General features: G+C 36.2%; 4 protein-coding genes across 9 annotated transcripts in view; 3 read left to right on the top strand and 1 right to left on the bottom strand.

Annotated features, from left to right (window-relative positions):
* Positions 1-12718: 12718 nt before the first annotated feature.
* On the top strand, positions 12719-26448 carry LOC118738265 (sialin). The gene is made up of 7 exons (XM_036469191.1): positions 12719-12991; positions 19278-19511; positions 22219-22515; positions 22577-22726; positions 22794-22926; positions 23068-23312; positions 26228-26448. Exons 1-7 carry the CDS (start codon positions 12719-12721, stop codon positions 26354-26356), a joined length of 1461 nt encoding a protein of 486 aa, XP_036325084.1. The 3' UTR covers positions 26357-26448.
* A 5260-nt stretch (positions 26449-31708) lies between these two features.
* Positions 31709-40987, top strand: LOC118737815 (polyadenylate-binding protein-interacting protein 2). 4 transcript variants are annotated; one of them, XM_036468589.1, is made up of 5 exons: positions 31709-31727; positions 31806-31872; positions 38296-38473; positions 39072-39172; positions 39299-40987. In XM_036468589.1, exons 3-5 carry the CDS (start codon positions 38330-38332, stop codon positions 39426-39428), a joined length of 375 nt encoding a protein of 124 aa, XP_036324482.1. In that variant the 5' UTR covers positions 31709-31727; positions 31806-31872; positions 38296-38329; the 3' UTR covers positions 39429-40987. The 4 variants fall into 4 exon arrangements, 3 of the variants coding, with proteins under 3 accessions (XP_036324482.1, XP_036324481.1, XP_036324483.1); XR_004992844.1 differs by lacking the exons at positions 31709-31727; positions 31806-31872 and adding an exon at positions 36356-36618 and having other exon boundaries at positions 39299-39538; positions 39716-40987; XM_036468588.1 differs by lacking the exons at positions 31709-31727; positions 31806-31872 and adding an exon at positions 36356-36618.
* Positions 40988-43201: 2214 nt separating this feature from the next.
* LOC118737813 (mucin-5AC) lies at positions 43202-67304 on the top strand. Of its 2 annotated transcripts, XM_036468585.1 has the most exons (10): positions 43202-43271; positions 43421-44069; positions 44267-44487; positions 44650-45344; positions 45407-45461; positions 57059-58028; positions 58110-59119; positions 59193-59334; positions 59430-59588; positions 66410-67304. In XM_036468585.1, the coding sequence occupies exons 2-10, from the start codon at positions 43854-43856 to the stop codon at positions 66623-66625; spliced, it is 3684 nt and encodes a 1227-aa protein (XP_036324478.1). In that variant the 5' UTR covers positions 43202-43271; positions 43421-43853; the 3' UTR covers positions 66626-67304. The 2 variants fall into 2 exon arrangements, with proteins under 2 accessions (XP_036324478.1, XP_036324477.1); XM_036468584.1 differs by having other exon boundaries at positions 43211-44069.
* Positions 67305-67669: 365 nt separating this feature from the next.
* The window catches only part of LOC118737814 (L-dopachrome tautomerase yellow-f2-like), a 7726-nt gene continuing 3306 nt past the window's right edge, over positions 67670-72089 (bottom strand). The window contains exons 2-7 of one of the 2 annotated variants that reach the window (XR_004992843.1): positions 69525-69856; positions 69187-69292; positions 68897-69101; positions 68375-68825; positions 68060-68300; positions 67670-67957 (exon numbers count right to left, since the gene is read on the bottom strand). Coding sequence is in view for 1 of the 2 variants with exons in the window: in XM_036468587.1 (XP_036324480.1) it covers positions 68157-68300; positions 68375-68825; positions 68897-69101; positions 69187-69292; positions 69525-69856 (1238 nt within the window). In the remaining variant the exon portion in view is untranslated. Of the gene's footprint in view, positions 68301-68374; positions 68826-68896; positions 69102-69186; positions 69293-69524; positions 69857-72089 lie in introns of both variants that reach the window. The other variant, XM_036468587.1, reaches the window with a different exon arrangement.

Here is a 72089-nt window from a genome sequence, read left to right as displayed (position 1 = left end):
AATCAGTCTGTATCTACATATTAAACCGAAATGGTTGAAACTTACGTTTAGCTAGTTCCGTTATCATTAATATTTCTAGTATTGGGAATGTAAAAACTGACTGTAGCCTCATGCTAGACCTTGAGGCCTGCTGTGTTGTTCATTTTGTACTCGTAAAAAAGTTATTGTCCCTAAACTATCCACAATGCACAAAGCTAGTTCCAACCAGTTCAATTTGCTATAGGGACACTTACACGCGTGTGTGCTATACGACGTAAAGTAAGCAACTTTAAAACGAAACCAAATACACAAAAACAGTAGATACATAAAGTCGCTGCGCCAACAAAAACAGTTGTGTGATTTTTGTAATTTTTTTTATTGCATATTTTATTAACACTATCTATTGCCCACATTACTGCATTTGCCGTTCTCTCATACATATACATATCTTTGGGTTTAGGGTGTTTTTGTTGGCGCAGCGACGATATCCAGTCGGGAAAGTAGTTATGCATTACATTTGTGATAAATAATATAATGTATTTCTTATGGGTTCTCGATTATATTCCTGCTAACTCTGTAATCAGCATTCTAATGTATTCAAAAAGTTGCAAAAATTTCGTATTAAAACACATTCATTTCTCGATACTAGGTAATGCAAAATTGAATGCCCCACTTTTGTTAGGACATCGCATTTTCGAATATGCGAAAGCGTTGTTTCACTGATTATTTTTTCGATTACTATACATTACATTTACCCACTGGGCATGAATATATGTAGCTGTGTATTTTTAAGTAATTTTGGGATTAGTCTCAATAGGGTACAATTGGCCATTAATTGGTTGCAACTAGGCCCAAAGGGGGTATTATTGTAGAGTTACCAGATAAACATTTAGCTTAGTAGGACAATTAAAGCAAAAAAGGAGGACATTTATGTCAGGTTAGATTCAAAAGAAAAAACGTTTTAAATAAAAAATATGTACATATACACTTGTGGTCAACTGATTAAGTTAAACTAGTGAACCCGCATGGCGTCAAAACGCCAAACTATTCCACAGTGATGTCGGTTTTCATTTCATAAAATTTCAAGTCTCCCTGTAACTTCAAAAAATAAAACCTGTGCACATCTATGTAGAATCTCAGTTGTTTAATTTGACTTCTCAAAAAAAATTGATGGAAACTCTAATTAAAAATACTATCAGCCTATAGTTTTCTTGAAACTCTTTCGTTTTACATTAATATTTCGATATTTCATTTACGTATCTTTCGTATAAGTAAAACAAATTCTACTTTTCAAACAGGTGGCAACCCCTTTAAAAGTATTTTCAAACTAAAATCTTTCGCCTGGCATTGTTATACATGTTTCAATTAACTGATGAATTAAGTTTAATTTATTTTTTTTAAGCACATGGCAACTCTCGTAAATACAGTTTAGAAATAAACTATTTTCAAACCCATTTCGATTGATAACCATCTCTTGACAACACATTCAACTTATTAAATAATTTGAGCTTAACTTTTTCAACAAAAAAAAAACAAATGTTAAGCTTAAAGATTTCTTAACACTCGTTTTTTTGATAACCATATTTTAATATTTCATGTAACGTATGTATAATTAAACGAAATACCACTTTCAAAACAGGCGGCAACCCTCTTAAAAATTATTTTCGAACTAAAATTTCCCTAAATGTTTTTCGTCTGACATTATTATAAATATTTCAAGTAACTGATGAATCGAGTGGAAATTCATTTTTTAAACACGTGGCAACCCTCCTAAATATAGTTCTTAAATAAAGAATTCTATATCCATTTTCATTGATTACCATAGGTTAGTAATTCATTTATCTTATTAAATAATTTTAGTTTACCCCTTTAAGCTGGGCAACCCTCAAGCACATCAAAAATGGTCTAAATTGTCAAACTAAGTGTTTTTTGAAGCTCTTTCATTTGACATCCATCGTTAATATTTCATATAACTTGGGTATAAAATAGTTCAATTAGACTTCTCAAATACATAGGTGGCAACCCTATTCAAAATATTTCCAAACTACTACCTTCTTAAACCTCTTTTGTATGACAACCATATAGCGATACCTTATTCACTTACCAAATTCCTTTAATTAAAATTTAATAACATTATTTTAAACATGTGGCAACCCTTCTATACGTAGTTAAGTTATAAATCCTTTTCAAAACCATTTCGATTGATACCCATATTTAATAATTGATTTAATTTTTTAATTAATTTGAGCTTAATTTCTTAACAGGTGGCAACTTTTTTCGAAAAAGTAAAACCTTTTTGAACATCCACACCCTAAGCCCTTTATTTTGGTACCTCACTTTTGAAAATCGAACGGACGGTGCGGATCTGAGGGCATTGATTAGTAAATAACTTGGGTTTAATTATTTAACAGGTGGCGACTCCTTTCAAAAAACTAAAACCAGTTTGCACATCTACAGGCCAAGCGCTTTAATTTGGCACCCCATTTTTGAAAATCGAGCGAACGGTGCAGATCTTTTATGCTGCACAAAAAATGCTTTCGCATATTTTATATATAGATTATATATATATGTAGATACCTATTTTAATTACCCCATTGCCTTAATTCAAATTAAATTTGATTCTTTAAACAGGTGGCAACCCTCCTACACGCAGTTAAGAAATTAAGCATTTTCAAAACTACTGCGACTGGTACCCAAATGGTAAATATTGATTTAACCATTTAAATAATTTGAATTTAATTTTTAAACAGATGGCATCCCTCTTCAAACACTTAAAAAATATTCTTAACTCTCAAACTAAGGATCTCTTAAGATTCATTCGCTCGACGTCCATACCTTTTTACTTCATATAAATTAGACTTTTCAAACAGGTGGCAACCCTCTTCAAAATGTTTACAAACTACTACATACTTAACCTTTACCGTCTGGCACAAATACATATTTCTATTACCTAATTCCCCTCATTCAAATTGAATTTGATTTTTTAACTGGTGGCAACCCTCATTAAGTTAAGTTAAGAAACACACATTTTTAAAACTATTTCCATTTATGCCCATTTTGTAATAATTGGTTTAGCTTTTAAAATAATTTGAACTAAATTTTTAAAAGGTGGCAACTCTTTTCGAAAAAGTTAAAGCTTATTGCACACCTACAGCCAGAGCCCTTTGATTTGGCACCTCAATTTTGAAAATCCAACGGACGGTGTGGACTTGGAGGCATTGATTATTAAATTATTTGAATGCAATTTTTTATCAGGTGGCAACTCCTTTCGAAAAAAATAAAACCAGTTTTCACATCTACAGGCCAAGCGCTTTAATTTGACACCCCAAGATCGCAACGAGCGGTCCAGATCTTTTATGCGTAACAAAAAATGCCTTCACGTATTATTTTGAACTTAATTTTTTAAAAGGTGGCAACTCTTGGAAAAAAGTAAACCTTATTGCACACCTAAAGTCAGAGCCATTTAATTGGACGTCTCACTTTTGGAAATCGAACAAACGGTGTGGATCTGATGGCATTGATTATTAAGTTATTTGAATGCAATTCTTCAACAGGTGGCAACTCTTTTCAAAAAGGCACATCTACAGACCAAGCGCTTTAATTTGACGCACCATTTTTAAAAATCGAACGAACGGTGCAGATCTTTTATGCTGCACAAACAATGTCTTCGCGTATTATATAGTATATAGATAATTGATATTTTAATCAGTTTTGACTATTTTTCTTTTCTTTATTTAATATCTATTATCTTTTTACAAACGCCTAAGACATTATATAACAAGCACCATATAAATCCACATTTCAAACTTTGTACAAAGATTATAAAAATTCAACAAACTTTGACAATTACACCCAAAAATTTTAAACTTTTTAGCATCGTACAGTTTCATAAATAAAGTAACTCTTCTTCTTACGGTTTTTTTTTTTGGCAGGCTGTAGGTATATTTTTGGTTAGTGTATTGGTGTTTTTGATTCAATGCGTTAGTGTATTTTGAACAAATTCTAATAGAAGTGAAAGAAATTACAAAAGATAAGAGCTAATGCCAAAAAACATGTGATCTCAGCTGTGTTTTTACTTAGGAAACTGTACGATGCTTTTTAGTCCGAATTTTTAGAAAAATTTTAGGTATGCAGTTTTATAACCCATTAATTAAATCGCGTTGATTTTTAATATTTTTTTTTACTGAATATACTTTCAGCTTCGAAACGTGAGTGTGTAGGTGGTGTTCCGAACATACATATTGTGGTTGTTCACGCTTAGCTGGTTATCAGGTTATCTAGTTAAAAAGAATTTTTTTCTTGTTGTACAACAATAAAATACACTACAGAAAAATGATTTTTAACCACATAACCTGATACCCAGGCAAGCGTGAACAAGCACAATATTCAAAAAGGAAAAAAGCCTGGAACGTATGTACCCTGCAAACCATTTTTTCAGAGTATTCTCCATTGTAAGGAAATTTTAAAGAATTCGTTAAGATTTAATTCAATTTTTTTCCGAATTTTCAAAAATGAAATAAATTACGCACACTTCCATTCTTTTACGAAATTTCGGAAAAAAATCTGTGAAGCAACGAAAATAATGGTGCTATGTGAAGAATATCTTTCAGAATTTTTCCAGAATTTTCTTTATTTTTCGTACAGAAATTTCTTTACTAGTTCGTGTCAACCACTTCATATAATTTTCTTTGAAAATTCGTAAAGAAAATCGTTACAGAAATGAGATACTCCTAACGATTTCCTTAAGATTTCGGGAACTTTGGTTTGCAGGGTACATACGTAAGTGTAACATTGCCACAAATTACAAATAATAAAAATTAACTTTTTGATGTATTATGCGAATAAAAAATACAAAAAAGGAGAACATTTCAGTCAAGAAGGAGGCCATTTCGTTTTTAGGCAAAAATGAGGACATGTCCTCCTAAAGGAGGACGTCTGGTAACCCTATATTATTGGAGATCAATTAGCCAGCGACTCATCTCTAACGGGTAAATTTCCAATATAATGATATGTACGGACTTAATAAATGAAATTTCATGTGCTGCGATAGCATGTAAAGAGAGTATTCGCTTGGAAATCGTGAGGTGTTGTCAGTACCGGCGTGTTTGTTGTGATTTTGACAAGATCGGCATGCTTATTTTCAGTGCTGCCGATCTTAATTTTTATACTACTATTCGTTGGGAAATAGTATCTAAAATATTCCATTTTAGTAATTCGTTTTATCGCGATTTTTAAAGAACTTGGTGTTTTCAGAACAATATTAATTTTGAAAATTGCTAGATTTGTATAATTTTTGTCCTCAAAAAGTAGAAAAATAAAATATATCGTGGTTATCAATGGAAAAAAACGTACACAAAAATCGTATGAAAAGGCGATTTTTTATATTAAATAACTTTTGCTGCATTGTCATAATATTGAGCCAAATGAACTACTGATACACTAGAATAGAGTAGCTGTATGGTTAAATTAGGAATTCGCTTATATTATCGTTAGTATTGTGTGTTTTAATCTATTTAGAAAATCATTTACAGTCTTATAGGAAAATGCCTTATTTTACGGCTTTTACTTTTTTAAAGTTACAACATATGTCCAAGCTGTGTGGATCTGCCGATACAAACATATATTCAGGCTTATAAGCCTGTAATTATACATTTTTCTACATTTAATTTGAAATAGTATGCACCAACGGATTAACCGTAGTAAATAATTAGTACCTTTTCTGGTACTTCAAAATGCGTGACCGGAATAGACCTGCCGAAAAAGTGAGGTTAAGTTACTGACAACACATTGTTATTATTACACCATGAGATTGCCTTTGGTGTTCAGTTTGGCTTTATGTTAATGCGTTTTTTATGGCGATTCAACAGCTTAGTTGATGTGCTATAGTTACTAAATGTACTTTATGTGCATTTCAGTAGCTATCTTTAATCGTGTCGCGCTAAAAATGGAATGAAACATTTGCGCTACAGCCGACAAGCTTATGTTTTATTTAGTATACATATGTACAGATATGCCAACATATGCTTTTCAACCATAATATATGTATGTATCCCGATAAATACTCGTATTGTATCACAAACAAACTTCTCACGAAAACCATCTGCCATCTGCCATCTTAAAGCGGTATAAAACTCTAGGGCCCTTTATTTGTTTGTATGTATATGGGCTCTTCAGTTTAATTCTAAATATTATTCAAATGTCAAATATTTCATAAATACATACATACGTACATATGCGTGATATGTATTACTTTTCTTGTAACCATTTGCTCGAACGTAAACAAAAAGGGCCATTTTTGTTACCAACAAACATACATATGTATGACGCCGAATCCATCGGTCGCTTTGCCACCCTTGACCATTTTTTTTAATACTTCTACTAGTGGCGGCCGCATAGCTGAATGGTTAGATGTACACCCCACCACTACGTAGAACCCAGATCCTGGTTAAAGCTACATACAAGAATCGATGAAAAAAATAACAATGCTCGCCACTCGGCTTTTCTTTGGCCGGGAAGCTAACTGAGCGGCGACCTGTTATACAAATGGACTCGAACACTACCACCGTAAACGTAAACATTGATGCCACAAAGCAGACGAGAAAAATACCTCAAAACAAAAATACATCCAATTTTCCATTTTTTCCCACAGTCGAAAACGAAAATCCCTAATTTTTTCCACACTATAATTTATTGCATTTACACAGATATTCGTAGTATATAATAGGGTGTTTGACTTGGTCTTTCCCAACCGATTTCTACCGCTTTTTTTAGGTTTCTATAAGCGTTTTTTTGAAAACTTGATTCTTCGAATATCGAATAAAAGCTCAGTTATGCAATACTTAGACTTGACTTGACTTGAAAATTGATGTATTTAGTTACCCAAAAAACAACTTCACTTAGAAACTTGGAGAACTATAGATTTTTGAAATCAGAGTTAAATTTCTATGTGCAAAGAGAGCCGTGAGAGAATCATGCTGCCATTTAATTTTTTAATCCCTACAAATATGCCTTGAAAATATAATGTTTTTTATAAATGTAATTCATATGGCAATCGAAAAACAAACTTTCAAAAAAGACAGAAAAAATATTTAAAAAATCACAATTTCACGCTTAAATACATATATTTTAATTGTAATTTCTTATCGTTTTTCATACCAAACAAATTAAATTGCAATTACATTAATTACAATTTTACCTGCACAAACACAAGTGCGGAGAATCAAAACAATGAGGAAATGTAATAGGTGACACGCTGAGTAATCGTTTCTAAGTTTCTAGCCAAGTCAAGTCAAATCCAAGTCTTGCATAACCCAGCTTCAAACGGTATTTTTTTTTTTGTCGAGCAAACCATTTTTTTTTTTTCATACAAATCTTCACCTCCCAATAAAAGTGCTGAGTTTTTGGAAGTACCTCATTCCCAAAAATGAATGTTTAAAACACATGAAAAACCATAATTTTCCACTATATTTCAATCTCCTCTGGAGATTGTCTTAATTAAAATTTAATCAATCTCCGTTTGCTCTTAATAAAACTTTTTTTATACAACAATCCTTTTTAATGCCGGCTTGAGATCAGGGTGTTGTTTGAATTACAACACATGAAAATACATTATTTCCCAATATTGAAATATATTGGCAAATTATATTTTTTCATGTGTTGTAATTCAATCAGTTTGCCACAAAAAAAAACCAAATTCCTCAAAAACAAATGAAAAATCCTTAAAATCCGAACAAATTACCCAAAATTTTCTTAGTACAGAAAATCTGTCATCCGCCCATAGTAAAACCATGGAAACCAAAAGTGAAAAGTTAACCGGTTCGGGGAAAATGAAACCCCTGATTTTGTTCCACTTTTGATCTATCAAAAATTGTTTGCTCTTTTGTAAATAAATTCTGTGTTTACTGTTCTTACTTTTATTGTAATCCAATTTCTCTCTTGTTACCAATTTTTTTTTTTCGAAGCCATCTCGAGTGTATTTCCAATATATGTACTATGTAGGTACGTTGGGAAACTAAAGTTGATTATGAGTTTGTTCTCAGTCCGATATGCATACTGGATATCGAAGGTAATTTTCGAGCGTTCGCCAAATGTTTATAGAGAATTTTTGGTCATGACCAACATAAGCATTTTTACTGTATGAAAACTATGTAAAATAAATGCGGATTATCCCATTTTTTCTTCATTTCAAAATGAGGAACCGGTTTTCAAATTGCAATTTCTCGAAAACCAGATTTGGAAAAGAGGCGAATAATGGTACAGTATGTATATACCAGAGCTCATTGAATAAATTGAGTGTGCATTCACATTTTATTCATTTTAAAAATGTGATTGTTTGATTTTAAAAATTTAACAACCACTTTTAAGGTTGGTTATAAATTGTAAACACAAAATATCTACCCTGCAAACCAAAGTTCCCGAAATCTTAAGGAAATCGTTAGGAGTATCTCATTTCTGTAACGACTTTTTTACGAATTATTAAAGAAAATTATATGAAGTGGTTGACACGAACTCGTAAAGAAATTTCTGTACGAAAAATAAAGAAAATTCTGGAAAAATTCTAGAAGATATTCTTCACATAGCACCATTATTTTCGTTGCTTCACAGATTTTCTTCCGAAATTACGTAAAAGAAGGAAGGTGTGCGTAATTTATTTCATTTTTGAAAATTCGGCAAAAAATCGAATTAAATCTTAACGAATTCTTTAAAATTTCTTTACAATGCAGAATACTCTGCAGTGTGTTATTGAATGATTGATACCCATTCACATGCAAAAAAAAACTCAATCATGTATGATTGTACGTTTATGTGAGTGCAATCAGTATTTATCCTTCAGTACAAACCCTATTTGTTGTATCAGGGTTGAGATTTTTGTACTCAAAATGTGAAACCAGAAGATTGCCTTAAAATAATTGAACAAAGAAATATTTGGTATTTAAATATTTTTATAAGTGTTTGGCCGAGATTCTCCTCAAACTTGAGGCATAAGTTCTGTTGTTGTGACACAAATGGAGACACCTACATTTTTAAGGCTGACTCCGAACGGCAAATAGATTTATAAGAAGGGTTTTTAAGGCAGAAATAAACTCATGGCAAACCTATTGCGTGCCGAAGGACGACTGCTATTTTAGGTTATGATCTTACCAGGGATTTAACCATGGTCCTATGGAGTGGAAGTACGCACATGTATGTATACATAGGGGCGTTTTCACCATCTCTGGTTAACACTAATCTCCAGTTAAACATCTTTACCGACTTTGTCGACACAATGTTATATGCATGGAGTCAGTAACGTCGGCAACGATGTTTAACTGGGGATTGGTGTTAACCAGAGATGGTGAAAACGGCCCTTATTCCCTCATTTGTTTTCAAAATGCATGGAAACTATAGTACGCTTGCAAATAATTAATAACATTTTGTGATAAATAGTTTTACAAATGTATTAGGACTTCATATTTGTGTTTAAATAAAGTATTAATTCAATAAGTTTTTATTTTCATAAATAGATATAAAAATATCTATATTTGGCAACTCTTAGGGCCGGTTACTCAAAGTCTGGTTGAAACTAATCTCCGGTTAAACATCGTTATCGACGTTCCAGACACCGTGTTATATGGATGGAGTCGAAAACGTCGATAACGATGTTAACCGATGATTAGTGTCTACCAGGCTTTGAGCAACCGGTCCTTACACATTTCTTTATTTGTAACAAATGACAGATGTAAACAAAATAAAAAAAATTTTAATGTTACAAATTTAAAGCAAACGGGCGTTCTTTAAAAAATATATATAGTTAGAGATCGAATCGCATTTTTTTTTAAAATATCAAGTGCCCCAAGAAATGTTAAACCACTTAGGGCCATTTTCACCATCTCTGGTTAACACTAATCCCCAGTTAAACATCGGTACCGACATCACAGACTCCATGCATATAACATTGTGTTGACAACGTCGGTAATGATGTTTAACTGGAGATTAGTGTTAACCAGTGATGGTGAAAATTTTATTAACCTAAATAAAAAGTTTTGCGAAGTGGTTATCGAATTTAATGTAAAATTTAAATATTTTTAAGATAAGATATGAATTATATTTAAAAGGTAAATGTTAATTCGACTGTTTTATATATAATCCCAAATTTGTAATATAAAAACCCCCTCTATCAAAAAACTTAAATTGAGTAACGCCGCTTCCAATTTTTCACGATTGAGCAATTGTCAAAAATCTGCTTTTCAATCAAAAAGTTGTTTATTGAAACTAAAAAAAGAACGAAAAATAATTTTTGTATCATGTGTGTTTTTTCACTAACAAGGTAGGGTGTGTTTGAACTAATTCTGTGGACATTTGACTAAACAACTGAAGTCTATCTTTGACGGACAAACTAAATAGCATACATAAAGCTCTGGTTTAGTGGCCGCATGTGGTGGTAAGCAGTGCGCGCATCCACGCCGCAGGGCCTGGATTCAAGCCCTGGTCAAACCAACATCGTAAAAAAAATGTAGAAAAATTGTTTTTCTTAATAGCGGTCGCTCCTCGGCAAGCAATGGCAAACCTCCGAGTGTATTTCTGCCATGAAAAACAGCTTCCCATAAAAACACAATCGCCGTTCGGAGTCGGACGTAAAACTGTAGGTACCTTTGTTTGACAACATTAAGGCGCTCACCACAAATCGGAGTAGAAGATCGGACAAACACTTAGATATGTGTAAGCGCCAATCTATTATTATTGTTATTATTATTATGGAAGACGATGAGGTAGATCCCCCCCAGTATCTGTTCCTTGGTAGCTCCGTGTACGCAAATTTAAGGTTTGAACAACTTGAATTTACAACATAAATATTTTAATGTGGATTTTAAGGATATGCGCGGGACTAAATAATCAATCCCCAACCCGCCCATCCTGATATACAATTTTTAGTTTCGGAACCCGCCAATCCCGAAGTTTTTCAAAAGTGTACCGCAGTTAAAAAATAAAACTCAATAATAATTATTATCTTTGAGAGATAAAATAAAAATAATAAAATAATCATTATTTGTGATCGTAAAAATAAAAAGCAAGTAGTAATAATTTCCTTTGAGCGAAAGATTAAAGCTTAAATATTAATTATTATTTTTAATGTTTATTGATTAAACTCGAAAAATAAAAATCATTGTAAATTCTAGTAGGACGTACGAACACAAATACGTCATATAATCCAAATTGTTTTAAGACGATTACAACTTGTTGATTTTTTTGGTTAAAATTTAAAAAACAATGATTATTTTCCGTGCCTGGTTAAATACCCGCACTAGGGTTGTCAATATTTTCAAAGATATTTATAGTACTTTTCAAAAAAATTGGAAATAATATAGTACACTTCAAATATATATATAGTATTTTATTTAAAAGAAAAAGTAAACACAATTTTAAAATGATGGAAACATTTTTCCTGTAAATGCCGAAATTGTTGGAATAGGGAGTAGAAATGAAATAATTTTAAGAGCCGGATTCACAGTGCTTAGTTAAACGATTGTTAACTTAACCACCAACAAGAGTTTAATTTTGAATATATGTATATTCACGGTCAAATAGTCAACTATGAAAATTCATATCGCCTAAAACGAAACAAATTCTAAAAATCAATACTTTTCTATTCAAATTTGAAGCTTGTTCCAATAAAAAGAATTTAATTCCATAAGAGTTTAACTATGGGGGCATGCTGGTTTAAACTTTTGCTAATTGAGCGTTGTGAATATCAAAATCAATAGTTAAACTTTTGTCAGTGGTTAACTACGCACTGTGAATTTGGCCCTAAGTAAATTTGTTAATTCATTATTCCTTTTTTTGATTATAAACTCAGAACTACCTTTTACTTTAAGGAATATTCTATTTTATATTATATTTTTAATTGAAGAAATATACTATTTTTGCGTACTATATTTTTTTTCGCCAGTATATAGTACGCCGACCGGAAAAATTGTACGATACTATATATTATAGAACGGTTTGCAACCCTAGCCTGTACCCCCATGGGTTCGCCGGTGTAGCAATGAGCTTAGAAGCCTGCATGCCAAATATCAGCCTACTTTCCATAGTTTTATTTCTTGTTTTCAGTCAAAAAAAAAATTTGTTAGTACGTATAAATTTCCATTTTCAATGAAGTAGTTGCCCGTATTGTGATTATTTATCACAAGTTGAAAACTAATTCATTTATGATTAGCCTAATAATTTAACTTCGCAAAAAAACAATAGTAATTTCATTGCTTTTTCTCTACAATTTCTGTTTTTTATTTGCTTGTTTGGCGCGGAAAATCGTAGACTGCACAAATGAGAGGGGAAGACGCCACTGGAAATGGCGTTGGAAAGAAAAAGAGAATTCTATTTCAACATAAAATAACTTCGAAAATGTAATTGTTGTTAGATTAAACGTGGAGTGTGCTCTTTTTGCGCATTCCTCACTTAAACGTGACAATGGAACGAATTCTGTTTTAAAATTACCTAATCGTCACCGAAGTGCATATTGAACGTGTTTTACGGTTAGCCGTTTAGGTGAAACAAAATATTTACACCCATACGAAACCACTGCTGTCGATCAGCGGACAATTAGCAATTCGAAAAACTAGTGTTCTAAATATTTCGTGTGGTGTGAGTCCGTCCGCGTCTCTGTTGCGTGTAAAAAAAAAAAATTTAAATCTAACATAAAACAGCTGTTAAATCCATTTTAAGTCATATTTTTGTTTGTGTGTATTAGATATATTTGTTTGTAATGACTGAAAATACTCGTAAACAGTCAAATGAAGCTGCCGTGGAGCAAGCACAACCTAATAAACCGCCGCCCCACTATCCGCTGCTTTGCTCGGTGCGTTTAACCTATGCAATATGCGCCTTCATTGCTATGGTTATGCATTTATGCATGCGCAACACATTCGATTTTAGCGTACTGTGCATGGTTAAAAAGGATGAAGATAACTCGAATACTACACTGGAAACATTGTCACAGTTTGTTTATGCAAGAGACAGTTCGCCGTCGAATGAAAATGTAAGTAAAAATATTCCAAATGTTGGAATTCACATGTAGCGGTTTTTTCTTTGTTTAAAACACAGTGTTGCCAACTTTTGATTTTCAAAAAGCACCAAAAACTTGGAAAAAAAACACTAAAAGCACCAAATGGTTTTGAATCAATGGATGCTTTTTTCATAACAGTTTGTGTGTATTTAACAAAAACAAAAAATTAACAATATTTACAAGAATGCATACATAAATCAATAAACAAAACCGTTTTGTTCACATCGATTGTATGGCCTCTACACATGCTACACATGACTCATGCTTACGACGTAATACCGAAGTACTGCACATTAAAACTGATATATCTCAAGAAAGAAAAATCGAATCCCAACAAACGAAAATCATGCCCTAAGTAGAAATGAGCAAAACAAATTTTTGTTTTCATTATATAACCTCAAATAAATATCGCCAAAAACCGTGATTTTGGCACTTTGAGGTTGGGATATCTCAAAATACTAGTGCTAGAGCAATTGTTCGGCCAGATTTGGATTCAGCACCAAGAAACGATGTGTTTTACTCAGATGGTACAAAAATAAAAATTTTTACAAATAATTAGAAAAGAAAAAAAGAAATACTTAACTTACTCGCATATCTACTAAGTCATGGTTGTATTTAAGTGCATTTAAATTTGTAGATTTTTGTAAATTCAGTGCTGCCACAGCTTTAAATATTAAAAATTATTTCAGGTTTTAACTATATCGGAGTAATTTTAGTTCAGAAAAAAAGCACTAAAAAAGCCACTGGGCACTAAAAATTTTTTTTTGGCGTTTTAATTTTCAAAATCACTAAATCTAGTGCTTAAAGCACCAAGTTGGCAACTATGTTGAAACATATGCTACACATGTACATATGTAAGTGCATGTGCATGTGTGTATGTACATTAGGGTGGTCAATCAAAAGAACAGTCGGAATTTGTATACTCTCACCCCCTAGTATTGTTCTATACTTTCTATACCTGTTCTATCTTTTACAGGGGTGGGCAAGGCCGAGGCCGATAAAAGCCACATGTAAATTCTAATTGCTACAAAACCAGCCACAAAAACAAAAATTTTATTTTTAATTAAATTATTTTTAGAAATGAAAGCATTAATTGTATTATTATTCTAAAGTACGTAAGATAGATATTAAAGTAAATTCAAAAGATCCCTTTGGCCAAATTTTCAAAATCGCGTTTTATGTCAGTTAAAGTCGTTCGTAACAGTTCTGTTAAATGTTGGCTTGTCAATAGGTACGTTCGTTTAAATCTCCAGTAAAAGATGTCCAACGGCAAAATCCCGCCGAAATGTCATCTGTTCTCTCACAAGAGAAAAATATCCAAAATAGTACGCGAACAGAAAATTTGCAGAATCTGGCAAGTTAGACGAACCGCTGATAGAAATTTTGTTTACATTCAAAAGCACAAAATTGAAAACGTAAGAAAGCAAATCCCGAGTTTTTATCCTGACACATTTCACTGACTAAACGAACGGCACCAAAATCCTTTCCCGACACTCCCGATAAAACCGCAACCTCCGCAAATTCGGAAAATCTTCCTTAAAAACGATGTGTGAATTATGCACTTTTTTTATGTTATATTGGGACGAAAACGAACAGCAAAGCAAAACAAAATAATCGGAAGATGCCAGATCTTTCATTATTTTATTTTTTTTGTTAGTTGTTTTGATAGATTTTGGGACCCCAGGACCCGCGGTACAATTCTGAAAAAAGTCGTGATGGGCGGGATCGGGACTAAATATTTAGTGTGGATTTGTGTAAATTCCAACCACCTGCTTTTGATCAGCTGTTTTCTTGTTGGCAATTTGCAGTTGGCAAAAATTTTTCCAGCAGAAAGCTGCTAGAGCTTTCCCTCAAAATGAAATGTCATTTTGCTCTCTCAATTTCCCCTACTTTGCAAACACAAAAAGCTGATAGTTTTTATAACTTTTAATAATTATCAGGTACGCGAATGCAACTAATTGTGAACGGTATTTTAGTTTTACGAATTTCATTGTAGAGCACAGTCTCACATTTATGCGTTGTACCAAAAATTGAAAATATATAGGACGCAGCTGATATTTTAAATCTGGTACTTATTGCCGAAATTTAAGCAATAGCAAAGCGTTATGTTGCATGTCCAGGGCCTTATCTTCTTTTAATTCCAAAAACTTCAACTTTTTTTCGCTTTTCTTGAAAAGGAGTATTTCGAATACTGTAAATTCATCCACAATTAAGTTACATAAAAATGGGTTTATGAAGTATGCAAACGTACATTTAAATAATTTCAAATCGGCAAATCTTTTTTCAAAATCCGCCTTTAAATCATGTGCAATATTTGTTCTAGCCATGGAAAATGATGAAATATGCTTTTTTGGAGATCGTGAATAAAAAGACGTAGTTAGCTTCAAAACTTAAAATAATTTGCGTCAAACCAAAAACATTTTTATTCTCTACTTGTAGAGACAAATTCAAGTTTTGCAAATGTTCCATCATATCGGTAAAGAGCATTAAAAGCCTAATTACGGCAATTTAACTTAACTTAACGGAACGTAGAACTTAGAGAATCAAAATGAAACAGATTTCGACGTGGCATTATGTTACGTTAAGCTTGGGCTGTTCAATTATAAGCAACATCCATTTAACAGAATTGTTAAGAGAGAGCGCTAAGGTACGTTAAATTGCCATAATCAGTTCATAAGTCAGAAAGCCAATTTTCATTCTCCAATTGCGGGTAATATTCCGATCTCAATTTGCGTACGTGTATATAAAATGAATAAATTAAAAAAAAAAAAAACAAACAACACAATGGAAAAGAATGTCCAGCAAAGAAATATGTATTTTAAAAAGTAAAAAGAGCCAAAATGTTCTAAGCAAAGAGAAAGTAAAACAAGCCGCATTTTGCTAAGCAAAGAGCCGCGTTTGCCCACCGTTGATCTATTATTTTGAAATCAAAGAATATTTAGATGTCGCTCAAAGCGCTCAAAGTTGTTCATTTATGTTATTTATGTACTTACATAAATGGGAAAAAACAATTCTTGCAAATCTATTGGGCTGTTCAGGATCTTGTGCATATACTCTTTTATTTGCATATTCGGCGTATTTGTAAATTCACAACAATAAAATGCCATGGTAGCAAGCATAAAATTTGCAAATGCAATTCCAACTACAAATCCATTGCCATTACCACAATATCCTGAACAGCCCTAATATTTTTCGATCGAAAAATGCTGATTCTCTTCAGGAGACTTGCAATAATAATACCCAATTTCTTTACTTAACCATTTTTTTTTTAAATAATCTTACATCGTCACACTCATGCCAGAAGCATGAATGTGCAAATTTATCAGTTTTGAATTATTGGGTTGACTTGATTAACCTTTGGATGTTCTACGTTATATCAAAACTCAGAATACCAATTGCGTAAATGTAGAATTAAGTTTTGTAAAAAAAAACCTTTCAAACTTGATTTCCCAAACCTTTCATTTTTACACATTCATGTTTCCGACATACGGGCGACGATACGGCTAAACTATACTTCTAAGATATAGATAATTGCATATCATTAGCAAGGTACCTATTCTGATGCTGATGTGCAGAGAGTTACTCAAATTTCAAATGAGTTTAAAATAAAGTGAAAAAATCAATTCAAAAGTGACACCGTCTCTACCACGATTGAGAGAATACAAAGGTTGCGCCGATCTCGGACCGGTGCAACTTGTTTACATTTTCCTTGCAACATTTTTTCTTCTTCTTCCAACCCTGCTCGCGTTTTAGCATTTCTCTCTCGCAACTGGACAGGTGTGACGTCACAATAAAATTATATTCAAAAATCCTCTTTGATGAGCGCAATCTTGTATTCTATCATTCTTGACATAATGACAATGGTGGGGGTGATTATGTGGATGAAGAAAAGAATGCAGATAAAGGCAAAAGAAAATATGAAGATAAAACTGAGAGAAAAGGAGATACAACTGTGGAATGAGATATGTTATGTTATGTTATAGTATGTTATGTTATAGTATGTTATGTTATGTTATTGTATGTTGTATTGTTATGTTATGTTATGCTAAGTTTGCCATGCTATGTTATGCTATGATAAGTGCTAAGTCCAAATCCTCCCTGCTCGACTCACCCCAACTAATGTTACTTCCCTTCAGCTCACCTTATATCACCTCACCTCATCCTAACTCACCTTCACTTATCTAAACTCACTTCACTTGAATTCGCTTTATCAGAACTCAGCTCTACTCAACACAGTTCAACTCACCTTGGGGCTCACACAATAGGTTAGTGTTAGACCGAGCTTCTCCTCCGGTTTGTAGCGTGCGCCTTGATGTTGTCTCACAAGGGTTTTTCATGGCAGAATACATTAGAAAAAATGTTGGGCTTGAACCCTGGCCCTGCGAAATGGTAGCGCGCAATGCTCTCCACCACACCACAGCGGTCGCCATTTCTTAATATTAACTATATTTCATAGGTCTCCCGGAAACCCCAAAATATGCAATGGGGACCGATAAAAAAGGATTCGGTAGTAATAAAAACTGGTAAAGTAAACAATTAGATATTCTTCTTGGAAGTCTCCTGAAGAGAAACAAAGTTTTCCGATCGACAATATTGATTTCCAAGAATTCCAAACCATTTCTACAAAAAAAAATGTGTTCCCACTTAAAATACATGGAAAACTTTCAGGGCTTTGAGCGACCTCTATTTTTTGATTTCGATATACAAAAGAAGGTGTATATTTTTTAAATATGAAACAATCCTTGGGGGTGAGAGCATTAAAATTCGGACTTTACTTTTTTCACGGGCATTTTTGGACCATCCTCATGTGCACACATACATACATATGTACCTACATATTGCACACCCTCTACAAGTCCTTTGTACTCAGAAATACTAAAATGAGTATAGTTCCTGTCTTAGGAAAAGAGAGTAAATAGGGCCGGTTTTATTTATGTGAGTTTATGGCAAAGTTTTTTGTCGCCTTGGAACTGCAAATGGGAGTTATGAGAATACTTTCTTATGTAATTGCTCTTTCGCCCTGATCTTGAAACTTTCAGTAAGTCATTTAACTTTCTGATAAAAAAAATTCGGTTAACATTTAAAGCTCTTCGCACTAACGTAATTCGATATCTCTCTATTTGTTACGGAAAAACGTTTCGCTTCCCTCTTCAGCTCCATATATTGATTTCTAATCGATTTATTTTCAGCCACGTAGCTAGACGCCACTGCATTCCACCATGTTTCGACGCCGGTGAAGTCGATTAGATTCAGTCCGTTATCGGTCAATCCCAAAGATGGCTTCCTTTCCCACCCTGAATTCAGGCCACCAAGTACCATTTTTAAATTGTGGCGGGACAATCGCTCGTAACTGCGGTGCTAGCGCTCATTGAAGAGATCTTTGGTCACCTCGTCCTTCTCTCCGTGGAGGCGTGAGCGCAAATAAACAAGGCGTTGATGAATCTCGCTTTATTGCAGAATATGACGAGACGCTCGTCCACCGGACTGAGCGACAGTACTTAGTGACGAGCTCTCTCTTTAACCACAAATCCAATCTCCCCTCCCTTACATGGCAGCTGTAGTAGGCCTACATTTGTTAGTTGTCTTGCCCCGTCCATCGCATTTCTTGCGCACTACCAGAAACTGGGAAAATTTTGTTAAATGCACCTTTATGTATCCACCACTTCATGGTGAACAGAGTCTTCACATTTTTAAGGACCCTTAAACCTAGTACTTCCAAGGCTTCCCACGAGCTCGTTAACACATCTCGCACAAGGCCTACTCATGTTGCCCAGAGAGAGCGATTTCGGACGAAAGAGTAGGAACACCTTTGGAACCTTTTCACCTTTAGGTACCGATATGTATATATAACCATACTAGGGTGCTTCTTAAAATATCAACACTTTAGTTTTTTATGGGACACTTCTCTATTTTTCTTCTAAATTGTCCAAATTTTCAGGGATCGCTGCCAGGGTTTGAAAAAATTTAAATTTTTTTATTTATATCACGAAATGTTTACATGAAATCTGATAAATTTAGCATGTCATTAAAATTAATTCATATAAATTCATAAACTCGCTGAGTTAACGCTTTTAAAGTCAAGATTTTGTCGTGTTTTGCAATTTAAAAACAAAAATCATTTTTTTAAAACCCTGGTAGCGGTTTTTTTTTTAATTTGAAATTGTCGTGGATGTATTTAGTTTGTACGTAGAACAAAATAAGTCTTAACATTCGCAAAATTTGTATATAATTTTATTTCAATTTCTTTTCATCTTTCTAGCCAATCCGAGTGGCATGGACACGTAAACAGGAATTCATTATACAGTCAACATTTTACTATGGCTATGTGGTTACACTTTGCTTCGCCGGTCGATTGGCAGACAAATTTGGAGGGAAGTTCTTCTTCATCCACTCCATTATTATTCAGGCACTGATATTCATTTTGATACCATTTGTTGCACGCATCAGTTATATAGCTACGATGGTTGTGCGTCTAATGCAAGGTTTAGTGGCGGTAAGAACATAAACAAACAAGTAATTTTTTAGCAAAAAAAAAACCGACTTCAACTCCCATATAAAAAAAATATATATATACATATATATATCTCATGATCCGCTGATCGGATCTTAACCAGATTAGTATGGGACCACCTCTGAGACACTACCTTTCCGATGCAAGAATTATCGAAATCGGTTGACGTGGTCCAAAGTTATGCGGTAACATACATAAAAAAAAAAAACAAAAAAAAATAAATATTCCGACGTACTGATAACCTCCTCCTTTTTTGGAAGTCGGTTAAAAACTATTTTTAAAGTGCTTCAATACTCTATGTACATAAGAGAAATATGTATCACCATATGGGTGACACACGAAAGGTGTTTCAGAAAGTAGTAGTTTGAAAATACTTTGAAGAAGGTTGCCACCTCTTTGAAATGTCGAATTCAGTTTACACAAGTTATACGAAATATCACAATATAGATGTCAAAGGAAGGAGTCTTAAGAAATCTTAAGTTTGAACGCTAAGAATATTTTTGAGGTGTTGGAAGAGGGTTGCTACCTTCTTAAAAAGTTAAATTCGAATTATTTTATAAGCTAAATGAAGTATAAAAAAAATATGGGTATCAATCGAAGGGGGTTTGGAAAATTTCTATTCCTGAACTGCATCTAGCGGGGTTGCCACATGTTTGAAAATAAAATTCCACTTAATGCATCAGTTAATTAAAATATGTATCGCAGTGTCCGGCGAAGGAGAGTTAACAATGATTAAGCGTGAAAAGACTTTTGAAAAGGACTGCCACCTGTTTCAATTAACTAATTCAAAAATATGAAATATAAAAATATCGTAGTCAAACGAAAGAATATTGAAAAAATCTTTAGTTTGAACATTTGGAATGTTTAAAAATGTGTTTAACAAGTAACTTTTAGCAAAAAAAAAAACCGACTTCAACTCCCATATAAAAAAAAAAAATATATATATATATATCTCATGATCCACTGATCGGATCTCAACCAGATGAGTATGGGACCACCTCTGAGACACTACCTTTCCGATGCAAAAAGAATTATCGAAATTGGTTGACGTGGTCCAAAGTCATGCGGTAACATACATAAAAAAAAAAAACGAAAAAAATATTCCGACGAACTGATAACCTCCTCCTTTTTTTGGAAGTCGGTTAAAAAGTTACATTCAAATTATTTATTAAGGAGGATGAATTTCTAAAAGATGGGTCTAAATCGAAATGGATTTGAAAGGGATTTATTCGTGACCTTTATTTAGGAGGGTTGCCATTTGTTCGAACATGTGTATCACAATGTCAGATGACAGAGATTTAAGAAGATTTTGTTTTGAGAATACTTTTGAAAAGGAATTTCAAAAATGAGAGGCCTTAACCTGTAGAAGTATGATAAAGTTTTATTTTTTAACTAAGAACTTTTTTATGAATAAATAGGGTGATTTGAAATTCGATGAAAATAAAAATACGCACTATGCGAGACTGCTCTTCACTCAGGCACGGTTTTGATGAAATATGGCACTCGGATCTCCGAGTTTTTGAAATTCAATTTTCGGCATAAATATTAACGCCATGCGGGTTCACTAGTAGTAGCTAATGTCGAAAGACGGGCTTTAGTATAATGCGGCATTCGCAGCCGTTGAAGAACTTTTGGCAAATAAACGTGCAAGAAATAGTTCCGGTACTAACAAATCAATATTCGTATTAAGTCTCATCAATCGTTCATCGCTTAAGATGGAACAAATTTCATTTTGTAGATGTACATATGTAATTCATTACATCAAAATATGTTTTTCCAGCTGTAAGCGGATTATGTTCTGAGGTAGAATATAACTCCTTGATAGTGAGTAGGCGTTCATTAAGGGGAATTCAAGCTGTTCTGGATATATTCATAGCATAAAGGACTAAGTATTTGGAAAATTTTTTAGATGCATCGAAGCTCGGTGTGGAGTTCTTGCAATTTTAAATGGATTTTCTTATTAACTACTCCTGCCAAAATGCATTTGAATTGACAACTGTGACGTAGGCTACACGTAACGTGATAGTCAATTTTAGTTTCAAGATGCCATCGACAAGAGAGTAACATAAAATTTTCGCCTCGTTCCCCTATACGCATTTGTAATACCTTCACTAAAAACTTCCTGACTATTTCTGACTAAATCCCGGAGTACTAGAAACCCCGTCGACGTTAATTTACATTCCTACACTCTAAAAAATCTGCTTAAAAATGCGAATATAAATCGAGTATATTTTTGTTAATTTTTAAATTTTTTGGTAAATTTACACGATGAGTATGTATTTTTCTCGTTTACACATTTTCGTGTGTAAAAATCCTTTTTATTAGCGGCTGTACACAATTCTACGGGTGAAATCAAACGGCAGATGTGTATTTTGTAGTTTGTACATACTTTCGTAGTAAAATTACGCACACCACAGCAGCTATATTACACTCAAAAAAGTCCGAAATACCGCGGATAATAAGGTAGGAAATCAGTAACCTACCTTTTAGCTAGGAAATTAACACAATTTTTTTTAGAGTGTAGTACAAATATATTTCTAGAAAATTTTTTATGAAAAATAAACTGATCCGTATCAATATTTTGTAGCCGGACATGAGCACATATTATTATCTAAATTAAGGTAAACAAATATTTCATTACTAAAAATTTATTTATTTCTCAAAAATTCTCCCCACACATAAAACGTAGGGTTTTGGAAATCCTGCCCTATACCAACTATTCTCCACATGGGCCCATAAAAAGGAGCGTACCGCGTTATTGTCAATTGCTTATGGCGGTTACTCAATTGGTCCTCTCATCGCTTTTCCATTATCTGCATTCTTTTGCCACTACAATTGGGAATTGACGTTTTATATAGTGGGTGTCACTGCTTTGATATTTGGAATTTCGTGTCATTGGCTGGTATATAATACACTGGAAGAACATCCGAGATTATCAGCAGGAGAGCGCGATTATTTGGAATCAACAAACAATGAAAAGACGAAAGTAAGTAACCTAAAGAAAAATGTATTATTCGAAAGCATACATACATACATATCTATTTTAGTCAAAAAGCGTACCTTGGAAGAAAATTCTCTCCTCGCCACCAGTGTATGCCTTTATATTGACGCACGTTTTCCACAGCTATGGCATAATTGTGATGACAATGATGTTGCCACGATTTTTGAGAGAAGCTCTGGGTTTCTCAATACCACAAGTAAGTTTATGCGGAACTTTCACATATCCAGCTATAAAGATATAATTCATCTTTTCTACTTTGCAAGATGGGAATATTCGCAGCAACGCCCTTTTTGGGTGGTATTATTTCCAAAATCATCACTGTGCCATTATGCACATATGTTGTAAGAAAACCAAACTATAAGTCAACACTTTATGGAAAAATATTTTACGTTTTGTGTAAGTACATATATTAATAGTATAAACTGGATATTAGGGGGGTCAATTATTGGAACTGCTATGACTTTTTTTTAATATTAAGTAATTTTTTTTAATTTTCTAATTTACTAAATACATATCATTTAATTAACTAATATTTAGGTAATCTCCTAACAATCAAGTTACTTGTCATCATTGTGTTAACCAGTGAAAATCAACATATTATTATTATATTGATGATTCTGTTTGTGGGTATATTCACTGATATGGCATTTTCTGGCGGTTATTGGCCCAGTTTATTACACTTAACACCGTCATATGCGGGTTTACTTTCGGGAATTGCAAATTCTTTTTCAACATGGAATGGTTTCATTTCACCAATCATCATCTCCGCTATAGCTGTGCAGGTATGTACATATGTGTATCCATAACTGTTATTTGAGTTCTTTAAACTAAAGCCTCAACCAAACTAAAGATAGCAAACAATAGAAGCTTTTCAGGCGTTGTACCTTTCAGCACTCAGGCCATAATGTAAAACTTAAAGCTGAATAAAGTGCTGAAAGTCGGAAAAGCGGTTGGCGCCTGAAAACTCTTAGATTGGAACACCACACCAGGGTTTTCAGGTGTTGAGGGCCTTTTTAAGCTTTATTCAGAGACATGCTTGAACTGAGCGGCACGTGGAAAAAACGTTATAATAGAGACGTACTTTCCAGAGGAAGAAAAGAGAAGCGGAAGGACTCGAGTGCGAATAGCTTAAAATGCAATTGGAAATCAGGAAAACTGACTTGAGATATGCTCAACGCTTTTGAATATCGACACAGTTAGCGCATTTGATGAAGAACCCTGACCATTCAATTGGACCAAGACGATTTAAGCACAGCGGCTTAAAAAAACAAAGCCTCTGGAGCCGACGGAACACCGAGTGAGCTGTTTGAAGCCGGCGGCGATGAACACATGCCCGAAGACTGGAATCCCAGTATACTTTCGAAAAAAATGAAGATTATGCCGCTTGTAACAATTACGGCGGGTTAAGCCCTCTAACTATTGCATACAAAGACCCATCGACGATATGGTGTGAACGAGTGAAACCCTTCATGAACGAACTGATTGAACCTTATGGGTTTTACTTTAGACCTGGTATATCCACGTTTTCACAGTATGTCAAATTCTCGGAAAGACATTAATTAAACAAGTCGACACTTGTTGATAGTACGAAAAGGAGCTGCTCCTAGGAAGACATATCTAAATTTGGAATCCCTGCAAAACTAATACGGCTACGTAGAGAAACGTTGAGGTCAAATATTTCTCGGGCCGAATTGGGAGGGACCTCTTCGAGGCGTTGGAGGCGATTCACTTTCATGCGAACCCTTTAATTTGATGTTAAAAAGTGTAGTACGAGCTGCCCATCTGAACCTCATCGGAAGCATTTACATCAAAAGCACAATGATGCTGCGGATGCAGATGGCATTGACATCGTCGGTATCAAGACCAGGGCTGTAAGCATAGCATTTTCCAGCTTACATAAGACGGCAAAAGAGGTTCGTCGAGCGGTAAACGAGCACAAGACAAATCTCTTGTCAACGGCCTTCACATATTGGGATACACGTTACTACCACAAATAACGCCAGCGTGGAGATCGAGCGGAGTATAAATTTTATCAACAGGCGCTTCCTTGAGCTCGGTAGCCAATTTAAAAGCAGAGTGCTTCCTCGACAGAAAAAAATTACGCTCTACTTGCCCGAGCTTTTATAAGGCACAGAAACCTGGTTGTTGACAAACAAAGATGGGATGGATTTGGAGGCTTTCGAGATAAGAAGAGCAACAATTTGGCGAATTATTTTTGGTTTCGGGCCAAATCGTCAATCGGTTATTGGCCAAATAAAAAAAGGAGGAAATCTACTTAGGGCGTCGTGGGCGAAAATAGATTGAGGTATTTCTTTGATTTGAGCATCGATATTTTTCGATAAGCACATTACATTTTCCAAAGTATTTCAACGCATTTTCCCACCTTCTAACAACCTTCCCCCTTTGTAATGGGGCATAAACAAGGATACACATTAGGGCGGTCCAAAATAAGTAAAGTCGGAATTTTAATGCTCTCACCCCTAGGATTGTTCTATATCGAAAAAATATATAACCCTATTTTTTTATTTTGAAATCAAAAAATATTTAGACGTCGGTCAAAGCGCTCAAAGTTTTCAGTGGAAAAAAAAAACAAATTTCGTAGATGGTATAGAATTCTTCATCGGGAAACTCCGGTTCTCTTCAGGAGATTTCTAATGCCAATACCCAATTAATTATTTAAACATTTTTTAATATTAAAGATTTTTTATTTATCCTGGATCGCATTTTCTGGCATTTTCTGAGGGTTTTGGCGGACCTATAAAATATAGTTACTTTGAAAAAATTGTTAAGTAAATTATGGGTATTATTATCGGGAATCTCCTGAAGAGAAACAGAGTTTTCCGATCGGAAAATATTGATTTTCTAGAATTCTATACCATTTCTACGGAAGGTACATGGAAAACTTTGAGCGCTTCGAGCGACCTCTAAATATTTTTTGATTTTAAAATAAAAAATAGGGGTATATTTTTTTGGCATAGAACAATACTAGGGGTGACAGCAAATAGATTCTGAATTTACTTTTTCACATGCATTTTTGGGCCACCCTATTATACATATGTATATTAGCTGCAATGCAAAATATGCATAACAGAACCTTAAGGTTTTTAAGGTATTGGGAAAAGCTATTTGTGTCAGTTGGAGTACAATCTTGGAGTAGAGCTCCACACCAGGCTTTACAGGCTTTCAGCACGTTATTCAGCTTATAAAACGTATAGCTTAATAAAACTTTGAAAGCCTGAAAAAAGCGCTTACCAACTGAAAAACTTGCTGCGAAGTTCTTCTCATAAAGTTTAACGAGAATGCTAAAATTTGAATTATTTAGTTTGGTTGAGGTTTAAAAAGCCAGCAAATATTGCATTTGCATGTCCAAATAGTATATTATTAAATTATATATTATTTTTGTAATGTATACATACTACATACATATTTGACCAGGAAGGTTTAAAGGGAGCTTCGGTTCTAAGATACTGAAGTTTTCGAGAAAGGCGACTTTGAATTTGGCAAGTGAATTTTATTTTTTTGGTACGTTTTCTCAAAGTTTGAGGTGAATTTTTGAAAAAACGAATGCAGCTAGAAAGCTCCGGTTTGTTGTAAAAATCTATTTCTTCGTCACGAAGGTCCCTTTTAACTTTCTGCGACACATTTTGTACAATATCGAAATGCATATTGTGTGTATATATTATATTCTAATTTACAGGGTAACAAGACTGAATGGAATTATGTAATGGCTACGTTGGGCGTTTCCTACTTTTTAGCCGCCATTATATTTGGCTCATTTGGAAGCTTCAACTTACAAGCATGGAACAAAAATAATGAAGAAGTCTGAGATATTGATATTTTGTTGTGTTTTATTTTTGCATCTATTATATAGAATCTTGTATGTATGTACGTGTATAAATTGTTTTAATATTTTACTAATTTCCAACAAAAATTAAAAAAAAAAAATTATATGTATTATGAAAACCGCAACCTAACAGTTTGCTTTAAATATTTGTGCAATTCAAAGGGAATTTTAGAATCGCATATAACCCTTTTTATATCCGAGCGCACTTGTGCAGAAAGGTATTATAACTTTGTTCGCATAACGTTTGTTTGTAACAGCCTTGATTTTCGATATAAAATCATTGTACAATCGTCCGATTATAATGAAGGAGAACCCTAATGCGCTCTCTGCTTGCTCGTTACGACCAAAAGCAAGTGGCGAAAGAACTCCAAATTCAACCGTCTCAGCGCGTGCACACGGAGAAACGGCTACCTTCACGCCAAGGCACATCACCATATTTTACATACTATAGCTCTGATCCAATACTTTTTGTGAAAAATCCTGTAAAACTGTCAAACAGCAAAATTACTCTCTGAAGTGAGAGAAAAAAGTGAGTAACAACAAAAAGTACGGGAACAAAAAAACCATTTTTCCTGTAAAAACGTCAACCAGTGTTTGCTTGACACTTTTCATGATTTTACCAGAAGAAAAAGTTCGGGTAAAATCTTGCAACTTCATTCTCTACATAACTCTAAAAAAAGTCGCTCTCATTTACAGGATTTTGGAGAATTTTCAGTACGGGAACATTTTTCCTGCAACTTCCTGCAAGTTCGTGTAAAATCCTGTAAGTTCATGGAGTACTGGATCAGAGCTTATATTTCTTGGTATGTGTACTCAAACACAATTTTATTACGAAAAATAAACTAACTTTTGTAACGTTTTGGTAACGCGATTGGTTTTTACTTAACATCAAACGCAGTGGAAAGCCACCGCGTTGCTAATCATGGCTAAATGTTTTACCGATATTTTAAACTCATCGAAATGTTTTTAAACTAATAGAAAAGCGAATCTTCTAGAAGCATTTAATTTCTTAGAATTATATGTCCAAATACATAAAAACTATTAACTATAAGTTTTATTTCTAATAAGAAGAATTTCAATTGCTTTTAAGCATCTATCTACATTAAATAGTGATGGTCTGAATTGTCGGTACCCAATACTTAAAAAAGATTACGGTACCCAATATTTCCTTTTCGGAACCCGATACCGATTTTTTACATTTCAAGTTTGGGAAAAACTTTCATTACTAATTTATATGATATCGGCTAAAACACGTGAACTTATCGCAACAGAGAAATATTGATTTATCAGTTTTAACCTTAATCGATCCAAGGTTCAAGAAAAATGCTTAGACGGATGAAGAAGCCTTTCAGGGGGAAGATTCTGTAACCAGTTAGCGACAAGTTTCGGATCGATATCGCACTTGTTGGTATACAAATATTTCATATCATACGTCAACAAAACCGATACCGATTCGAAAGTTGTTACAGAATCTGCCCCAGGCCTACGAAAATGATATCGTCTGATTCAGCTGGAACAAAAATGATTCAAACAAGTAAGCGTTTCTCTGCATTATGGCCTCGAACAGACATATATGTATACATCTTTCCTTTGAATCAGTATTAAAAGCTCTTTTGGCTCTTACATTCGGGTTTTGATAGGCGTGTCTCCCCTGAACCGTTTTTTCCATATTTTTGGCCTGTGTGCGCTTTTATTCGAAACCTAAATGTTTCGGTACCGAGTATCGAGAGTATTGGATACTCTTTAAATCGGTACCGAATAACGATCAATACTTAAATGTATTGACTCAGCACATCACTAACATTGAAGCGTATTACGAAAAAAATTTTAGCATGTGTCAGTTTTATTTGAACACTTATGTATGTCGAGAACAAATTTTAGGTGTAAAAGTTATTTTTAGGCACCCGCTAAAACAGCTAATTCGCATTTTTTGCTATAGCTTTCTTATTAGACATCCGATTTTTTAAATCTTTATGTCACCCAAAAGGTCTCGGTCAGGATTATAATTGGTCCTCAAAAGCTTTTGGCCTTAAACCCCGTTTTGATTTACACTTTCACTAATTTTGGAAACAGCATCTCCAGTTTTTTATTTTTATGCTATAAATTTAAAGCTTTAAAAAAATTATGAGGATTTGGCCAAAAAGGTGTTAGTTTCCTTCTAGATATATAGATAGATAAATTGAAGAGGTATGCACCGTGACATAGTGAGTCTATTGTGCCCTCCGATCATCAAAACACATAGTTTTTTCTTATAGACTCCAGGAAGTCCAGAAGAGCTTTCGGAGGTAAGGAGTATATGCGCTTACTTTCTCTGGCCATTCACATTCAAGGATAAGGTGCAATGGAGCCACCTTAGTTGAAGCGTAGGAACGACTGAGATCATTAGACCAGATTTCCAGCTTATGCAGATTTCCTCTTAGTCTGCGGTGTACACTGGGATGCCTGTATTGATTCTGAATTTTTGTTTGTATCTTTTTTGATTTTACCTTCCAGTAAGCTTTTGGCTTTTTCAAGCCCTACCGTGCTATGCCAGTGTTGTTCTCTCGTAATTATTATTCATTTCCTTCTCGAGTCGGGTTTGAGTCTGTTGCAAGGAATTTCTCGGGATCTACTGGAGCTGAGACCGCCGCTATCCTTACTAAGCCGTCCTGGATTCCCTTGTGACCTGACACCCACAGTAGCTGTATGTTATTGCGCTGAGATAGGGCATTGAATTTCTCAATGATATGACCTTGAAGGCTGACAGTGCTTTACGTTTCGCCCCACTGTCGCTAAGGATTAGAATTCTGTCATTACGGTATCATCTACATACGAAAGTCAATCTCTGCACACCGATTGAAGGCGTAGACCTCCGCTTATGAAATGCTCGGGAATTTTCCTATGTGCACGATAGCCAAATCCTGGGACCATAAATGCCCGCCGAAATGCCTTCTGTTATTTTGAAAATGTCGGTGTACCACAGCATGATGCTGGCCTGTACATGTCCCTCTATAACGGTCGCCTTTCTGCAGAGCAATTTTTTGAACTGGTTTTCGAAAATAATTGACCTATTTATTTTATCTCTGGGAAAAGAGCTATCGGAAACTGGCATCCTAGCTTCCCGATATTCCTAGACGATAGAACCTTACCTCTGTCATAACCATCTCTTCCTATGTTTGTGAGAGTACGCTTGACTGTCTGTTCTATGAAGATGTGCAGTGGCTCAAATTAAAGTTGTATTCCCAACCACGCTAATATGCAACCGTTCAGCTATTTTGCGTAAGTTAGACCTCTGTTTCTCATTGGGCGTACAAATAAAAGGTACTGTTGTTTTGTATTTTTACGTTTAGGATTTCGTCCTTCGACTCCTTGCGGACATCCTTTTGTTTTTTTTGCAACTGTACCTCACTATCCCCTTTATCAGTTTCAGCAATCGTTGTTTGAAGCAGTTTGGCTATCCATGTGTGGATGGTTTGCTACACTCGTCGTTTCTTTAGTGCCCGAAAAACCCCCTCATTTGACGGATTGTCGAAGGTTTCCTCAATATCGAGGAAAGCTTTAAGCATAGTTACTCCACACTCAAGGACACCCGCTATCTGCGCAGTAAGTGCATACAAGGAAGTATCTGCTTCAAAGTGTTAGATAGTATATAATTTTGCCTATACCTTTGTCTTGCTTTTAGCAAAAAGGAAATTATACTTATGGATCTATAGGACTTTCCTAGTTAGTGGTCTTTCCTTCCGACTTTTAGAATAAAAATATCACCCGCGCCCTTCTCCTCAAACTTTCAGAATGCAAGAAAGAGACAGACGGCCTCACTTGATGCTTACAAGGTATAGAAGTAGGAGTCCCTCACCCTGCTTCAGCAGCAAGCAAAGTGGCAATCGAAACTATGTGTCAGTAGTGGGTGGTGATTGGGCTCCGATCACGGAATTCTTAGGTCGAGAGTCGTGATAGATATTGACCGACTCTCTATGAATACCGTAGATTACTTATCGGTATGGCGTCAGATCGGAAGGTTGCTAGAAGTAGGTCTGAACCAAGTTCATATATTCGAAAAGATGCCATCTGACGTGCCCGGGCGGAGCCTCTTCCTCTAGCAAGGGCCTGTTGGGGGCTCAGGTGTGTATCATCCAAACAAAAACTGCTTTCTGAGCATTTTTTGTGCTCTTTTGTGCTTGTAGGCCTAGCTATGGAGATGGTGCTCGAGCGACACCAGAAAGCATTATGTCGCAGTTCGAGATAAAAGGTTCTGACAAGTTTGCAGCTTCGTCCATTGCGTCCAACTAGTCCTCAGCGACCAAACAGGCGCAGCATTGACCGAACGAACAATTTTCTTGTACGTATCCAACAACGTTTCTTTGCCATTTCCCCAGGTGCTGTCGGCGAGCAACTTGAAGATTATGTTGCGGTTTATGTGCGCGGAGAAGGATATAAAGCTGTCAAGTTAGGCCCTAAGATTTCGGGTTGTTCACCGTCGGAATTGGTATGCCATCAAGATGAATGTCCAGTTGAAGAGTGTGAATAAACGAGAAATTTCGGAAAGGTAGCCCTTTAGTTTCGAGCAGAGGTTATCAATTCCATTCCCGGATGAACAGTCGTCTGCATCTGAGATCAGGGACACTCCATCCAGTGGATTTGGAAACTTCGACATATAGAAGTTGGTCAGTATAGAGAGAGGATAATGTCCTGTTCTTGTTATTGTAACAGCATAGAAATTCAACAAAGTGAAGTGATAGGCCTTGGTCAGATATAAATCTGGATCATTACGGTTACGTAGACCTGACTGTCGCAGATTCGACACCACCTTTTCGTAATTCTCATAGATTTTGACGTTTAAGCTCTAAAGGTTACTGACGACTGCCGATCACCGTTTAAGTCCCTGTGGTAGGGAGGAGACCTCGATTTCTTCCAGTAGCGTGGAGTGGCAGACGTTATCAAACAAGTCCAACGCTACTAGGACTGTTCTCTCACAGGGGCGGTTGCGCTTAAGGCCACTCCGAAAATAATTAGATTATCGAAAGTCCAGTAATTTAAATTATCTTTAATTTTATAATGTATTTCGAAACTTGGGAGAATGAAAAAATTTTTAATTTTCGGTTTACTTTTTTATCCGTATTGTTTTGTTGCTTATTCCGCCTAACGTGTACCTTATCTAATTCCAAAATTCTGCTATTTTTTCTGATTACAAAAAATCGCTATTCTCAAATATTCAATGAAAAAAAAAACGTTCAAAAAATACACTGGATGTCTCAAAAAAGAAACATCCCTGTTAGTTTGCCCAGCGTATTGCAACCCATTTTTATGCAGGTAAATAAATACATCACTGAGTTCTACGGAGCGACAACACTGTCGGAACGAGCTACAAGATTTTGTACGTGTGGACGTCAAATTTTTTGTGTATAATTTTTAATAAATTTGTAGTGTTAACGAATTATTGCAAAATTTTCAGTGCAACTTTTGAAGCAGCTATTCTTTGGCATTTTAGCAGATATAAGCGGATTTACAAAAGTTCTGGTGTAAGTTAAATTTCTATCGTTAGAAAAAGATTGTATTTTGCCTTTGATGGCTGCAGAAAAAATGACACAAGCATCCATGTATTGTGTACACCATCTTGTTTATATTTACATATACCCTAGGCGGTTTTTAGAATTGTAAAAATTTCCCGGACGTATTGAAGGCACCTCCTAACGGGTGTCTGACGGGAAAAGTTCAGTTGTGTGACATTCCGACTAGATCTACATATGTATGTACATAAGTATATTGTTAAGTGGGCTAATTCCAAAAATATTTATAAGGCGCGGTGCACATTACAGCGAGACGATATGAAAGCGGATACGTAGCGATAAGCAAGCGATATTAGTTGCGTTCCAGATGCTTCACGATTTGCAGGTTTTTACAGGAAGCCGTTCCAGGTGACCACCTTCCATAAGATTTATTAATGGAGAAGACAGCTGTTCCTGCAAAACGTTAGTGTGCACAGTTTTCATCGCTCCTACCAATTCCCATGTACTCAGCATGTGGATGACGCTTTTGTATCGCATCGCATACATCGTTTTATCGTGCCTAAAAGTTTTAATTTTTTTATTCTTACTCCATAAAAACAGATTTCTATATAATAAACCATTCCTGTACAAAGCACGCCGTTAAAAATTAAAAACTTAACAAAAAGGATAACGAGGTTAAATTGGGATTTAATGGTTTCTCACATCTTCAATGTTGTTAATCAATGCACGGTTGATCCTTGTCATATGTCGACCGCAGTCTAGGGCATAGAGACGCATATTTTAATCTTCTATTTGTGGCTTATCATCCCTTGATGATAACACAACAAAAATTGGATAGCCAAACACTTAAGTTACTGCTTCAGGATCGCAAGGTATGGTAACTCCCTAGCGAAATGTTCGGAATAGTATCAGCATCTCTATCCTTTCTCCTCCGACTAAAGGGGCTCCTCATGGAAGTCTCTTTTTCAAAAAGGAAAAAAAAATCTTTGATTTCACCGACAAACTGCCTTCGTCCCACGAGTACGCTCAGGATCATGACAATATCAACAGAATACTCTTCTATCTTACCGCAGTATTATGTACTGATTTTTCCTGTCGCTGTCGTCAGAAGCCCTTCGGCCCACGAACGCGCTCAGGGCAACACAACCCTTAATAGATTTCTCCTTTTTCCTATCACAGGAATCTAATAGTTTAGTCTTTGTCCCTTTAAGTTGAAAAGGATAGAGGTGCCACTCGCCTTCTTTTTTTATAGCAGCCTCAAACTAATCGGAACGTAACCTGCTCTCTACTTTATTTAATAACGGATGGTTTCAAAACTTTCACAATTTGTATGGAAGTTCTAAAGGCTCGAAAGGTGAGCTGCTCACTCGTCAAATATACAGTATTTCTCGCTTATATGCCCTTCGCTTTTTGGCGACGATTTTACCCCTTATGAGATTTCCCCATATAAAAATGGTTCGATTTTCCCGCTTATATGATTCCCCGTTTAAGGGCACCAGAATTTAGATACAAAAGAGTAATTACATAATTAAATTTCCTCGGATATAAGCGCAGGGCGAAAATTTCAAAGCACCCAACTTTTTGACGAAGAACTTTTACAAGAAATGTTACATCCGTCTTCGGATGAATCCAGAAGTAGTATCAGAAAGTTTACCAACTACAAAGGAACAACTTCATGCAATTAAAATTTTAAATAAAAGCTTTGAAACAAAAAAGAACTTGATGCTATGAAATTGCTAATTTATAAAGAAAAAAATTCAGTCAAAATTAACGGATTTCTTTAGGATAGGTATTTAACAATGACATTTAATGTAGTGCTTTGTTTTGCGATTTGGCTGGGATAGCTATTTTTTATTATTAATTCTAAGACTTTTTTGTTTCATAACAGCCGAATGAATTTAATTTTTGTTTTAAGTATACATGAATGTACTTTATCACCAAAATAACTATACATAATTATATCGTTACCTTAATATAGAAAGGCCCTATCTCACGTAGCCGCTGAAATACAAAGGCCGTTACTACAACCTCACATACGCGGTTTTGGGTTTTATTGATACGCGTTTTTGTACTTTGAACGATGATATGCATTAAAAAAAAATCTGTTTTAATAATGTATAAAATGTATATCACTGTCGGCCGCTGTGGTGTAGTGGTAAGCAGTGCGCGCTTCCACTCTGCTGCGCATGGGTTCAAGCCCTGGTAAAAGCAACATCGAAAAAAAAAATAGAAAAAGGTTTTCTTAACAGCGGTCGTCCCTCGGCAGGCAATGGCAAACCTCCTAATTAGTTGTTAGTTTTTAATAAAGAACTATGAATATCAACATACCAATTTGGGTATTAAAGTTTCCTTTGCGGTGGTGGACTCTGTAACGAATTTTTGTTATTTATCATCTAAAAAATACTAATTTTCTATCTACATAGTTTATTGTTTGTTAGATAAATAAAATAATTGAAAAATAAGTACATACTTGTGTGTGTTTATTCTTGAGCATTAATTCAATTTATTTATGTGCAATACATTTGCTTCCGTCATTGGTATGCACATACATGCATACATATATAGTGTACAAACTAAAAATGAACCGGAAACAAATTCAAGGAAGTGTTGCCACAGCAAACATTTTCAATACATGTTTGTAACCAATTTATATTTTGTATGTACATAAATATTTAAATATAAAGTTAATCGTGCGACATAAAATGTCGATATAAATGCATAAGAGGTTAAAGATGCCTAAAATATATGTACCTACTCACATAGTACAGCTGCGGTCAAATTAGTAGCATCAAAGTAATATTGTTTGCAAGTCATGTTTAAATATTTATTTATTTTTTTTATTATTAGTAATATTAGCCATAATTTTATATATTTTGTGGGGCAACCGTAGATCAATATGAATCAATTTAGGAGAAATTGAATACCGATTCTCAAATTTTTTCAATCGATTCACGGATCGAATCGGAACTAAAAGATCGACAAAAAATCTAATCGTCAGGGCTCGATTAACCAATCTTTATTTAATGGATTTACAAAGGGCATCTCTAATTCGTACTCGAAGATTTTCAACGATGAATGTAAAATGCTGATTGTGGAGTAGTCTCATATTACTTCATAAAGATAAATTTTGTATAATAGAAATGTGTTTTTTTTTTTATTACTCGGGTTGATTCTTATGGGAGAGCTACCTTATATATGTATTTCTGTGTTTAAAATTAATTACTTACCCTCCAAGGACATCTCATGTTAATGCATGGGATGCTACCGATTTCTAATGGATCTGTTCATTTAAGTTTTAAGGTTTTGTTTTTCTAAAACATTTTAGCAGTTGTTTTTAACTAGCTTTAATAAAAGGAGGAGTTTATCAATTAATCGAAGTATATTTTTTTATGTCATACCCGTACCACAATCAGTTCGTATGCCTCAACACTTAATATTTGCCTTTGAAACTTATAAAAATGTATTTATATTTATATTATATTTATTTATATATTAATAAATCAAAGGCTTTGATACAAAGTTTGTTAATTTCCCATAGCTTGAAGAGAGGTTTCTTAGAATCGATGGATCTTAAAGAAAATCTTTCATCGTTTTCACTAATTTTAATGGGAAATTAGTGAAAAAGGATGAAAGATGTTATTAAGGCAAAAGGCGACATGACAAAGTGTTAAACAATATGTACATTTTTCAAGGTGCCACGTATTGAATTGAAATGCATTTTTATAAGAGTGTGGTAAGATCTTGCTATTTACGTTGTTGTTTTTGTAATTTCTTTTCTTTTGCTCTTGATATTAAGACCAAACTTTGCATCGAAAACTTTGATTTATTAATATATGTATATATGTGTGTATGTAAAAGTTTCAAGTAAAAATATTAAAAAGTGTTCTTGGCATACGAACCGATTGTGGGCTGGGTAGTATATTACCGTATAGCTTAGGACCTCGTGAACGTTTTCCATAGTTATTTATCGGAAAGCATATACTTCCTCTACTATGTATATTGGTTTAGTTTCGGTCATTGGATAATGACGAAATCACGGTACTCCTGAATTTGTTCATGAGCATTGATGTGAGTTGGATTTTTTGCTCAAAAATTACTTATTAGTTGTATATTCTGTATTGTTATCATTTCGTTCGTGTTGTTTTCGTGTCGCCCAACACTTTCTTATACATTTCATAGCTAAATGTAGACGCAACATAAACATACATAGCCACACTGCTGGCAATATTCTCTTGCCTTCGAACAAAACAGACCGCACTTCGCTCCACCTGCCCACATGTGTCACTTACATACATACCTATGTATTTTTACTATGTACTCGCACACCATTGTCATGACGAACAACCAACGACTACCTACACATGTATGTACATACATACATACATAATATGTACCTGTCCATATATTTGCTTTAACTCACACTCGTATAGAGAAATCCATGAACTCGTCTCTTGAACTAACTTGATTACTTGTGTAGCTATGTCAATCTGAGTCGTCGTCGGCGGTATCAGTCAGTCGAACGCCTTCATTAACACACAACGCAGTGAAAGGCTTTAATATATAAAAAATATTTATAATTCAATTCTTCTGTTTGCCTTTTGGTTTGTTTGTTTTACACAGCTGTTTTAATTGTTTCTTTTTAAGAACGAATTTAATTCGTCGTATTTTAATAAATTAATTGAATTAATAACGCTACAAGTCAGGGGCCGATAAGAAGACGCAAGTAACCAGTCCTCCAGCAGCGCATTGATCTCATTAGTGAGTCCACAACGGAGTTCTTGAAAAATTTTTAATTTTAATTTTGTTTGTATTAATTTTAAGCTATGTACGTGCTGAGGCATATGTATTTTCATACATACATATGTGCACGTGTACATATGTGGTGTATATATTTGAATAGCATAATACTCACACAAACGCCTAGTAAACAAACATTTTGGCTTCCCTCAGCTTTTCAGTCGAACTACAGATATGTACTTGTAAACACTCACAAAAAAGTTCTTTGGCCATTTACCAAATGCGAAAAAACTCGTAAATAAAAAAATAAACACGATTAGTAAAGATTATAAAAAAATTAAAGTACAAAAAGGAGCAACCACAAAAAATTACTTGTATTGATAATTTGAGTGAGTTTTTTACTGAAATCAGCAATTTTTGCTTTAATTAAACGCGTACGTGTGGTGAAAGGTGCATTAAGCGAAAACAAGATTTTATTTACTCAATTAAATGTTTTGCGTCGTAATTTTGTGCTAATATGCTTGCTATTCACAGAAGTATTTTGGTTTGATTATTTTATAAAACTGTATCCAATTCTACAACAGAAACCATGAAAACCAAAATTTCGCTGCTGAAGTCTAGAAAAAAGAAGTCTGATGAAGAGATGTGGTGATCTCCGAAAAAGCTGCTATAACTTCTACCGCTTAGACTTTGTTGCTTTTTCAATTTTTCCTAATAAAACAATCGTGGTACAAAGCTCAATAAAAATATTAAAAACAAAATTTCAAACTTTGTGGAAAAGTAAGGTATATTCTGCAAACTTTCAAACTTTTCTAAACAGATTTTTTAACAAAAAATTTGGGTATGCAGTTTTAAAGCACATTAAATTTGAATACAATAAAGTGCAAATTTGAAGGTGCTGAAACATCGTGTCGATTTTTGATAATTTTTTTTACTGAAGATTTCTTTAATATAAAGATTTTTAATTGAATGGGCTATACAATTGCATGCACCAATTTTTCCTAAAAGAAACTATTAAGAAGGCTTTAAATTTTGTTAAAAATATTTTTGTTGTATATGAACTATATTTTTATTAAAAGAATTTATTAAAAAAAAAAGAGAAATATATACGATAATCAATGCAAAATACGTACTTCTGTAAGTGACTATCTGTGGTGTAATTTCTTTATAATAATGACAACTCTATTTTTGGTTTTTTCTGATTTGATGACTTAATCAAATTGTTAAAATCAAAATGTATTTAACTTAATGTGATTGACTTTAGCGTTTCTCTAATAAAGCCATCCCATAATGTCCAATTGATGGAAAATTGTATAAATTTAGCATCGTCTCGTATTTTTTGACTTTATAGTACCTTAACAGAGAGCCGCACTCAGTTGTTAATCATAGTTTGTACCTGATACCACAGAACTGCATTACAAACATTTGAATTATTTTAATTTTATATTCTTAGCAGAAATACATACATATTGGGCCTTATAAATAAAAACTATGCAATTGCTTTTTCTTGAAATTTCAAACCTTTTACTCGATATATTAAAATAAATTTAATTAAAACGTTTAAAATTTTATGAAAGGGCAATTGCTTAGTTTTTATTCATAGGTCCCATTGAAACTAGAATTATTAAAAATGAAATGTTTTTTTTTTTTATTATAAACACTTTTTATTTAATTTTTTTTATTCGATTATTTTTACAGTTGTAAAAGCTTCAAACAAAAACTGACAAACAAAATGATTGTGAAAGTTCCTTCAAATGATTGGTCTGACCAATTTGAATATGTAGTGGAGGAGGATGATTCCCTATCAGATTTGGAAGATGAACAGGATTTCTCCGAGTACTTGTGGATGGAGAATGAAGAAGAGTTCGATAAGAATGTAAGTAAAAAAATAAATAAAAAATATTTTTCAAAAATGTATGTATGTGATGCTAGCCAATAGTTCTTATAATCCTACCTCAAAAGATAAGGAAGTAACTTTAAATTAAAAAAGTGTAACAAGTGAAATTTCATTAATTTTTATGCGAATGCAGATAATCAGGCAGGTTCTGTAATTCACTTTCGTGTGAATTTCAACCCCTGCCAATTTGAATTAAAAGCGAATTTGCCTGCCTGAATATGAAGATATTAAACTGCTGCACAAGTGCACTTGGTTTCACAACAGTATATATGAGCCCGTGAGAGCAGAAGTGGCCTAACCCAAAATTTTACATTTAGTATTTGCTGACATTTGGCTTTTTTCTCTTCGTACCATCTATGTGCTCTTCAATTGAATTATTTGTTACAAAATAAAAAGATTGCAGCACTGTTTTAAGTATACTTGTGCAGCTGTTTAGTGCATATGTACATATGTATGCTCATATTTATGTACATATGTAAATTTATACTTATACACTTCCTGATTTGCATTTAAGCAAGTGATTTTTTATACAGAAATTCCCAGTATTTTATATTTATGCAATTTTCTTCTAACGCAGGAATTGAAACGTCTCGAAGAAGAGGACATTATGAAAGAGTGCATTGAGGCAATGCTTGAGGACGAGCTCGAAGCTGAATTGGCTGAGTGGCAGAAAGCAAAGTATGAAATTCAATAAAATTTAGAGCATGTGAAAAGTGAAATATCTTTAATTTCATATTTTATTTTATATACATACATATATTTGTATCTTTAATTATCCATCATAATAATATTTAATTATTTAAGGACGGAAGAATTAAATGCAGCATTATCCTCGCTCGCTGTGAGCGAATGCAATGTGGAGCATTCCATTCTAAATCCTCTGGCCGCTGAATTCGTTCCGCAAAAGCATATAATTGATCTGGGTACTTCGTAAGCCTAACATTATTTATTTCACACACCACAAACTGGAATCTAATGCAACATACGACGTTTAAATAAAATCATCAAAACGCAACGCATCAACAATACTATCGGAAATTGTAGGTAATGGCCCTAAACAAAAAAAAAATCTAACCAACACAAAAACAAACAAACAAAAATAAACAGAAAATTTAATATTCTTATTAAAGTATATTTAAAGAAAACCAAACAAAAAATCACCAACCCGTCAGCGTACATGTGCAACGCGAGTAATATTTACTCGCTTTTGTTTTATTTCAGTTGGCCATTAACACCAAGAGGCGCATAAAATTCAAGGAAAAGGAATCACAAATAAGCATACAAAAAAACTAAAAGCCAAACAAAAAGCAAAAAAATAATTTTGAATTACAATAATTTACTCAAGCTCAACTTTTTGTTGCCATGCGCTATTTCTAAAAAATTTTACAGCTAATATTTTAGCAAGTTGTTTGTTGCAAGTCCAACGTACAAATCGCTTTTAATTTATTGTGGGTATTTATACACATTTATATTCATATATTTTTCATAATTACCTCAACCCACGCATAACTTTCGAATCGTCCTATATTATTATCGAGACGATCTACATGATTCAGGAAGACTCTTGCCTCAGACTGCAACAGCAGTGCAAACGAGAATGAGAGCATTTCGGCCATTTTTTGTTTGTTGTAAAAACATTTATCTAGTTTTAAATAAGTGATAAAATGATAAATTGTTAGTCCAGAGTTGATATTAGGAAGATTTGAAAAATTAAAAATGTGATTGTTCACTACTGTAGCTTTCCGTAATAGCTGTCATGTATGGTATGTTTTTTTTCATTGTTATTTTTAATTCACATTCGTTGCAAATTCAATTCACATTTAAATTTATATGTATTGCGATCTGCAGATAAATCACTGTGCATCTAAAAAAATATTTAACATTGTCCTGTCTATATTAATATGCTTGAACGCTCCAAATTCCATGTAAAGTACACAGACATACCCCATTACAACCTTGTTTAGCTTTAATGGAAAATTGTAAAGTTATTTGTAATTTAAAATTTAACAAAAAAAATTAATAAAGTCAAATGTAATGTCAGAAATTACAAAAATACATACGTAATAGGCGTCTTAATATGCTTATCTAAAGGAGTAAATATTAACGAATGCAATAAGCTAATTCCATAAATATCTGTATAAATTTTCACACATACATTACATACGTAAAAATAAAATACCGAATTACAATAGCGTAGAGTGCAACCATCTTATTTACTAAATGTAATACCTAAATAAAGAATCATAAGGAAGAAACCAATAAATAAAATGGTGTACACTCGATTTAATGATATTTAACTTTGCCAACTCTTTATATTTAAACATATAAGACGCTCCAACTCTATATACATATGTATGTATTTATACATCAGCCTCGTAATATTGAACTGCTTCGAGCAAAATTATCTTAAAGACTAATGCTATTTATAGTGTTATAGTAGTTTATGAAAAAACCCTAAAATATAAAAAAATAAATAAAATATATAAAAACGTTTGTTATTAGCAAAGTGTTTCATAAGTATGCACGTATCTATACATATGTATATATGCATGTGCATATTATATAATGTAACACGTTAAGAATGCAAGACATGAACAAAAAAATATACTATTACTTAACTTTATGTGTGATATAAAAATACAAAAACTTAAAAAAAGTAACATTCTAAGAATAAAGTCAAGCAAAAAAACTAAAAAAACAAAACAAAACAAAATCTCAATAAAAAGTATTATAGCAGTTAAATGAGTGATTTTCTTACACAATCGGATTTTAATGGTTAATTACTATACAGTATGGTGAATACGTTATACTTCCGATGTAGATGAGAAGGATACGTTTTGCATCTTCTTTGTATCATGTATTTTTTCTTTGGTAGCAGCAGAAGTTAAAGAAGCTACACTTGTTGCTCCGTTTCGTTTAAGTGTAGCTTAATTCAACATACAAAATCCTATTGGAATATTTTAGATTTTGATTTACGCTGACGACACACAATCAGTTTTGTCTTTCAATTTCCTCACATACATTGCTTGTCAAAAATAATCAGAGTTGAAAGGCATAACGTAGGCTGCATTCAGTTTGAGAAGCAATTTCATTATCAACATGTCGCCTTCAAGAAAACAATCAGACCGATTCTGAACAGAAAGTCCCTGGGAGTTTTCTCTCTTTTCCCTTTCCTCTTATCATGAATAAAAATTCCCTGACGATTTTGAGCTGTCAAAAATGTGTCGAAACAGCTTTTTTGAAATTAAAACTTCCTTCCAAATTTTCGGGAAAATGCTACTGGCAGTTAATTATTGGAGGATTTCTTTCTCGGGAGAAACAAGTTCCCGGAGAACAGACTCCCCGGGAGTATTAAGAATTGGGCTGAATGTAACTAACTAGCTTCTGAAAAACATTTTCCACCACAAGCTTAGTATTTTTTATTGTCACAAAGTTCGCATGCCGATGCTGAAAGCTGACCAAAATTGAAATTCAATTGAAAGCAAGTTGCCCACTCAAGCAATAAATAAGAGTGTGTTAGCGAAAAAGTGTGAAAGTATTGACAATTGAAAGGGGGAAATTGAATGTGTAACGGCCCGGTTAGTGAAAAAGGTAACCAGAACATTACAAGTTCAAGAATTTAGCTGATTCAGATTGCATTAAAATTTACTTTCTGCGTTTCGTAAAAGAAGTCGCAATCAAAGAAAAAAGAGAATACAAAATAAGTTAAAATCCAACACCAAAATCCAATAAGATCCACTTGATTTCGAATATATTCGTTGTTTTTGTTGTTTTGTACTGATTGTCGCTGCGCGTATAATTTGTTATTGTAATTTTTTTTTTGTTCTTCGCCTTTTTTTGTTCACCTTGCATGCGTCGTTCCGTTTACGTAAACCCGACTGTCGTGGGAACGGATATATTCGTATACGAATTTGTATGGTGAAATTAGCTACCCTCCCCAAGGTAAAAGTTCTATACAAGAGGTGAGCTTTTTTTTTTACTTACAAATCAAAGAACCCACCAAGAATTGGGAGTTCTATCCCAATTATTTTAATATCCAGATAGTATCTATGGATATTGGAATATGTTTAACAAAATGAATATCCGTATAGCAAAATTATTGTATATATACAGGATATTCGGATAACAAAACAGAACGGACATTAACCGGATATCCGTATTTTACCCATATACGCGAATATCAGAACGGATATCCGAATACAATCCAGAGTATAGTCTACATATATAAACAGACGGACGAAAATTTATATCTGGCCAAGGACTTTTACCTCAGCGGCATTCTCCAAACCCTTTGAACTTTTATACTAATGCTCATTTTAATTTACGTCAAAAGTGCTCTAACATTTTTGTTTCCTACTGTTGGGGCAGGGGCGGATCCAGCGGGGGGTTTGGGGGTTAAACTACGTGTCAGTCAGTGGAGGACCCACGGGGGATGTTTTAATACATAGACGCCATATTATACATACATATGCGCCATATTAAAACACACCCCGTGCGTCCGCCACTGGCTGACACGTAGTTTAACACCCAAAAGCCCCCCGCTTACGACACCGTTGTGAATCCCCCATGTGTTAACTGCAGTTTCATAATTTTCTATGTTGTCAGCATTTTCTATGTTTTTTATCGGGAGCCCCTACGACTCCATTTGTTCGTACTTTCTTACACAAAAACTTTCGATCTGGCACCTATATACAAGCTTTCAGCCGGCAACGCTAGAAACTGACGTTTAGCAATGCAAACATGGCGTCGTAAAATTGGTGAAGTATCGGTGATTCTAGTAAGTTTTTCGTGTTTTTGGATGTTTCAAAATTGTTCTGTGTGTGATCTAAATGTTTCTAATCATACATGAATCAATGTATAACAAAGATATGTCAAAAATTTGATTAGATTGGTTATGAAAATCTATTATATTTATTTGCAAATCAGGGGAAGTCTAGTTTGACAAGACGAAAAAGAAGAAAGCGAAAATTGGTATAAAATAAAGAGCACAAGAATAGTGTTTGACAGACAAAGCGACGACAAAAAAAAACAAAGACGACGGCATCGACGTCAACGTCGGCAGAATGAGCAGGTGTCGCTGGCAGTGACTGAGGACGTGGGCTACTGAAGAACTACTAAACTTTTCTCTTTGTAAACAAAAGCAGGAATGAGCATTTCATGGTTTTTCGTAACAATTGCGTAAATTAATTACTGCATATTTTGCATACCTCACGAGCTCAGAAAAAGCTTTCAAGCGCATAGAAATAGGAACAGACATTTTAATTAAAAGCTACGTACATATTTAAATAACTATTTGTGAGGCGAAACATTTAACGCTAAGAAAACCTCAATTCGCATGAGTTTTTACTAATTAAAACACATGCCCATGGCAACGAGTTCATCTGCGGCAGCTGCATCGGCGACAGCTGTCACTGCTCCATCGTCGTCCATTAGTACACTTAGCGGTAGCAGTAGTAGTGGAGGTAGTGGTGCACCATTAATTAATGCAAATGCAGCGCAATTTCGAGAAATACACAAGAACACTTGGCTTAAAAGACTGACTGCTGAAGGCAAAAAAATCACAGTGGGCCCTAAGGTGAGTAATTATACTCATGATATGTTAATTTAAATAATTACTACATACTTAGTTCTATTAAAACATTGCATAGAAAGTTTTTCACTGTTCTCTTGCAAATGTGCAGCAGGTAGGTACTTAAAACTTGATGAATGTACTAACATAAAATTTTTTCATATATGAAAATCGCATAGATTTAATAGTACTTTTTTTTACAGAAATCTGATCGCAGTTGGGTTGTTTTCTGTGTACACGATGATACCGACGCGCTTTTGGAGGGATACGCAGAGCCTCGCCAAGCTGCTTCCCATAATCCCGAATGGATTGTTTCGATGCAGGACACATTGCACATCTCACATGCGCTCATTCCCAATTCGCACGAATTCGAATTTGTCGTCACGCTTGCTAATGAAGTGATACGCTTCCATGCAATGTCATGGTATGATGCACATCTATTACTCAACTTGCGCGCGTAATGTAACGCATTACGTTTTATTTACAACTCACTGCACATTATATTACGCATTGTCTGGGACAATAGATTTACTTAGTATAGGAAACTTGTTTATAACTCAATAAAATTCATGTTTTCTTTTTACAGGGAAATTATGCAAGAATGGGTAGATACGCTGCGTTCCAAATTACGAGAGATGAAAATTCTGTCGCCACGTGAGAATCTCTATACAAAGCTACCTGAAATACGTGCGCCACTCTTACCAACTCGTGATCCAACATCACCATTGCCAGCACCCCCACCGGTGCCAGCTGCCATTGTGCCAGGAGTGGAACGCGTTGTGCCGCCAAGCTTGGCGCAAGATAATTCTACTAGCGAAAGACGAAATTCAAATACTGCAGCCACAACTTCAACAATAACACCATCAGTGACTACATCAGCAACATCCTCCCTAAGCAGTGATGTAAATAGAGTAAATGCCCCAAGCAATGCTGGGACGACTGTTGCAAATACAAGCACTGGCAGCAGTACCTCTACGACTAATGCGTCAGCAATTTCAACTCATACGACTGTATTACCAGCACTAACTTCCATGTCGAACACACTTACACAAAATCTGCTAAACATGCTCTCAGATCCTATAAGCGCCTATAGTGAACAAATAAATGAAGTTTCACACATGGATGATTCGAGCACTGTTGGCGATCCACAGGACTTGCATTACGACGACGAGTTTCAATCACTCATCTTGAGAAAACAACTGCAACAATATGATCCTGTAGGGCCAACAACAAGTACCGACAACAGTATTCGTGTGGATATTGGACAGCGTACTTCAGCTGGTATGCTCATTTTCATTATACTTTCAATATTACAAGAATAGTAAATAAATTTATTTTTCTAGAATCAATTAAGAACTGGGAATGTTTGATGCAGCCCGATTGTTCCTTGTCTACAAGGTAATGTACAAACAAACATCAATGAATAGAATTATGTAGTGCATAGGAAAAACAAATTTCGATGAAATCATTTACATAGGTAGGGTTTTTAGTTCTAGGGAGGCTTGCTTTTAATAGAGCAAGTAAAAAAACTATTTTCAATAAATATTATCACCACTACTATTCAATGTATACTCAGAGAGAATCTTCGAAGAAGCTACAAAAAACGAAGATGTGGGCATTAAAATTAACAGAACATACGTAAATAATATCCGATATGCAGACGATACAACACTAGTGACAAATAATCTACACGATCTTCAAAGAATTATTGACAAAGTAGAAAATTAAAGCAAATCTTTTGGGCTAAATATAAACATTGACAAAACAAAATTCATGATAGTAAATAAGAGCAATAAAGACTATTCTAATGCGAGACTTATAATAGATAATAAAAACATAGAAACGGTGGAAAAATATAAATACCTGGCTAAACGACGGATGGGACCATGATTGTGAAATAAAAAGCAGACTTGAACTAGCGAGACCCGCATTCATGAAAGTTAAGAAGCTACTGACAAATCGGGACGTGCCAATAAGGTTAAAGACGAGATTCCTTAAATGCTACGTATCGTCGACACTATTGTATGGATGTGAAGTTTGCACCCTGAGAGCTCCGAGTATAAACCGCCTGGAAGCATTCGAAATGTGGTGCTACAGGAAATTGCTAAGAATAAGTTGGACACTGTTTTAAACATGGCACAAACTACCAGAGGCATACGAAAAGATATTACAAAAAGAAAAGTCGCATATTTCGGGCATGTTATAAAAGGAAGCAAATACGATTTGTTACAACTTCTGATACAAGGCAAAATCGAAGGACGAAGAGGAATCGGTAGAAGAAAAATGACATGGCTCGATAAGAATGGACCGGCTGTAAGACAATTGGCGAATTAATAAATGCAGCTAGACACAGACAACAGTTCCAAGAAATAATAAATAACCTGACATGGCTAACATCCAGCATTGTATACACGGAAGAAGAAGAAGAATAAATATTTCAACTCGAAAAGTTAAAAAATTGTTTGAAGTCCAAAAAAATCTTTTTCGACGGAAAATTAAAAAAATGAACACTGCAGCGCCTTCGTCCTGGTCTGCAGGCTGTATCGGAGACACAGCCGCTAAATTTAAACGTAGAATACGTGGAGCACATCCAAGTCAAAAACGAAGGCACTCACTAAGGAAAAAATATCGATAACATAAGCGATAATAAAATCGATAATAATATCGATAACAAAATCGATAAAAATGCAGAAAACAAAATCGATAACAAAATCTATAAGAAATCGATTGCAAAATCTATTAAAATATCGATAACTAACTTGATAAAAAGTATCGTTTATTATATCGATAAGTTCCGAAAATATCAATAGCAAAATCAATAATATCGATAAAAGTTTCGATAACAAAATCGATAAAAAATAAAATCGATAAAAATCTGTTACTCAAAATCCGAAATACCTACAGACATACGCACACATACTTTTTGTCTCCTCTCATTTCTAGCGCAAGCACGTGTTTGACGAATGACGAAGTGATTTTGTATGGAAAATCATTTATGCCCATATATTTGAATAAAATACACATACTTAGAAAACTCAACCAATACTTCCCATATACTAAACGGGAGGAGAAAGCTTGAATTTTTGATTAGGGAAAACTAGAACAAAATCATTCTAGCGGTTTTCGAAAATTTTGGAAACAAAAAAAATTTGCAAATTTTTTCAACAATTTTTTCCCTTAAAATACTCAATATTTGTTGAATTTATATAAAATTTGTATACGATAATATTTCTACTGCTCGAAAAAACCTATATCCCGAAAAGGAAAGATATATCTGCAAATCATAAGTTGCTAGAGCACTTTCAAGGTTCAAAATTTACCCCGAAATAAGCCAATATTTACCGTTGTTTCTGCAGAAGACACCGTATTGGTTACTTACAGAAATGTATCTGTCGATAGGTTTGGAATTTTGTATTTGTATTTTGCAATCATAATCCAGCAGATCCACCAGTGATTGCAATGTCTAAAATCCGCAAGCCCAATAAAACCAACAATTAAAAAGCACAAATATATCTGTGGTCAAGCATTGCTTTATATCTGGTGAAATTTATAAGACAGTTTCACGTGAAATTTTTTAAATAATTTGTGAGTGTAAAACTTTTCGGGTGCTTACTTTAAAGCGGGATATTTACAAAAGGACCTAAGAAGCGAGCTAATACCAAGTTCTGGCCGACAACGAACACGAGTTTTGGTATTGTGGTCTGAAGGCTGTTCACACCGGTTGTCAGTGTTTTCGTTGACATTTCTTACATCCTTTAATTACCAATTTGCTACACAAAAACAAAACCAAAATATTTTTCCTTCATTTTCTTTTCATTAACAACCTTTTACTTTCATTCTTATTTTACTTTGGCCGACCAATTAACAATAAATCCGAAATGGCGTATTAAAGATGATAAAATGTGTCTTCCAATTCGATAAATAATCCAAAAAAATTAGAGCAGATGCCGATTGGAATCAGTGGAACGTGAATTTTCAAGTAGTTTTCATCGAAAACTGGTTTTCGTTTGACAGATTTTACATGGACGAAAATAGAAGATTTAGGTCGAAAACCAGTTTTAGCAACGGAAATATGTTTTCGATGTCGGTCACAACATGGTATAAATTATACTTAGGGACAAGTAAACACTAAATATGCGTGTCCTATCTGAAATAGTTCTAGCTACGAGGAACTGCGAGTTTAGTTTCTGATCTTTTTTTTATAGACGCACCTGAAAAATTTATTGAATTTTTATTGTAGAGCTGAAGGAAAATACTGATATGTACATAAAATTAATAATATGCAATATAAAAGTGAAATGGAAGAAGGTGTAGATATTAATAGCTCGGCTCTATTAATCACATTCAGCATTAACTTACAATCGCCATATACTTCGTTTATAGAAAACAAATACAGACCCGAATAAAAAATGTAATCCTTCGTTTTGTATACATTTATATATACAATGTATCTGGAAACGTTCTAACGATTACTCGACTACATAGTCGATTAACAAGGGCCACATCAGGTCGTCTGAGCATCACCTCCTAGAAGAAAGCCAAATTCTGGCGGTGAAAGAACACAACACCATGATATCGAGTAATTCCTCTGGGTGGTGCTGCAAACTCGACAGGTATCTTTCTCGGGTGAACTCAGCACTCATCATTTCTTCGCATGCCCCTCCAACCCGACCACGCTGATGCCGGAAGCACTGGTCAGCGCCGATCGACGGCACCCACTTGCCCGGCCTCAGGCTTGTCGAGCCAGAGGAGGAGACTTATGACTAAAAAAAGACAAGGAGAAAGTCAAAGATGAGGACAAAGGCAAGAATAATGGATATAGCCCCTAATCATGAGTTCCGAACGATTTTTTTTCATCCGCCCGCAGTGAATATACGGAAGCGAAAAGGGAAGGATTTCGGTCGAAAATGAAACTCGTAATAAAGCTGATAAAGATAAAGTTAAAGATTAAAGGATGTAGGTAATGATAAAGATTAGATTTGTTGATGTTGGTTACAGATAAGAATTGAGATTGGGTTAATAAGACTAAGATTATTTTTCAAATAATTATAGGTTAACAAAGCAGTTTATTATAATGAAGGTGTACAACTAAGTATATTGGAACCTTCTTCCTTTCTAAAATTTTTTTCTATGAAGTTTCACTTCTGCTCGAAGGGACTAAATGCGCTCATTTTTGTTTCTATATTGAAACTAAGATATATTTATGCATATAAATTCCCACAGCCTAAACAATCTCATTTACTATTATCTGATATTTCTCTTCCAATACTCGCAACATTTCCCACATTTTTTCATTCACGCCCGTTCCATCTTTTACCAGTTGAGCATTTATAAACATTTGCCTCAATGCTGAGAAACATTTCAGCTTTACCAATTTCAATTGCAGGCGTTGTGCCCAATTTTGCATACGCAAACGCTGTTCATATTTTGCTTGCATACGCTTTTTGCCTCTAACGTATTTACTACAAATGTGGCGATTCATTTTCTCCTTGCGCTTGCTAAGCTCGCTTTCGAAACGCTTTGCAATTATATCCTCGAAATCATTGTCACAAGCTTTTATACATTTGAAAAATTCCACATTTAACTCGAAATCCTTGAATATTATTTCAAATAGCTTCATTGGAAAAGTTGGTTGCTCCTCGACACTCAAATGCTGCAATGCTTTCTTTAACGCCTCGAGTAAATTTTTACATATTCCCTCCAGCACTTTCTCGTAATTGCAATTTTCCATTTCATATTTCTTGGCTATCTCGTGTAAGCGTATGTTTTCGATTTCCTTCTCGGTCAATTGCAAACGTAATTCGTCCAATTCGCGGCGTAGCAATAGATTCTCTGTTAGTTTTTCGTTTTCCTCACATTCCGTTGATAGCTCATCAAGTCGGTCGGCATCACCACCAGCTTGACTATAATTGATGTTTTTTTCTGCGTCTTGATTAGTCTGCTCATGTTCACAATTGTAATCACTATGAGCACTAACAATATTACCATCGCCATTCTCTTCAGTAGCATATTCGTACATGCACTGGTGAATGTGTCGGCGTTTTTGATTGCAGCGATGTAGATAGTATTGATTACCTTGCGCATGTGAAGAGTACGTGCGCATTGTTTGCGTTTGCTGCATATAATTGGCGCTTATGGAACTTTGTGCATCCAACTCGTGCAGGACGCGCTCCAAATCACGATTGCAGTTCTGTAAATTAGTGAATGGTTCACCCAAGGTACCTTGTTCCTTTAGCTGTAGCTGCATCAATGAGCATAGGCAATTTCTAGCCATTTTCTCCGCTTTGCTAGTCTTACTAAATATTTTCAGCCATTTCCGACAAAGCTCAATATCTTCAGTGCGGCTTTCTTTGAAGACGAGTTCTCGTAGCGTCTGCAACTGCTCCTTGTATAACTGGTCCAGTGTGTCAGAGTTGAGCTCGTACTCGTTACTCTCATTACTGCAGAGCGATCCTTCATACATCTTTTTTTGGTTTTGAATTGGAAAATCTCTTTTTTTTTATTCTTTTTTTCGGTGTTAATAAAATATATATTTATTTATGTATTTTATGAACGACAATCGTTCATTTTTGAGATAAAAGAAGTAAAAAATATTTCCTGAGCACAGTTTGGGGAAATCATATCGAGCCCTAACCGCCAAAAGGGCGTAAGCGACAAAAAGTGCATTTTTCAGTAGGCGTTTTTTTTATTAACACGGAAATTACTGTAGATACTAACGTGAAGGTCAATAAACAAGGTACGTTGGATGTTAGGTATATAATACTGGTGCATGATTCGAATCTTAAAGATTTTGACCCGTAGTTATAGTCAAAATAAGGGGACCCTAAAGCGCCACGGAGACGATCAAATATCTTCATCAACGCTTTAAGTGTATTAAAACAACAACTCGTTATTTCACCCTTTTCTCGATTTGTTGCCAAGATATTGCGAGACACATACTCAAAGGAGGTCCAAAGAAATTCCAGAACTGACGTCCCATATGTAACTTCAATAGTATTGATAACAATCTGGAGAGTCTACATTTATTTTTATTTTTTTCCAAAATTATTATAGCTATACCAAAGCTTGAGAAAATAACTGTGGTACTTTTTTAGCCGATTTCAAAAAAGGAGGAGGTTGTCAATACACATACATATTTGTCGGAATACATATTTTTTATGTATTTATGTTACCAGCAGGCAGAGTTGGGCAAAATTTATTCGAATGACGAATAACAAATGAATAAATTGTTTTTCTTGTTATTCGTAAATGATAAATAATTTTGGTTATTCAAAAAAAAAATTATTCGAATGACGGATAAATTATGTTATTCATTATTCGAATAATTATTATCTTCATTAATTATTCGAATAACGAATAAAATAATAATAAAATAAGTAATTTATGTATATAGATATGTACATATATTTATGTATAAAATGATAACCGTTTTCGTTGTTGTGATTTAACTCAAACCCCTAGATAGATTTAAATCAAATTTTCGGAGGTTATTCCATGCGCATTAAGTCCTATTAAAGGCTACTAGAAAACTCCTTTGTGGCGATGGAGCCGAGTTATTTATAAAAGCCGTATTTATGAACTTATTTCGTTCAAATTCAAAATGTGTTCTTCCTGCATGATGAAAAATACTTATGCGAAAAATGGACCCGCTAGGTGGCGCTACAGTTGAGTTATTTAGAAAATCCCTACTTATTGTACAATCAGGTTGCAATTCATAATGGTGCTGCAGTCGAAATCTCTAGAAACCCCATATGTCTGGACTCCTTTGTTTTTTATGTTTATATTATACGAATTTACGATGTCCCACGTCGTCATATACTCTAAATGCGACCTTGCATCTACCTCCGCTTGATGAAATTGCTCGGGCGGCCATTGCTGCAGCAGTAAGACTCAAGGAAACCAGCTCTTGGATATTTTAAAAGTGGCGAATCAGCAAGGAAAGTTTCGACCACATCCTTCCAATTCCTATATCAATGGCAAAATTTTACATCGAGGACGCACATCTGTGCTCTTCAGCATCCTTATAAGGACTTTTGTTGGCCTACATGACATAAGACTAGAGGTTGACGCATCGGACCAATGTTGTAGTTGCAAGATCATAGAAGAAGATTACGCACGCTTAGAAAAGATCTCACAAGTGGAGGTAAAGCTTATGACATTGAAAGGAATTTTTTCTTGCATATAGCATCAGGGCGCTATTTTTTTGGCAGAAATATGTGTGAGAATTTTTACTTTACCCATATTTGGTTTACAACGCTATTCTTGCATTGGCCAACGCAAAAAATCTTACCGGGGGCCGCGAAACCATAGGGAATGGGCTAGTATTCTTGATAAAATAGTAAACAAAATTCAGCTAATTTACAATCCTTGACAATAGAAATAAAAGTAAAAGGTGGCTCAATGTGTTAAAAATGAGTTTTTATTCATTATTTAAAATAACGAATAAATTATTCGCAAGCAATTTATTCACGAATAATTTATTCGTGAATAAGTTAGCTGTGAATAATTATATTACGGATAAAATTTTATTCGAATAATTATCTAAATAACAATTTATTCGAATAATGCCCAACTCTGCCAGCAGGTAACTTTAGACCACGTGAACATTTTTTTTATCGAAAAGGGTGGTTCCATAATAATTTGGTTTAGTTCCGGTCATTGGATCTGTGTGCAGTCCCATCTACTTCGTAAAACAACATACCTCTGAATTTGAGGTCAACATGAGTTTTGCCTACTTGCCAGTCATTGCTGAACGAAATATTCACCAAGTTTCTGGCGGAGTGTTACAACTGGTTACGGACCGAAGGATGCCCGGTTTGAGACTTCTCTAAGATGGTCACATTACTAGTTACTAGCGAGTGGCCTAGCACTCAGAGTAAAACAAGTTCGTTATATTTTCCAACATAATTTAGTCGGGACTTGGATTGCCGACCTACTCGTAGTTTTGAAGGGGTTGGCAACTCTTGCTTCTCTACCTATTTCCACAATGTAGTCCATGACTTCGAGGATTGCAGATAGCTTGGCTTGAAATACCTCCCCTTGAGAGAAGTGAAGATTGCCGCCGTTACTATCGATATAGAATCAAGATTCTGACGCTGCATGCATTTTAGAGCCATCAGTAAAGATTATACAATGTATAAGCACGGGGTATAAGCACAGTTTTGGGGTTAAGCCTGCCATTATTGCATCTTTAGCAAAGATAATGGTGGCGTACTAGCCTGTGGCATTGAATAGACATTTAAGTCCAAATCTTTGCCTCCTGCAATTTCCGCGTCACTCCACACTGTACACACATACCAGAACCCATTTCTTTTAAGCATACAGATACCCTTAAGCGCCTCCCCGCGGTAGTTTTAGCAGTGCATCCAGAGCGCCCATGTGTTTTAGTGAAGCTCTCGTACATCACTCTGCTATCGTTATTTGAAGTTTGATTGAGAGTCTGCTCCACCACACCACAGATGCGTAGCTGATTATGGGTGTTATCATAAAGCCGCAAATAGTCAAAATTTATCTAGATGAAAGTTTTACCAAAGACCTGTTTAGATTGTCAGAATGCTGTTAAAGCTTTGAAGGTCTTTTGCTCAACGTAAGACTTCATATAAGTTTACTATCTAGGAGCAAGTACACCTAAAAAATTCACTTCGAAAGAAATCTAATAGTGACTCCTTTAAAGGGTCGTCTAACTTCCTCTTTGTGGTGAAGAGTTCATCACTAGTTTTTGTGTGATTTGCGCTTTCTAGCAAACAACTGTTAGAGAATATTAGACATTAGAGCCGTTAAGTTTGAACAGCATTGCATCAATTACCAAGATCGATGAAGAGAGCACACCTCTCTGAGTACAGCGCCTATTAACTCCTCACATGACATATTAACCCCCTTGTGCCTGAATCTTAACGACCCTCTGCGCCAACATTGAATGAATGAAATTTATCAGCACAGAATCTACTCCATGCCTTAGAGCCTATTTGCACGTTCTATCGAAGGTGGCATTGTCAAAAGCACCCTCATAGTCTACAGAAATTCCCGAGGGGAAGTCTTAATTCTGGCAACTAGATTTTGCAGAGGCGTCTCACAAGACTTCCGCTTCTGATACGCATGTTGATGCAAAGGCTGAAGATGGGATGAAAGCGCATCACTACAAATGCGCCATTCAACCTATCTCTCCGGATATTTCAGCATGACAGACATCATGTTAATGAGCCTGAAGCTTTTATGAATAGTATAGTCGCCCCTATGATCGATAAGGATACGAGGCAACGTCTACTAGTCTCCAAGATTGTGGTACAAGTGCAAGCGTCCAATGAAAATATTTTTCAAGGTCACCACCAAAAACTCAGTATCCTCTTTGAGTACCATATGTAGGATATCATCCGTACCGGGCGATTTGAAGCTGTCAAAAGATTCAATAGCATATCTTCTAGCGTCTTTACTTGCCACCGTCCTGGCAACAAACCATTCTCTAAGCATACTAGAAGAGCAGCCGTCAATGCTCTGTAATCGAATTCTAGGTGGCGAAACAAGCGAGTTCTAAAGCTCCTCCCTAAAACACAGCCAGTAAAAATTCAATATACCTATGGTCCGAGAGTGAACCTTCACTTAGGACCCTCCATTTTAAAATTGACCACCTCGCCCGAGATGTGGACAGAGTTAGGTCAGTAACCTCAGAATGTTAAGCTCACAAAACAAGATATACTCGAAAAGTGGATTCCCCTTGTATTGCCATAGCTACTGCCCCAGATTTTATTCTGGGCGTTAGCAGCGCAACAACATTACCAGGCCAATACTTCGGCTTTGACAGTATTCCACAGTACCAGCCACCTACCGCGGAGGTTGTGACAATAGGTCCATTCTTTTCCAACCGAGCAACAAAAGAACACTCGCTTAAATGACGAAATACACGCTAAGCAACAACACAAACTCGGCTATTTATCCGAGTTCAGCCAAGTCGTTAAAAAATACGCAACCCGAAGAGTAGTGTTGTTAAGTGAAAAAACTGCTCTATTGTGAATTGTTAATGAGAAAGTGGAGAGGGAAATTTTTGTTTTCGTATATACATACATGATTTATATTTTAAATAAGTATATATATTACGCAAATACCTCGCATAATTACTAATTTCAATTGTTTTTTATGTCTAAATCCCGTTGAACTCATCACATGTTTCTTACCAGCTACCAAAGCAAAAGGAAATTTTCCCCGAGTTGAGCGTTCTTTTGTCGCTCGCTTACAAAAAAATGCAGCTAGTATAGACATGGAAAATACACACAGACAACAACAAGGCGTTTCCTCCCGTCCTTGCCGCTGAAGCTCATTCTTAAAGCTACCAACTCGTGACAACAGAATTGCTCAATTTGGTAGCTGTGAATTGGGAGGGCACTATAAGACTAGCCCTCGGGAGCAAAGCGGGCTCTCCTTAATTTTGCGAGAGAGTGCAAGGTGGCAAAGGTAAGGATTTATCTACAGGAACTGGGACAGGCTGGACTCCCAGTTCCCTCTAGTTCTGCTCCCCAGGGACGACATGCATAAAGTAGCGGTTTCCGAAAGAAAATATAAGGTTGAAACACACAGCAAGGCAACCTGGAAGACTTCTATTCAGGCAAACACATTAAGGTGGTACATAGGTGCCTCAAAAACTCCTGAGGTGATAGGATCAGGTGTTTATGGCCCTAGACTGAAACTTTCAGGGCTCCTGGAAACATTCCCCAGCATATTTCAAGCGGAAGTCTGTGCCATCAGTCTGTGTGCTTAACGTCCAATGGAAGTATTGAAGCAAGAGGATCCCGATTTTAAACGATAGCCAGGCGGCATTCGAGGTTCTCTTATCTTTCGAAATCAAATCCTCCGTGGTTCTGGAGTGTGTAGAGAGGCTTAAAGCTCTGGCTGAGAATAATACCCTCCAATTGCTTTGGGTACCAGGGAACGACCCCTATACGACCGAAACCCTTTCCTTCAATAGGTCCCAACACGATAAAGAAGCACTGATTGGCGTAATACCATGGGTCTTTGTCAATCCAAAAGCTTACTTGGAGAAACACTAACAGAATATTTCCACCAGAGGCGTAACTGTAGTTAAGAGCTCAAATAGGTTCCAAGAATTTCAACATGGGCTGAGCGACAAGGTTTCCTTCTTAGTTTTTGCTTTTCTCCTTTTGTTTTCTTGTACTTAGTAGGAGGTATTGCCCCCTTCAATTTGTAATCTCCTTGTTCTAATAGGCATTAACAGCAGTTAAGAATTGGTGGAGACGAACTATAAAGATCATTACAGATATTTTGACGGCTCACTGCAGGTTAAGAGGCCACATGTATAACTTAGGAATTTGGTCTAGTGACCTATGTATTATGTCGCTTCTGTGACGCTGCCAAGGAGACTCCATTACACCTCTTTCGGGAGTGTGAGGCCATCGCACGTAGAAGAGAGAGGAGCATAGGGCATTTATGGCCAAGGGAGGACCACATACACTCTACACCCCGGGATCATTTCTTAAATTGCTAGAGACTTTGGGGCTAGGTGAGGTACTGTGATAAGCTGAGGGCACATAGACCTACTGGTTGCAGTATTTTATTCAACTATTTATTTAGGTCTCGGTCTGACCGAGTTACCTGACTCCATTTAAGCCGAATACCTGTCGAGTTCCAGATGGGCGACTTTAAGAAGGTTATGAAGTTTACACGACAGTCGGGTGTACGTAACCGGAGCGACCTTATCTGTCACTGCAGTAACACTCCCTACTGCAGGAGATGTGTTGATCTCCGTAATAGCAGCTATAACTTCTACCAAAGAGTAAACTGTTGTTGTTTTTCCGCAAATTTTTTTTATTAGAAACGGTCTCAAGCTTAATAACATTTTGTTGAATATATTTGTTATAAGGCCATAAATAACAAAAAAAAAAAGCAGATTGGTAAAAAATTAATAAATAAGTAAAAGCTTAGTACTTTTCATTATTTATTTATTTATTTATTATTTGAGTCATTTATGATTGTTTTCTTTTCCGAAGGCTTCAAACGTCTCGTTCCTTATCCGCCGGCGCTGCAGATTCGTCACGAAAACATACCGCAAAATCATCAGGAACTCATAATGTTTCTACCACCTCTAGTAATGATAATATTACAGCACTAGAGATTAGCACAGATCCTCAAGTTGAACCATGGCAAAATACTTCATTTTCGTCAACTAATAATGATTCAATTGAGCAGCTAGACTTAGATAAAATGAACATCACCATCATACAGGTATCGACCAACGATAACGATTCGAATGAACTTGCAAAACCGAACGAAACGAAAACCAGTGCGAAAATGTCCAGTAAACGAGTGACAGGAGAAATTTTCAAGTTCCCTGAAACGACACAGCCTGAGTACAAAAGTAATGTACAAATTATTCCGTCCACTAAAGCAAATAGTAGTACAATTCAAGTAGTTGGCACTACAACTATTAATGCTACAACCACTACCACAACAACCCAATATGCGACACCAGCAAAAAAGAATATCCAGGGCATTACTGCATCAACAACAGGTACAACCGCGGAGGAGCTTAAGATAACAACAGTACATGTAACTGGAAATACGCCAGCAGTAACGGCAAGTGACAATACTGTGTCCTTATATGGCACTTGCTACACAACAGAGTCGAATGCATCTCATTCACAGGCAGCTGTTGTTGGAGGTACACCAAAAATGATGAAAAAAATCATATTGTCGGCCAATACCTCTGGTATAACAAATATAACAGTGAATAATACTAGTGTGTTGACAAAATCGGAAAATCGCGCCACAGCTGAAGATGCAACAATCAAACACAATATAGGTTCGGTGCATTATGAAAAGGTTTTTCTATCGACTAGCGTTCCGCCGACACAGGAAATGGCAACAAACGCTACAGTCGTAAGCACAGCGATGTGTACAACGTCGATACTCTCCCCTACTGTGATTAGTGATCTGCCGGCTCACACACGTACAGTTGAGGTAAATATACTTACCCTTTTATGTATGTAGGTACATATAACATATGTATATAATGAAAATTATTGCATGTCTTCACTTCAGGTCTTGCCCAATTCAGTTGGAAACCCATTGAACGATGGCCCTTCCAAGCCTTCTTCCCCTAAACCGGTAGCCGATGGACAAAAGCAAAACAAATACACAACATCAACGCATACAGTTAGCCCTTCAACTACTACTAGCGAGGAAATGCCATCGCTGCCGCCAAAAAGTCGACACAAAACAATCCAGTCTCCTCTAATGACGCGAGCTCATCCGCCTAACGGCAGTCCGGCATCAGATAGGCGTCGCATAGCAACACCTACAAATATACTGACTCGTACAGTCACGTCCTCACCACCACCGCCGTCACATCTAATTGTTGCAGCTACGACGCAGCACAACGCTCCTACTATCACCACGAACACAACATCTATGGCGCATCCCTTGCCAACTCGTAGTCACCTACTAACGCGCGGTCTTACAGAAGCTGTGATAACGACTCGACCGAGTCGCAGAGATTTTCATTTACTTAAAACTGTTGTAGGAAAAGGCAAGTCTGCAGCTGGGAGTGGTAATAAAAGTAACTTGACAGCGACATTTAATAACAATGGCGACAGCACATCAGCAGCAACCGCCAGTGGCAGCTCAAATGTGCCACAATCCGGTCGTAATCGTAATTGTGATTTGCTGGAACAACGTCGACGTAGCTCTTCCACTTCGGATGCACGCACAGGCGTGGCACGTGGCGCCAATAACAATGAACTTCCTGGTGGGCGTAATATAGCGCTACGATTTCAACAGCCGCCCCAACCATTTCGCAGCGTAGAGAATGGGATAATAAATGGTGGTGGTGGAGGCGGCTGTGGACCTGGTAGCAACGTGGGTATATCGTCTCCGATGCCTCCACACAGCGGTGCTACTAATTCACCAGCGAATAAACGCATGACATTGCGCGAACACCAAGTCATGCAACTACGACGTGAAATTATGCACCCGGGCGGTGTGCGACTGCAGCTGCGTCGAAAAGACTGCGTTGGTTCCATTGCTTGGGTAGATGCATTTGGTGCTGTATGGTAGGTAGAAGAAACCTGAAGCGCTTTGCAAGAAAAAATTTTCAAATAGTTACATATATAATTTGAAATTCAGGGTAGCAGGTTGGAAGCAAAAGGAACATCCGGTGCTCTATAATGCATTACATGTTGGGGATCAACTTCTCTCTATAGCCGGTACAGCGGTAACTACTGCGAGTGAGGCAAATAAAATTATTCGCAACACTAACACGCTTTTCGTAAGTTTTGTTTTGCTTTATGTGCATTTTTACATGCAGATATAATATTCGAATTATTTTAACATAATTGAATTTTATGCATTTTGCATTGGTAGGTCGAGGTGCTCGTACGTCGTATACCATTCGGTCGCGGCTACGCTATACGACGAGAACGTGAGGGTCAGTGTTTGGGTCTAATACGGGATGGTAATTCAGCGACCATTGTCGATGTAGTGCCAAATAGCTTAGCTGCACGGCACGGACTGCCGCCTAAGGTGAGTACAAAATTCGTTTGGTTGCTTTTTGGACTGGTACCTTTGTATACATATTATTGAGTAAATTAAAAGAATAACAAATATCTAAACACCTTATTTATTTATTATACATCGTGGTGCAAAGCTCAATAACACTACTGAAATTAATATTAAGACGCCACAAAAAAAGATCAGAAATAATTAACCAGAAATTCGTCATTAAATATAGCAAAAGCGTTTTTAAAATCGCTGCTAATTTGTTATTCCATAAAATGCATACTCTGCTTCTTATTTTTATGCTAGTCCGTTGTTAAATACAAATTTGGCTTATACAATGTGACCAACCGTACTTCTTTCGGAAGTACAGTACTTCTTTTTGAGCCGTTGTACTTCGTACTTCGAAGTACAGTCAAATGTACTTCTTTGCAATATTTTGTACTACCTTTTAAGTTGAGTTTTCTTTAACTGATTCGAAAATTTCTAAAAGGTTAGTCATCTCAGTTAAAAAGGGTACTCGTAAATCAACACATATGTAAACTATCCGCCCTATTCCCACAACACTGACAACACTCAGCGGCTGACTATTGCCTTTACTACTGCGCCTAATACTATGCCGCAAATTTTTTTTTAAATCTCGTATGGTGACAGTTGTCAGTGTTGTTGTTATGACCTACTGAGTACGCGACAACGGCGAAACAACCTCAATGTTTATACATATTGTGTTTTAGGCGCAATAATTGTGACAATAGTCATACGATGAATTTTGTCAGTGTTGTGGGAATCGGGCGGTATGTCTGTCAATCAATTCACATCTGTAGCTGACAAATTTTATTGTAAGTGACTGTTCAATCAATAAAAATGTGTTTAAAGGCCGGACATCATAGAACTTTCGCGTTGACTTTGGCGTTGGTTTGACAGAACGCACGTTAAAAGTATGCTTGCTACAATGAACGCTTGGCACCGAATGCCTTGGCCACTAAATTAACATACTAACGACATGAAAAAAGTATTTTTGGATTGTTCCTCCCTTCCCAGTCTCGTATGGCCTAATTTTTGGAAAATAAAGTAAAGAGATTTATGATAAGAGATTTTCAAACAAATTTTTAATTTATGAAGAATTCTTTATTTTGTATGCTACTTGGCTTTCTCATGGAAATTTAATTTAAATTCTTATAACTCCAGTCTACATATATATCGCGAACTTTCTTCAAAGGTGTACTAATTCAATATTTACCTTATCTTGTCAATTTAACTGAATTAAGTTTTTCAATTAGTATTTTCGACAGTAACTTTCTTAAACCGCTTTAATTGAACACCAGCATTGTAATGTTTAAAATATTCCTCAAATATTCCCGGTAGCAAACTTTCCTAAACCTCTTTATTTTGATACCCATATTGCAATATTTAATTTATCTTATTAATTAAAACAAACAAAATTTTCAAACAGGTGGCAACGTCCCCCAAAAAAAATTTTCGGCTCTGAGCCTTTTGAAACCTCTTTATTTTGACAGGCATATTGAAATATTTAATATATCTATCAACTCCTGTATAATTTTATCTACCGTTTCAGCGATCAGTAGCACATTTAGGAGAAAATAATTATATGTGCATAAGGAGTTATTCGGCTTCCGATTGCTGCAGTGCCATAAATTCTCAACGAAAAAGTACACTAAGAACTGGGTTTTAAAAACTTAAATATTTAGAAGCTATTTTAATACCAAAAACCGATTTATTATTATTTTTTATATATCACGGCCCATAATATCAGTAAAGTGTGGCAAGTTTCGTTGCTGGTCTATCATATATTCCAGCATTTGTCTTCAACTTGCCTGTCGGGGCCTACCCTCACAGAAATTACTCTATCTTTCGGCCTACAGTTTCTGTGGCCATTAGGATCGACGATATAGACGACCTCTCCCTCAGCAATCGGCTTCACGTTCTCGAACCACTTAGTACTTCGCGTTATCACGGGTATGTACTAACGTAACCAGTGCCTCCAGAATAGGTAGGCCATTTGTTGGGCATATTTCCAGTCTTTTCTCAATCGTTTTGGTCCTACAGCCCATTCCATTAAAGGTTTCATACCACTAGATCTACCTAATGATCGAGCGGGATGTACATATGTAGGTGTAAACGGACGTGAATTTAGCACGGACTCCACCTCCATTAAAGCACCGCGCAGTAATTCGTCAGAAAGGCGTGATGGCTGCAGTATCCTGAATGGTGTGTATTTTACAGAGCGCACGAGCCGGTCCCAGGCGCCACCCATATACGGCTAGGCGGGCGGTATGAACTTCTACTGCATAGAGGATGTGGTGAAGGCACTTACTAACCTCTCCTTATCCATTTCTTCGAAGGCGGTAGTAAGCTCTCGCCGAGTGCCTTTAAAATTAGAAGCGTAGCCACTCCAGAACTCATGAGCTGTGCCTCGCCTAGCCATGCCATTTCGAACATCGAGGACGCACGAATTCGTAGACAGCGAATAAGCTACTTGAACAGCCCTTGTTGTGAGACAAGTGAAACGCACTCCGTGCCGTTTCTCAGTACTTCTGCGTACTACTACCAGCAGGGGGCCGAAATAATATACTCCCACGTAGGAAAAGGGGCAGACGAAGGTAGTCATTCGGGACGGGGGGCAAGCAGCTCATCTTTGGCGGGCGCGGAGTAGCTGCATTTGCCTCGCATCTTGTTAACAACTGTTCGCAGTCATGGGATGTAGAATTTCGTTCACCACAGTGCCCGCGCTACCCTGAAAGTACTTGGATATGGTGGTCAAGAATGAGCAGTCGGGTTATTTTGTGGGTTTCCGACAGTATAACCGGGTTCTGATACCCTTTCAGTTTAACTATACTATCGAGTCAAAGGATGGAGTCCTCATCAAGGTAAGGCGAAAGTTCGTAGATGCAGCTCCTTCGACCTACTGGGTTTCCTTTCGAAAGTAGGGCAATTTCGTCGGCAAAGTCATCAGCCTAGGCTTCTCTCCACATCATTCTTTCGGCGCGTTTAAGATAACCTTTTTCGACTCGTTGACGAAGCGGTGGACTACAACAGTGCTTCCAGTCCCGGGCACTTGTTAACACTATGGCTATTATCAGCAAAAGCCGCGACCATCGCGACAAACGTTCGTGTATTGACAAAAAAACCCTGATGTGGCTCTGCGGTACCGTGGTGCCCTACGTACCGGGCTCTAAGCTCTTCGTTGGTGGTCTGTGTCGTTCGGCCAATACATACGTTAACGTTGCAAGAACTGCCCTCCTCAAAATCATCAGCTTTGATTAGATATGTCAAGTAAAGTATGCCATTTTGTAGCGTCATCGGCAACGTTGCCAGCTGAAGCAATCCATCGGCACTCCTTGGAGTCCGATAACTCCAATACCTCGCTAACTCTGAATGCGACGAACTGGGAATAGCGTCTATGATCACAGTGGATCCACGCCAAAACAGTGCGGGAATCGGTCCAGTACGTTTGACGTCGGATATCCAGCGAATGTGAGGCGAGTACAGTTCCAGCTAATCTAGCGCCCAGTGCCGCAGCCTGTAGCTCGAGTCGAGCAGCGAAGAGCATTTTCGACGGCGCCACCTTTGCTTTGCTACTCACTAACACACAGTCGACGACTCCGTTGATGGTGTGACAAAGGTAGCACGCTGCAGAATAGGCATTGCATATCTTTAAAATATCATTGGGGTATTCGTAACGACTCTACTTACGACAGCAGCCTCACCCATCTCTGCCAGCTGAGATAGTGTTCATCGGAGATGTAGTCGTCCTAGCCACATCCGGAGCGCCATATCTCCTGGAACAATATTTTTGCGTATTAACGTAGAAACTAAGCAGTCCTAAGGGGTCGAAAATACTCGTGACGATACTTAACACTTCCCTCTTGGTGGGACCACAGCAGTTAAGCAGCAGACTCTTGTTTTTGTGATGCTGAGCGAGGCGAAATGTGAAGTAGTCTTTCTTGATTAGCCCCCATAGATCTAAAACATTTTCAGCAGTTATGTCTTGATCAGAACTCAAGCTTACCTCGCAGTTTATATTGTTGACCTTGAGAGCGCGCAACACAGTTTTGGAGTTCGAACGCCAGTTACTAAAGTGAAGGCCACCCTGGCTGTGAATGAAACTGACGGCACTGATGAGTCGAGTGGCCTCCTCCACTGTGTCTACGCTGTCAGGCATATCATCAACGTAATGGTTATCGACAATACTAATAATAATAGCTCGCCCCGAAAGTCATCACAGTCATCGCAAAAATTTCGGGTTTAACAGCTCCCGGCTCAAACCATACAAAACGCTGATAATCCTGGTCCTGTGACCTTATCCTGACCTGCGGAAGTTGGTCTGCTCCTTTTAGGAGCATGGAGATAAGAGACACGCCTTTTGTTTCAGCAGCGGCGTACCAAATAATTCGAACCTTTTGCGGTTTGTTCGGATTGCGCACCAGAAATATTGGCAAGTACCAACACCCCTATTCCAACACCGCCTCAGCTACTAGGGGTTTTGTGTAACCTTTGGCCACATAATTAGCAATTTTGGTCGACAAATTCGCGGCGAGTTCAGGTTCGTGCTTAAAGTTTGGACTGCAGACATTGAGCTCTCCATAAAGCAAGTGGTAGGCTATCCGGCAGCGTAGCGCTGGTTCGTTTCCAAATAAGTCCGGTTTCAAAGCGGCCATCCACGCATTTAGTAGTTGATCTCAGTTGCTCATTTGAATGCTCGTCATCTTTGGATATCAGGCTGGTGGACTTTCGGTGGACTTCTATGTTGTCTAAGCATACATATTCCTAGACAATCTGCAGCAACTCAGCGTTGGCGGCAGTATCACAGTCGCAAGCATGAAATGCGTGATACCCTGAAGCTCTTTGTTGCTTACCGGTAACTCCTTTCAGAGTCCACCCCAAACGTGTATTTTCAGCTACAGGTTCGTTATCCTTTCCGTCAGGGGATCGTAGACTTAGGTCCAACCATATGCATATTTATTCTGCATATTTATAGTTCAAGAGCTTTCACGGTATGTACATCTTTCAACACCAAACGTCTTCTAGCATTGTCTCCAGAGATTTCTAACTCCAAGACTTAGGAGTCATCTTCATACCGGTGCGTATTGGCTGTCCATTTCAGGCATACAGGTTGCGAGGTGCTCTTCAATTGTACTTTTTCTTGTAGCTCAGCATCCATAAGCGTGAGCGAAGAACCATCATCGAAGAAGGAATATGTGTTAAGCTTATTATTGTTACTGTAAAGCGTTACAGGCACCACCCGAAATAGGATTGATTCCGCCTCACAGCTATGGGCGTTGTACGCAGAGTTAGCAATTGGTGAGATAACCGTCTCAGCGCGTTGATTATGAAGGAGAGGATGATGGATTAAGGCGTAACCATCTGTACCGCACACGGCAGTAGATGCGCACTGAATGCGATGGTGCACCTTTAGGCAGCGACGACATATAGAACTCATAAATTCGGTACATTTCTCGAGCTCCACCTCTGGATTGTTCAGGTGGCATAGCATGATTGAGGCTTTCATCGTTGCGCAAACATTTTGTACCTCCAAGGCGAGATCGATTAGAGCTTCAAGTCTGTTTTCTTTTACGGCTCGTTTTTCCCGTATGCGGATCAGAAGCACCGCAATGATAAGTTATGGGCGACCAAATTTCATTTTAAGTACCTCGAGTATATGCGGTACACAGGAATAATGCAGCAGCAGATTCCTTGTCGCATTCCGTGCTGCTCCTTCCAGGCCCTGGCGCAGTGCAGTAGGTTTTCTCCATCAGAAAATTCGCACATTTCCGTTGTTGTGTTGGTAGGTGGCCAAAAAAGGGGCCGTTGTTTAGGGGCTTGGTAAGGCAGCAATGATCCTGTGGTTGCGTCGAAGGATGTTCTCCCTTAGTTTGAGTCCTTGCGTGTAGTCGGGTAGTAACTTTGGGAGTTACGTTGCGTTGGTTCTTGGAGCAGTTTGGAAGGCCCGGTACGTACGTCGGTTGCAGTCGGATGACACTCAGGCGATGCTTTTGTTGACATCATAGGGGGCAAGGTAGGCCCGGTTGCATCAAGCCATTTTTGCACCGCGTCCAGTTCTTGCAATTTAGAACATTCGTCCTCAGTCTCCACTTCATACAGGAGCTTCTTGCGCCTATTAAGTAGCTCCTCCTTTTGACGATTAGTTCTGCTTCAGTACGGCGTCGTCGAGCTCTAGCCGACTTATCGCTTACAAGTCGACGAGCTGATGTGCCGATTTGCTGTGGTAGTACCCGCATGAGGCATGCAAGTAGCTCCCTGCTTGGCTACAGAGTTAGCTGTGCGTTCTAACTCGTTATTCGGCTTTGGGTCGCAAGCATTGCTGGAGGCACCTTTGCTTATTCCAGCTCCTATCCTACCGAATGAGGTGCCCGAGCAGTCTGCACAGTGCCAGTCCACGTGCTCAATGAAAGCAGTGACGTCAACGCAACGAGAATGAAACCATTGATCACAATCATCGCAGCAAACCATTTGTGAATCAACTGCGTCGGAGAAGATTTTGCAGTTGTGGCTTTCCGATAGCTGAGCAGGACTGCTTGTTTTTTTTTATAGGTTCTCTAAACAAAATGTGTTTCTTATTAAAAACGGTTGCTTTTTAAAGTTCGTCTATTAAACCCGCATTTTTTGCTATCGTCTAATAATTATTTTAAGAAAAAATATAATAGCGGAAGCCCTTCGGCAGGTAACGGCAAACCTAGCGCATATATGTACGACATATTTCTGCCACGAAAAAGCTGCTCATCAAAGCTACATATTTGCTTAGTATTACTAGTATTAGTATGATTTGATTTTATTGTCCATAACTGTATATTTTACATATTTTCTAGGCACAATCTTGTGATGGTACAACACTTACATTTTGGGTACTTACGGAAATCAATGGACGTCCTTTGAATTTGTACTTCAAAGAAAATGAGATACGTGATCGCCTTAACTCGGTGGGTCGTGATATTTCCATACTGGTGCAACCTTCTGACTTAATAACAAAATTGAAAAAGCAATTAAAATCGTTACGTGGCTACAAGGACTATCTGGTACAATAAGGCAATACAGCATCGTGAGTATAGGCAGCACACCAGATTCGCTCAAAACATTCCATTAACCAAAAAGAGTTAGAATATTTAGCAAAAAAAAATTTAGGAAATTCAAAGTTAAGACAAAATAACAAAACCATTTTGTTTGCTACAAAAGTCGGTTGTAACAATTTTGAACGCGAAAAAATTTACTATTTGGACTTAAATATTTTTCCTGCACATACACACATAAGTAAGTATTCAAAGTTTAATATACATATTTATTAGTATATTCAACACCATAGGTACCCTCATTTAACTTCAAAAGTAACTAGAGTAAGAAAAGAAAAGTCGGTTTGCAGAAATATAGTGAAGCAATCATATACTGGAATTGTATGCCGTTCATTATCATAAGTGAAAGTTGAAAAAAATAATAACCACACACACACACATTTATAAGAATAAACATTCCATTTACACGACAATTTTATGCAAATTATTGAGGCGAGTCAGTTTAGCCATTAACTAGATATAAAAAGTGATAGTGGGAAATGTTCATATATCTACTATAACTACATGCATACGTACACTTATACATAGGTATTTTTGTAACTTCATAATCTCTTAAAAATCAAATGCATACTAACTAGATCTGAATTTATGTATAAGAAATTTTTGAAACACTTAACTATGATTAAATGAAAAAAAAGTATAGGCATACTTAAATGTATGTACATACATTCCGATACATAAAAGAGGCATTTAAGGCAGCAAAAACATCACATGCAGAAGACTATTCGTTATTTTCATTTACTTTATGTACATACATATAGTATATTGGTTAAGAAAACATACTTAAGTCTTTTAAGGTAATTTAGAATTTGAATACCCATTAAAAAAATCTAAAATTGTCATGCAATATTATAGTGCCTGTAGTTTTAGTTAATCGCATATGGAAAACGTGATAATTCTTTTTTGTACATGTAATCTCTTAAAATTATCATAACCACTTAACTTTTTTTACACATTTTGTGTATGTTATTTTGTTTGAATCGCAATAAAAAATATACTCAATTCTAGAAATATTAAACAAAACTTATATTTACTTGTCCTTTAGTACAAATATTCGTATACATAGGTTTTGGAAAGTTGGAAAAAAATCCGGTCATCAACAAGCTATCTAATTTAACACATTCGCAGCTGGTAATAATGGGAAAGTAACTAAAATGTGTTTGCTTGCCTGTTCAAGGATTTGCAGGACAGGATTTACAGGAAAGGCTATTTTCATCTTTAATAACCCCTACGTAATAAGGTGTCGTACCTGGAACAGGCTTACTATTTATTTGTATCAATGGTTATAGTCTGCAAGAATTTTAAAACAACGAATATGTATGCTTATTATAGTTTTCTATTACACAACAAGGTAGTTTTTTCGAAATTTCCCAACCACAAAATTTTACCTACTTTGGCAGCGGAAGTGAAAATTTTGCATTTTCATCATAGATAAAATATTTCTCGACAATTTCGTGAATGTGTTAATAAAGTTCGCTGTTACTGGCCCCTAAGGAGCACAAATTGTATTCCTTGCAGCTTCAAAAACATTTTGCTTCCACACTCGGAAATTCACTACATTTGTATCCAACGTAGAATAAATGAATATTGGCATAGAATTGGTCATCACCCAGATATTTCCATCTTCGTCAATCTGCGAACGAAATTACAATATTTAAAAAAAAGCGTTTAACTCACGCAACTCAACTCTACACATATTCAACGCACCGTCAAGTCACTGGGGTATATCATGCGTTGCGCATCCTTTGCGACTGTGCCATGATTTTGTGGTGAAAATGATTTATTTGTATTCCAGCAACCAATACCGTTCCGTTGTATTTCCGCATAGAAAATAATGCCCGTGCGCGGGTCATATTGATGCATTGTGGATTGTCGGTTGACGCCGCGTCTGCCCAATGGCCGGAAATCATTGCCGTGATCGCTGCGCGCTGCATTCGCTTCATTCTGTAGCACACTGCTATCGACGACGAATTCTGTATTACTGGCCATGGGATGGAAGTAAACGGGCCGATAACCGTCAGGGCCATATGGACCAAGTGTGATGGAGAAGATGCCATCATCCCAACGGAAGGTTTGGCCACCGATTTGCAGATCGCCAGCTAGTGGCTCAAAATTGAAATAGTTGTGACTAAAGCTCCAAATGCGGTTATCTTTAAGGCTGAAAATATAGCAGTTCTTAATTAATAGCATTGCCAATATGTGTGTTGTACATTTTGCAAGTCTTATTACCTAAAAACGAATAACTGTCGATTTACTAAATCGGGTATATAAGCGAAAGCATCATTGCAACGACGCTCATTAACATCCACCGTAATGCTTGCAAGACCCCGTCCGGTATCCACGACGTTTGCGGGAATTTCGAAGCGGTGTAAAACACGATCATTCGTCAAATCAACCACCCAAATTGCTGGCCTCTGTACCTGCATGCGATTATCTATAGGACATAAAAATAGTAAATGCATTTGCCTATGAAAATTAGAAAAACTACGAGTATATAAAAAATAAATAAACGAACTCACTGGGATATTCAAGCATGCCGGTATCGATAAACCATAGGCGCTGGCAAGCGTCCACCGATGTGCGATATACCGAAATGATGCGATTTGAATTTGGTTCGAAGTTCGGCTAACGGTAAACGAATTCAGTGTATAGCACTAGTATGCAAAAATATACTTACATATCGTCAGCTGAAATGCAAAGGCCGTAACAAACCAAAAATTCAACATTTTCTGATTGATGAATCATGATGCAAAAAAAAAATGTTGTTCTATGCACAAAAAAAAATCGTTCTTTGATACGGCTTTTTTACTTTTCAGGTGACGACGATATGTAATACAGTTACAAATATCAGACTCACATTCAAATAGTTCGTTTCAAAATCGGGATATGCATGCAATTTGGGACTATGTTGTGTGCCGTCCTTCTGTAAATCAATGTAATTAAGGGTGGACGGTATGCCGATGCGTCGTCGTGGCATTGTCACAAACAAACGACCTTTATGATGGGTTGCACCCATCGGTACATTGTTGTATGGAATGTAGGAAGCATTCGCCTGCACATCGTTGATACGAGGCTCAAAAACTTTATTCGCTTCATCGCGCGAAGTTATTCGCTCATCGGCAGCACGTTTGTCTCGCTGTTCAAGATTAGCCAAGCTGCGCAGCCGATCAGGAAAGACAATCGTGCCAGCTGTAAAAGAATATTGGTTAAAACTTTAACTAGAAAATGATAGTGGACTTAGATATACTAACATCAAAAATTTAAGTAACCTTCATAGAGTCTTATTTGTAAGAACATATTACTTCATTTTAGTAATGTCATAACTGACAAAATACAATTAAAAAAAACGGCTTTGAAGTTTTTAGTCAGTTTCTTACCCTCGAAAAATAATACAAGTGTGGTGTGCTAGACCTTCTAAAATGTAGGAAAATGTTTTTTTATTGGAAAACGTTAAATTATGAACTACCAAGTCGAGGATGCTCTATCTTTTGGCCGTATTACCGACTTCCGTTTTCAACCGGAAGCGGGTTAAACTGACGGGAAGTCCATTTATATACATGGTTTTGCTACAGATTCTGATTCTCCGGATAAAAATATGTACGTAACCTTTGTTTGACATCCCTATTGACTTGTGGTAGATAAACGAATGTTAGTCGATTATCGATTGTCCGAGGCATTTTCAAAGTCGTTTTCTCGTTCAATAAGTGCGTGTGAATAGTTAATAGTCGCTTATCCTTCTACAAAGAAACAGTTGTAGAAAAATGATCGTTAAAAAACTATTCACAGCCGCTTTTTGAATAAGAGTCGTTTATCTACTACTAGTCGACACTCGCAATAGGGGTGTGAGTTTTTCTGGGAAGTGCCTTTTTTAACTTCTATATAATCGTTGAACCACAACTCGTCCTAAACTTCTAAAATGGACAAAGATGTTTTTATTGGAAAATGAAAAATACGAATTATCAAGTCAAGGATGCTTTACCTTTTCGTCGTATTACCGACATCCAGTTTCGACCGAAACTTTTGTCGGAACCGTTTTCCGAAACGGATTTCCGGAATGGAATTCCGGTCCAACCCCGGGCTCGAATTGTAGCATCCGTTCACGGATCGCAAACCATACGAAAGAAAATTACGTGATATGTTAGTTGTTAGTGGAATGGGATAAAGAGTACGTTCACGTTTGTCATAATCCGAAAAATGTGTTTTTACGTGACGAGTAATACGTTATCGTATGTGAAGATTCGAGCCCGGAAGTCGGTAACACGACCTAGGGCACCCTGTACTTTTCGACGCACCTATGCGCTGACTGTTTGTCTGATGAAAGGAGATACTTTGTTTTGTCCTCATTCTAGTAGCATTGTTTTCACCGATAATGTCGATGTCGTCGGCTTACGCCAGCAATTATGTATATGCTTTTGCGAAAAATTGTGCATGAGCGGTTAAGTTCGGCGGCTTTTATTATCATCTCCAACATCAGATTAAAGAAATAGCACGAAATGTAGTCGCTCTGTTCGAAATCTCGCATAAAGGCAACTTCTTTTAGTGCTGTCGGTGTATGTGGAATACGGTGAATACCTATTCTGTGGTGGATGTACCAGGGCTCAACTTATCACCGCCGCGTTTGAATAGCTCAGCTAGTAGACCGTCAGATCCACAAGAAATGTCTATTCGTACATATTCAAGGTCGGATGCAACAATTCCATCGTCTTCAACTGAGAGCTCGGGTTCATCTTCACTGCTCAATAGGATGGAAAAGTGTTGCCTTCTTAATTTAAGCACCTTCTGGATATCGGTTCCTATAGGAATTTCCCCTGGTCTTGAAACCTTTCGTAAGCCGCCTAACTTCCTGGTAAAATTTTCTTGTCGGACAACATTTCAAGCTCTTCAAACTTACATATTTCGACATCTCGCTTTTTATTCCGGAAAATACGCATCACTTCCCTCTCTGGCCCTTATGTCGGTCCCGCATAGCTCGCATTGCGCCTTATCGATGAGAGGGACATTTGGTTAACCTACTAGCGTACAAATGTATGTACAGTCATAAGAAAAATAATAGGAGCACGACATTCTGACAAAAACCATATATGTAAGTCCAATGGGTCGATTGTCGATGGCAACCGAACTTCAGTTGCTTTGCTAGTTGCCGAAACAATATTGCAGATGGCAACTGGCAATTGCAGTTGCTGGGATGGTTTTCGGAAAGTTGAAAAGTATGTCAAATATTTTAGTTTTTGATGGTTTGAACGAAATTAAGGTGCTTTTCCAGAATGGCGGGAAAATCGATTAAAACATTTTGCCTTTTTTAACGCTAGAGAAATTATAAGCGTTTTGCGATTGTTCAAGGCGACTAAATGTATTCGTGGCATCAACCAAGCAAGTATGTATGTAGGTTTGCATATGCATAAAGCTTTTCATATTGTAAAAA

This window comes from Rhagoletis pomonella, unplaced genomic scaffold (assembly GCF_013731165.1).
Source record: "Rhagoletis pomonella isolate Grant_MI unplaced genomic scaffold, Rhpom_1.0 Rhpom_scaffold_00004, whole genome shotgun sequence".
NCBI lineage: Eukaryota > Metazoa > Arthropoda > Insecta > Diptera > Tephritidae > Rhagoletis > Rhagoletis pomonella.
Note: the sequence above shows the minus strand (reverse complement) of the source record. Positions and strands in the feature narration are given on the sequence as shown.

Bases quoted from the DNA above. Each gene is read 5' to 3' on its own strand.
- LOC118738265 (XM_036469191.1), top strand. From the start codon at position 12,719: ATGACTGAAAATACTCGTAAACAGTCAAATGAAGCTGCCGTGGAGCAA. The intron at 12,992-19,277 runs GTAAGTAAAAAT...TCATCTTTCTAG, and splicing joins GTTCGCCGTCGAATGAAAAT to CCAATCCGAGTGGCATGGAC. The intron at 22,927-23,067 runs GTAAGTACATAT...ACTAATATTTAG, and splicing joins AAAAATATTTTACGTTTTGT to GTAATCTCCTAACAATCAAG.
- LOC118737815 (XM_036468589.1), top strand. From the start codon at position 38,330: ATGATTGTGAAAGTTCCTTCAAATGATTGGTCTGACCAATTTGAATAT. The intron at 38,474-39,071 runs GTAAGTAAAAAA...CTTCTAACGCAG, and splicing joins AAGAAGAGTTCGATAAGAAT to GAATTGAAACGTCTCGAAGA. The intron at 39,173-39,298 runs GTATGAAATTCA...TAATTATTTAAG, and splicing joins GCTGAGTGGCAGAAAGCAAA to GACGGAAGAATTAAATGCAG.
- LOC118737813 (XM_036468585.1), top strand. From the start codon at position 43,854: ATGCCCATGGCAACGAGTTCATCTGCGGCAGCTGCATCGGCGACAGCT. The intron at 44,070-44,266 runs GTGAGTAATTAT...TTTTTTTTACAG, and splicing joins AAATCACAGTGGGCCCTAAG to AAATCTGATCGCAGTTGGGT. The intron at 44,488-44,649 runs GTATGATGCACA...TTCTTTTTACAG, and splicing joins CGCTTCCATGCAATGTCATG to GGAAATTATGCAAGAATGGG.